Here is a 72,089-nt window from a genome sequence, read left to right as displayed (position 1 = left end):
GAAACCCCCTCTTAACACTATTAGGTTTATTTGAAAAGCTTTCATTGCCTCGCCCTGAGACCCCCTTATTAATTAATTTACCTACCCGATCCTACTAGGTTGATTAAGCATTGCTCTTAGATTCAGTAGCTTTCCCTCTAGTCTAGCTCATAGCCAACTCCCATCCCCGGTCTACCCGCGCCATAGTTCTTGCTCTACCGTGCACTTCTTTCATCCAAGGGTGGAAGCTAGAAGGAAATTACAACCTCCTTACAAACTCGATTAGCTCTTTCTCTTTAGATCGGCAAAGACTCAATGCACCTTTACGTTCTACCCGGACAGAACTATGCTCTATAGCTGCTTTATCGATAGAGTCTTAGGAAATAGAGCTTTTTTATCCTGACTCTCAAGGGTTTAGTATCCTTAATCAAATGCCCTATCCAATACCGGAACATTCAAAAATAGAATCTTATTTACTATAATAATAATAAATTCCCCCAGTGTCCGTTATGATGACAGTGTCATCAGCAAATTGGTAAATCAGGGGAGTCGGAATCCCCGATTTTTTTAGTCCCATAAGTTTCCCCTATTGTTGTTCTTTCTTGAGGGCTCTGTTCAACATTTTGGCCACTAACTCCTTACGGGGATAACGGGCATCCCTGCCCCAGGCTCTTGGTCGCATGGATGAATCCTGCTCCCTGAAAAAAAAAAAAAAAAAAAAAAAGGTTCCATAGATTGATTAGTTATGCATGCTCATGCTCTGATCCATTTTCTCAGAGGTTCAGCAAAGGCTATTTCTTTTCTCGCTTCATTTTTAAAAAGGTCGACTCATATGCAGCAGCCATGTCGACGTTTGATTAACATGGCTAGTTCTCCCCGCAGAGTGAAAAGACTCCAAACGGTGAATTGATATAAATCAGCCTACCTTTTATGAAGGCTCCTTGTTTATCTGCAATGAGCCCACTCAGGGTTTCCCTCAAGATTGGCTATTAGATTCGTAAAAATTAGATATAGAGTGGTGCCCATAAAGGGCCACGATCAATAAAGTTGATGATTCCAACTATTATCGGTCCCTTTTGTCGTGGGACATACACTAAGACAGTCTTTTATCTATAAGAGCTGGTGCAAGAAGGCCTCCGGGCAAAGGCATTAATACTAATAAGAGAGAAAGAAAAAATACCTCCCCAAATTAGGGTTTAATCAGATATTGGAGGATTTTAAAGCCCTACCCCTCGCAAATGCATCATTCTTGATCAAACTTTTGTTGACTTATGCCTCCAAAAGGAAGCATTTTATTTTATATTTCTTGAATATATCCTGAGGGACTCATTGTATTTGGTCTTTCAAAATGCACCAATTGTCTTATTTATTTGCAGCCTGATTCTATTGTGGATCGGTGGATGTAAGTACTCATTTAATGGTTAGTAAATTCTTTTGCAGACTTGGAGAATGGTAGAGAGAGACAACACCAAGAGCTAAGTTCCTTAGAAGCGGCCCGCAATATCTGCGTAGCTTCACGGTTGTTGACCTTCTCCTAGATTCTCAACAGTTTCGGTCTCTATAAATTCGATAATCGACAAAAAATCTGCAAGAAAGTACTAATGTCGATATTCCGCAATAAGGATTTGGGTTGCCGATGATGCCTCATTAAGCTCGAAGTCTTCATTTGGTTCCCAAGATCCAGAACCCTATTAACAAGGAAGTAACTCTTTTGAGATGATACGAGATTGATTGACCAGATTAGGGCCTCTTTCTCTCCGGAAGCACAAGAGTCTCATTGTCAGAGAACTTAACACTTTAATCTCTACAGAATCGTAGATTTCACTAGAGCAGTTTCGATCAAGGAGGAATACTCCCATTGGTGGAGGTGATTGAGGAGGGTAGTAAGAGAGCAGTTGAAGCGGGTTTAGCCATTCGCTTTTAACCTTAGCATGGACGTTGAGAATCATGCAGCCATAATTGCCGCTGGAGTTGTTCCTTCTCTGCGAAGGATTGTTCTCTTCACAAGGACACAGTGGACGTGCTCTTCGCTTGCTAAGATCTTTGCCAACACAATGACGTTTGCAAGGCATCAAATTTGGCGAGACTCTATTCTTGTGGTCGGGCTTTTCTCATTTGTATCCTTTATCGCTTTGTTTGGATCACCATTTATAGTTTACCGAAAGCAGAAGTTCAGGCTTCATCTCGTATTTTCTCAACTAAGTTAATCCGAATGGTGATTGATTAATATAGGAAGTTGGAGTCTTCAAAGACTAAACTATTAATTTCATTTTTATGGTAGTACGTCATTCTTCCTCTCATCATCTCTTAAACAATGATCCTTTGACAAAAGCATGTCTCTCTTGAAAAGTAAAACAAGTGCAGAAATCCAAATCAATATTATGTTTATTGATAAAATTTGACGAGATATCGGCCATTGATGTAATTATATTTTGTGCCCGGCTTCATATTAGCATTTCAAAAATACGGACCAATATTTATTGGACTCTTGAGAAATTATTCGTAAAAACTAAAAAAGTAAAAATGAACATATGTTACTAGCTTTTGTTGGCCGTGTCTTGATCGCCATACAACACCAACCATTGTGGAGACGAGGACGATATATACAGCCCGGCTCTTAAAAGGACCTTAAATAAGTATCAAATCTAAAACACCCACAACTTCACCTACAAAATGATTTAAATCCTAATCTTTTGTGCATATGATCTACTAACCATAAAGAACATCTCTACAAAAATTCAACTCGTTTGATATCCTCTAACTTAGATAAAATTGTTTTCCACTTTTGAATATATATATAAATGTCTAGAAATGTCTAGTTTTTGCATTCATCTTTTGCCAGTGTTAAAAATTGTCAAACGAGTTGAATTTTTATAGAGATGTTCTTTATGGTTAGTAGATCATATGCACAAAAGATTAGGGTTTAAATAATTTTGTAGGTGAAGTTGTGGGTGTTTTAGATTTGGTACTTATTTAAGGTCCTTTTAGGAGCCGGGCTATATATATATACGAGCAGTTTCCGTTTACTTTGGATTAACTTAGTTTCCGTACATTGTACAAGAATGGTTGGGACAACAAACATCCATCTCGTTCGTACTTTGGATACCCGTATAACCATCGAAGACCGTTGAATGACTAATTCCCTCGGAAATAGGGGGCATTGAGGACAAAGAAATTGCTCGAAGTTACCCCCCTTTTCTATCTAGCACCAACGAGCTTGATGTTAAGAAAACCTCTTGCAGGAGGGTTGGCTAGATATTTATTGTAAAACGCTTAGCCCCTCTCAGTTTATAATGAGAATATTTAATTTTAAGTCCATGGATTATTATCATTATGCACAGAAAGGAGGAGCCATTATGAGGTGAAAATCTCATGTACGGTTCGAACGGGATTCTTTGAATAGAATGAACGACCGTAACGGATGTCAGCTCAATCCGAAGGAAATTATGCGGAAGCTTTACAGAATTATTATGAAGCTACGAGATTAGAAATTGATCCCTATGATCGAAGTTATATACTCTATAACATAGGTCTTATCCACACAAGCAACGGAGAACATAATAAAGCTTTGGAATATTATTTTCGCATTAGAGCGAAACCCATTCTTACCACAAGCTTTTAATAATATGGCGTGATCCGTCATCATTACGCGACTATCTCCACTATAGAAAGAAGAAAAAATAAAAAAAATCTGCTAGTAAATACTATGAAAGAAAAAATAAAATGGGCTTTCTACATATGTATCGTACAAAACAACGATTTTTATCAGCTGTAGTAAAGAACGAGACTTCATATAAGCCGAAATATGAAGAAATAGATATGCCCATAATACTTTATTCTGTGGATAAAAGATCTAATTGTTAGAGGAAGCACCGTAAAGATCAATTAGCAAGGGTTTTGGGCGATACAAAAGAACTCGCTTACTTATGTCATGATATGAGATAAAAGTTAGGAATCAACTTATGTAATAGAGTCGATCCACTAAAAAATGGACAAGCGTGTGTAGCATCGATCCCAAAGATAGTAAGTCCTTTCTTTCTTATAGAATGGAGGAAAGCCTTTTTCAAAGATTCTATATGAATTTCTATATGAAACCGAGATAGTTACCTTTCAGAAAATTATACCAAAACGGGGTTGTCTACGCTTCATCATTCTTCCGAAGGTGGGAGAAAAGATAAAACGGATTTAGTAATCAAAATTCAAGTTTGAAACTCATGTAAATTAATTAATATCTTTCTGGTTAACCCGAGAAAAAGGTGGGATAGATTTATTTAAAAATCTTATCTTATTCGTTTAGAATTAAGATAAGATGGGACACCAAAAAATAATTGATTGCCGAGCCGTATGAGGTAGGAAACTCTCAAGTATGGTTGAAGGAAAGGAAATTACCCACCTATTCCGACCGAGGAGAACAGGCCATTCGACGGGGAGATTCTGAAATTGCGGAGGCTTGGTCCGATCAAGTGTAAGGATATTTTGAGTATTGAAACGAGCTATAGCTTTACTCCGGTAATTATATTGAAGCACATAATTGGTTGAAGATCACGAGGCGGTTTGAATAAGAACACTTTTATTATTATTATAATTGTTTGTTGGATCCATCATCAAATAAAACGGATCATTCCTCGGGAATAGCCAATCAAGGAATTTAATTATACCCCTTCTAAAAGAAAATAGTTCTATTTAAATGCGGGGCCTAGGGATAAACGATACGACGCCGGATACTGATCTGAGAATATATCCCTGGCCGCTAGTTAAACTAAAAAGACCTTAGAATGACTAAATATGGATGCCGAGGTGTCTCTTTTTATTAATGAATGGTGGTGGCTTCAAAGCGATTTTGAATAGAATATAAATATAGAATTCATACGTTCCGTGTAAGACATGAAGTAGTTCCATCTTGGCATTTATACATTGAGATATAAATACACTAGGTTGGAAAAAAAAAAAAGAGTTTTCGTTAAGTCGAAGCCAAATAAGGGTTTTCCAAGATTTGAAAGGTCCGTTGAGCCTCATGGCTATGTCATAATAGATCCGAACACTTGCCCCGGATCGACTTCCGCACCATAATTGCTCTAGTGAATAACTAAAGAAAATGGATAGATGGGAGATAGAAGAGAAAGCAACTAATTATAAGTATCTCTCAAATATTTACTAATTACTTGACTGTTGTTTAGGGTCTCTTTGTATGTTGTCCTAAAAGAGGAGGACTAAATGATTATTCGTCATTTGGAATCGGTTAAAATTTTGGTGGATAGGGATCCCGTGAAAAACTTCTTTTCGAGGAATGGGCCGGACCGGTCATTTCTCAAGAACAATAGCTAAGGGCCCGGATACTACCACTTGGATCCGAACCTACATGCCGATGCTCACGATTTCGATAGTCATACCGTTGACTTGGAAGAGATTTCTCGAAAAGTATTTAGTGCCCATTTCGTCAACTCTCCATTATATTTCTTTGGTCGAAAGTGGCATGTATTTCCACGGTGCCCGGTTTTCCAATTATGAAGCATGGCTAAGTGATCCTACTCACATTGGACCCAAGTGTCCAGGTGGTTTGGCCAATAGTGGGCCAAGAAATATTGAATGGTGATGTGGGAATGGGGTTTTCGAGAAATACAAATAACCTCCGGCTTTTTTCAGATTTGGCACAGCATCCGAATAACTAGTGAATTACAGACTCTATTGTATCGCAATTGGTGCATTGGTTTTGCAGCATTAATGCTTTTTTCGGTTGGTTCCATTATCACAAAGCTGCTCCAAAATTGGCTTGGTTCCAAGATGTAGAATCTATGTTGAATCACCACTTAGCGGGGTTACTAGGACTTGGGTCTCTTTTTTTGGCGGGGCACCAAGTACATGTATCTTTACCGATTAACCAATTTCTAGACATTTGGAGTAGATCCTAAAGAGATCCCACTTCCTCATGAATTTATCTTGAATCGGGATCTTTTGGCTCAACTTTATCCTAGTTTTGCCGAGGGAGCAACCCCATTTTTCACCTTGAATTGGTCAAAATATCGCGGAATTTCTTACTTTTCGTGGAGGATTAGATCCAAGAATAGGGGTCTATGGTTGACCGATATTGCACACCATCATTTAGCTATTGCAATTTTTTTTCGATAACCGGTCACATGTATAGGACCAACTGGGGCATTGGTCATGGCCTGAAAGATATTTTAGAGGCTCATAAAGGTCCATTTATCGCCGGGGCCATAAGGGCCTATATGAGATCCTAACAACGTCATGGCATGCTCAATTATCTCTTAACTTAGCTATGTTAGGCTCTTTAACCATTGTTGTCGCCCACCATATGTATTCCATGCCCCTTATCCATATCTAGCTATCGACTATGGCACACAACTTTTCGTTGTTCACGCATCACATGTGGATCGGTGGATTTCTCATAGTTGGTGTTGCTGCAAGATGCAGCCATTTTTATGGTAAGAGACTATGATCCAACTACTCGATACAATGATCTCTTAGATCGCGGTACTTAGGCACCGCTTGACGCAATCATATCACATCCGAACCGGGCATGCATTTTTCTAGGCTTTCACAGCTTTGGTTTGTATATTCATAATGATACCATGAGCGCTTTAGGGCATCCTCAAGATATGTTTTCAGATACCGCTATACAATTACGTCTTTCTGCCTTAATGGATACAAAACACCCATGCTTTAGCATCCGGTAAACGACTCCTCGGTGCAACAACAAGCACCGGCTTGACTTGGGGGTGGTGGTTTAGTAGCGATGAGGGCGGCAAGGTGGCTTTGTTACCTATTCCATTAGGAACCGCAGATTTTTGGTACACCATATTCATGCATTTACGATCCATGTGGACGGTATTGATTTTGTTGAAAGGTGTTCTATTCGCCTCGTAGTTCCGTTTGATACCCGATAAAGAAAATCTTGGTTTTCGTTTCCTTGTGACGGACCTAGAAGAGGGAGGGACATGTCAAGTATCCACTGGGATCATGTCTTCTTAGGTCTATTCGGATGTACAATGCTATTTCGGTAGTAATATTCCATTTTAGTTGGAAAATGCAGTCGGATGTTTGGGGTAGTATAAATGATCAAGGGGTGGTAACTCATATCACGGGAGGAAACTTTGCGCAGAGTTCCATTACTATTAATGGGTGGCTCCTTGATTTTTATGGGCCCGGGCATCCCGTGATTCAGTCTTTATGGGTCGTCATTATCGCAGATATGGCCTTTTTTTCTTAGGTGCTCATTTTGTGTGGGCTTTTCGGTTTAATGTTTCTATTCGTCACGTGGTTATTGGCAAGAACTTATTGAATCTATCGTTTGGGCTCATAACAAGTTAAAAGTTGCTCCGCTATTCAGCCTAGAGCCTTGAGCATTGTACAAGGACGTCTTTGTAGGAGTAACCCATTACCTTACGGGTGGAATTGCCACAACATGGGCGTTCTTCTTAGCAAGAATTATTGCGATGGGATAATGGCTAGGAGGATTTGAAAGGCATTATGGCATTACGATTTCCAAGGTTTAGCCAAGGCTTAGCTCAAGACCCCACTACGCGTCGTATTTGGTTTGGTATTGCTACCGCATTATGACTTCGGAGAGTCATGATGATATTATGAAGAACGTCTTTATCGAATATTTTTGCTTTCACGCCGGGCGGTTAGCAATAATTTTTTACGTGGACTTCGAAATCTGTTTCATGTAGCTTGGCAAGGAAATTTTGAGTCATGGGTACAGGACCCTTTACATGTAAGACCTATTGCTCATGCAATTTGGGATCCTCATTTTGGTCAACCGGCCGTGGAAGCCTTTACTCGAGGAGGTGCTCGGGGCCGATGAATATAGCTTATTCTCGGTGTTTATCGGTGGTGGTATACAATCGGGTTTGGCGCACTAATGAAGATCTTTATCTCGGAGCTCTTTTTATTATTTCTTTCTGCCATATCCTTAATAGCGGGTTGGTTACACCTACAACCGAAATGGAAACCAAGCGCCATGGGTTCAAAATGCCGAATCTCGCCTCAACCATCATTTGTCGGGACTCTTCTTGGAGTAAGTTCCTTGGCACGGACGGGCATTTAGTTCACGCCGCTATTCCCGCATCTAGGGGAGTACGCGTTCGTGGAATAATTTCTTAGATGTATTACCGCATCCCCAAGGGTTAGGCCGCTTTTACAGGTCGTCAGTGGAATCTTTATGCCCAAAACCCCGATTTCGGTAGTCATTTATTTGGTACCTCCCAAGGGGACCGCCATTCTAACCCTTCTTAGGGGATTTCATCCACAAACATAAAGTTTATGGTCAACCGATATTGCTCATCATCATTTAGCTATTGCAATTATTTTTTTTCTAGATTCTTTGGTCATATGTATAGAACTAACCGGGATTGGGCACGATAAAAGATCTTTTAGAAGCACATATTCCTCCGGGGTCGATTGGGGCGTGGACATAAGGGTCTTTATGACACAATCAATAATTCGATTCATTTTCAATTAGGCCTTGCTCTAGCCTCTTTGGGGATTATTACTTCTTTGGTAGCTCAACACATGTACTCTTTACCGCTTATGCATTCATAGCACAAGACTTTACTACTCAATTTGCGTTATATACCCATCATCAATACATTGCAGGATTCATCATGACAGAGCCTTTGCTCATGGAGCTATATTTTCATTAGAGATTACAATCCGGAGCAGAATGAGGATAATGTATTGGCAAGAATCTTAGACCATAAAGAAGCTATCACATCCCATTTAAGTTTGGGCCACTGTTTTCGGGATTCCATACCACAGGACTTTATGTTCATAACGACGTGATGCTCGCTTTTGGTACCAGTAGAAACAAATATTGATCGAACCCATATTTGCCCAATGGATACAATATGCTCATGGCAAGACTTCATAATGGATTCGATGTACTTTTATCCTCAACTAACGGCCCCGCGATTCAATGCGGTCGAAGCATATGGTTGCCGGCTGGTTAAATGCTATTAATGAGAATAGTAATTCATTATTTTTAACAATAGGCCCGGCGACTTTTTAGTTCATCATGCTATTGCTCTAGGTTTACATAACTACTACATTGATCTTAGTAAAAGGTGCTTTAGATGCACGTGGTTCCAAGTTAATGCCGGATAAAAAAAAGATTTGGTTATAGTTTTCCTTTGCGACGGTCGTCCGGACGCGCGGCGGTACTTGTGATATTTCCGCTTGGGGACGGCGTTTTATTTGGCGGTTTTTGGATGTTAAATACCATTGGATGGGTTACTTTTTATTAGCATTGGAAACACATCACATTATGGCGGGGGTAACGTTCCACGGTTTAATGAATCTTCCACTTATTTGATGGGATGGTTAAGAGATTACCTATGGTTAAATTCTTCACAACTTATCAATGGCTATAACCCTTTTGGTATGAATAGTTTATCGGTATGGGCGTGGATGTTCTTATTTGGACATCTTGTTTGGGCTCTTGGGTTTATGTTCTTAATTTCTGGCGTGGATATTGGCAGGAATTAATTGAAACTTTAGCATGGGCTCATGAACGCCTTTGACTAATTTGATTTGATGGAGAGATAAACCGATTGGCTCGTCCATTGTGCAAGCAAGATTGGTTGGATTAGCCCACTTTTTTCAGTAGGTTATATATTCACTTTACAGCTTTCTTGATTGCCTCTACATCGGGCAAATTTGGTTAATTCATTTTTGAATGAATATGTTCTATCATCGACAATCTCATTTTGTTCGATGTAGAGAGTGGTCCACCTTCTTATATTTCTACATCTAGGATCCGACTTGTATCATTGATAATAATAGGAACCGAACCATTATGGCAAGGAAAAGTTTGATTCATAGGGAGAAGAAAAGGCGAGATTAGAACGAAATATCATTTGATTCGCCGATCCTCAAAAAAAAGAAATAAAAGAAATTCCGTCGTTGAGTGATAAATGGGAAATTTATGGAAAATTACAATCTCCACCACGCAATAGTGCACCTACACGTCTTCATCGACGTTGTTTTTCGACCGGGAGACCGAGAGCTAACTATCAAGACTTTGGGTTATCCGGACACATACTTCGTGAAATGGTTCATGCATGTTTGTTACCAGGTGCAACAAGATCAAGTTGGTAAGGATAAAACTATCCCTTCATGTTTCTATTGATCTCTACCTTTACCATTCTGTATAAACAAAGATGGAGATATTTTTTTTTAGCTTTGTAGAACGATGTATGAAACTATTGATACAGTTTGATTTGATTACTCAACTCAATTAAATTAGTAATGACCCTAAAGTCCACTTCTTCCCCATACTACGAGTGAAAGGGAAAATGTAAAGACTACCATTAAAGCAGCCCAAGCAAGACTTACTATATCCATGTGAATTATGTCCCCCGTATCTATAAATATGAAGAAATTCTTCCATTATTGATCAGTAATAATAATGTAATCAATGGCACAGAGTCAAAAAGGGATTCTGAATGAAGGCTATTGATGAACAAATCCAATAACCCTACCCATAACAAGTTTATATTTGATTTTACTGTTAGATTCGGAAGAATTAAGTACAAGCAAGATCTACAGTTACTTTCTTGTAATTATCAAGGCGATGCTCTTAACGGAACATGTAGGAATAGTAAGACTTATTGTTTCTTTTGTTACCCTTCATCTCATTTATAATAATAAAAAAGGATAAGAATATACAATCAAGATAGAGCACTATCTATCACATATCTCTATCTACTGTTTGATTTAATCCTTATGACCCCCGAGTATTTCACAAAGACACTCGGGGGACCTTCTATTACATTCTTGCCTGGGTGTTACCGAAAAAAAGAATAAAAGAGTTGAAAAATAAAAACTTTTTATTTTATCTATTCTATAAAGGAAGCTATAGGTGGAGCAATTAGGCATAAATTGATACCGACTCCTCATAATTTGGTAACTTCCACTCCATTAACAACCACTTATGAATCGTTTTTTGGCCTACACCCCTTATCTCAAGTTTTAGATCGAAGCGAATCCATTGACACAAATAGTTCATGGGCTTAAAATTGAGTTATTTGGGTCTGGGGATTGATGGAGCTTAACTGCGAAGTTTTCGGATCTGAGATATCCATCCTAGTCACTATGGTATGATTTGCCCAATTGACACATCTGAAGGAATAAATGTTGGACTCATTGGATCTTTAGCAATTCATGCGAGGATTGGTCATTGGGGGTCTTTAGAAAGACCTTTTTATGAAATTTATGAGAAATCAAAAGAGGTACGCGTGGTTTATTTATCACCAAGTAGAGATGAATACTATATGGTAGCGGCAGGTAATTTTTTTGGCGTTGAATCGGGCTATTCAAGAAGAACGGGTTGTTCCAGCTCGATACCGTCAAGAATTCCTGACTATTGCATGGGAACAGATTCATCTTCGGAGCATTTTCCCCTTCCAATATTTTTCTATTGGAGCTTCGCTCATTCCAATATATATACGAGCAGTTTCCGTTTACCACATTTTTTATATTATAGTTTATACCACACCCCCTACAAAATGAGTTAAGGGCAAATAATTTGTGGATATGATATACTAATCATAGAAGCATCTACACAAAAATTCATCTCATTTGGAAATCTCTAACTTAGTTAAAAATCATTATCAAGTTTATTTTTTTTTAACGGCTCAGATTATTCGATTTTGCAATCATAAAATATAATATTTTGAAAGGAATCGGGTATTATAGATTATTCATGACATAGTCCAGAAAAACGAAACAGAAAAGTAATGATGTGAAATCCAATTGAATTTTTTCATTTACGGATAAAAAATATTAAATTTATAACCACAAAATTGCAAACTAGATTACCAGCACAATGACCACATTAGTAATTGCTGAGACTGTTAAAGGGATTTGGAACATGATAAAATAAAAATTTCTCATTATGTAGAGCTGGGTTTAATTATGCCAAAGTGGCACTCTAGACTTATGATTGTTTTTTTAACTTCAAAGCGTTTGAATAATAGGGTTACATGGTTGGGCTAATTTTAATAGAACATAGTATTTCAATCTTTTAACTGAATTTGGTTACGTGGTTTGCCTAATTTTTTATCTGAAAATATTGAATTTTTTTCAAAGTCTTTTAATTTTAGTCCAACTGTGATGATTAATTTTTGTTTAGAAAAAATTTATAATTAAATAATAATTAATTTAACGAGTGACATTTTTATAATTAATTCAATTAAAGAATATAATTTATTTTTAACGAAATGCTATGCTCCGCTCACGCCCCCACTGCAATGCAATATACTAGTTAAGAGAGGTGTTATTGTAAAACATGAGATTAGAAATAGCCTATTCGGTTGAGAAGTGTGGTTCCTGATAACCCGGCTATCATATACAAACTTCCATCTGTTTTGTTTTGAGTTTTGTCAGTGCGTAAAGGTAAAATCGGAAGTCGAAATTTAAGAAACTAGCTTGTCGGCTCGTGTATACGCACCGGCTCTTTTAAAAATATTTAGATTTTTTTTAGAAAATTGGAACTACCGTTTTAGTCGCTAACCCGTTTTAATTTTCTAACAAATTGTTTTAATTAAGTTTTAAAAACACGTTTTTTTTCTCAATTGGGAGAGAGATCATGTTTTAATATGAGAATAATTCTCGTTTTAATTAGATATGCTAGATTTTCCCTTTTCAATAGGAGAGAAATTCTCATTTTAATAGGAGAATGATCTCCGCTTTAATTAGAAGTGGTGGAATTTGTTTTAATAAGAGAGAAATTTCCGTTATAATAGGAGAGAAATTTCCATTTTAATAGGAGATGACATTAAATTTTAATAGAACATGAAAAATACTCGGACCTTTAATAAAATATAGATATGTTGCTAACTAGATCTCCAAACAGGTGGTGCTGCTTGATTGGGCTTGGAGCCATTTGAGAAAATGTTGCCGGGAGCAAAAAATCACCCTCCAAACGCGGTTTTCCCACACCTAAAATTATCTCCCACCCCTCCTACCACTGAACTAACTTTTTAACGTTCCACTAAAACCGAATCCTAAATTCACACCCGATAAACAAGGGAAACAGAAACAGAGACCCAAATTCACAAAAAGAGGCGGGTGATAAAAAAAAATCCCAAATCCCACCCGAAATGCCTCCGACTCCAAAGGGAAACGATGGTCCCACTGACACCACCAAGCGGAGCTCCAAAAAACCCAAATGTCAGTTCTCTCTCGACATTTCTGTTAGAATGTAATATTCCGCTTTAAGAAAAATGTTAAAAAAGAGTAAAGCTTTCAGAATGCAGGTGATATTATCATTATTTTAATTCTATTATAAACAATGTATATATTATTTTAATGGCACTCAGATGGCCTATCATATATATTTTTTGTCAGTTTAATATATTTTTGCCTTTTGACCGATCCACATTAAAAATAAAATATTAACATGTCAGGATGATATATATATTTTTTGTTTAATATTTGCATCTTGGACATTATGAAATGAAGAGTTGCATTTCCTATATCGTTGTTTGTATACCAGTGATTGTATCTAGGCGTTGTGGTTATAACCGTGATCCAACATATTTATGGGTTATTGGTACATCTCGATATGCATGGCGAATTATCAGTCAGTGATAATATGATAAACATAGACTGCTTCTGAACTGCAAAATATATTCTTGAGTCTGTTCAATTTTAGTTGACGTTTGATAAATATTTGTTGTAGATTCAAGGTTTACACAGCAAGAGCTTCCTGCTTGCAAACCAATTCTAACACCAGGATGGGTATGTTTTGCTTCTATTTACTCATGCTTGATTTTTACATTGTATTGAGTTGGAGGTAAATTATTTTGTTGGATCTTTAATGCTCTCTGATTCATGCTTGATATTTCAGGTTATTACAACGTTCATCTTTGTTGGCATTATATTCATTCCAATTGGTCTTGCTTCCTTGTTTGCCTCACAACAAGTAATACATACTCTTTTGATCTATATCGTTCTACTGGTTTGGATTTTGAATTCAGTACCATCGTTGCTAATTCATTAGTTCTCCTGTAGGTGGTGGAAATTGTGGAACGGTATGATTCAGATTGTATTTCTTCCAGTTTTAGCGACAAAGAAGATTTCATAAAAAGAAGTGATACTAACAAGACCTGTATCAAGAAGTTGTTAGTGAGTTCATCCTTTCTTCTTGAAATGAGTCTTAGACTGATTCCTCACCAATTATTTTATGAAAATGCATTAGCTGTATCGTTTCAGGTTCACAAGCACATGAAAAGCCCTGTGTTTGTTTATTATCAGATTGACCACTTCTATCAGAATCATCGTCGGTGAGTTGAACTTTTTTTTATTAGTTAGAAAATGTGATTTTGTCAATGAATTTGTTTAGCTTTCACTTCTCTAATACACCACCAAAAATGTGAAGATGATGTTGTAGTAGGAACTGGCCCATCAGCAAAAGTGCTTTTGGAACAGCAACAAATCATCGCGAAAGGGGTGTTATTTACAGGCCTGTTGGTTGCCAAGAACGTGAAAATATGATCCTCTTTACTTCTAACTCTAGTGGTCCATTTAGTCTAACACTATATGCCCATGTTTTATTACTATTTAACAGTTACTAATGTTGGAATGGACCAGATTATGACAATTGAGGAACCAACATGTTAAAATCAACAATTGTATAATCAGAGAGTAACTCTCAAGGACAAAACGGAAGAAAACATCATTCTCAAACCCACTTTTTTTTTATTATCAGTCACAAGGACCGGGTAGATTTTAGGACAAGTATACCCCTGATGTAAAATTTAAAACTGCCCGGGACGTAAAAAATCAAATTTACCCCGGACGCGAAATAAAAAAACGGCCCGACCCAACCAAAACGACCCGACGTATATAGTATGAACAATCGTTGTTCATACCTTAACATGAGCTATGAATAATCCTTGTTCATATCTCAACATAATGTATGATCAGTAAGAATGCCTATTGGAGTATGAACAATCACTGTTCATATCTCAATATAATGTATAATCAGTAAGAACACCTATTAGAGTATGTTCATACATATTTGGAGTACGACTAATTATTGTTCATACCTCAACATAAGCTATGAATAATCTCTGTTCATACCTCAACATAATGAATGAGGTATGCTCACTTATTTGGTGGTTCATACCTCAACATAATGAATGAGATATGCTCACTTATTTGGTGTATGAACAAACACTGTTCATACATGAGGAGGTATGCTTGTTCATACCAAAACGACATAAATGGTAAAATCGGAAGATATTAATTTCAAATCTGGGCTATTTGTCCTTGAGGATTATTTTCATCCAAAAATTGGGTTTCCGGGTTATTTCGAAAAAAAAGTGTCCTAGAGTGATTTTGGCCCGGAATTGGTCCTCCGGACCAATTTCTTCTTGTATAATTGGATTGGCTAGCACATACTCTATGGGCCTGGGAAGTAAAAGTTAGGAGGATGGCCTGAACTAAATCAACATCACAAAATTATGTATTTTCAATGGTCTAGTTAAGACGTTGCTATCACTATATTTTTCTCAGTTTTCTGGAAAGTCCTTTCTTGCTCCTTGCTAAAAGCTTATTTACTATGTCTATACTTGCTTCCAGATATGTTAAAAGCAGAAGTGACAAACAGTTGCGTAGTAAAGGTTATGAAGATCTGACAGCTACATGTGAACCTGAAGCCAAAACAAACAATGGTCCAATAGTTCCTTGCGGTCTCATTGCATGGAGTTTATTCAACGACACATATGGGTTTTCAGTAAAGAACAAGGTTTTAGAAGTCAGCAAGAAGAACATAGCCTGGAAAAGTGATAAGGAAAGTAAGTTTGGATCCAACGTCTATCCTAAAAATTTCCAAAGCAGTGGCGTGATTGGTGGTGCCAAACTCAATGCCAGCAAGCCTGTGAGTGCTATCACCATTTTTCAATCTCCCTTGCTTTCGTCATTGGAGTCTTCTCATTTCTCTTGCTTTTACTATTTTTAACTGCTTCTGATTAGTTCTTCATACTGCACATCACAGTTGAGTGAGCAAGATGATCTTATTGTTTGGATGCGAACAGCAGCACTGCCAACTTTCAGAAAGCTCTATGGACATATAGAAGTAGACCTTGAAGCTAATGAGACAATAACAGTGGTAATACAGAACAATTATAACACATACAGTTTTGGGGGCAAAAAGAAGCTGGTTCTTTCAACTACAAGTTGGATTGGAGGGAAAAATGATTTCTTGGGAATAGCTTATCTTACAGTTGGTGGATTGTGCCTGTTCTTAGCAGTAAGCTTCATAATTGTTTATGTAGCCAAGCCGAGGTGAGTGATTGGCGTTCAACTTTTCTTTATTCTGCATTACTCTGCTAAATTATGCTGTCTGCATCAAACATGAATCTAGTCATACCATTATCAAGGAGTTTGGGGAATTAATTTCTTATAAATCAACACGTCATGTGTAATGATTTTCCAGTTTTGAGCCTTACATTTTTATAAGCAATAAAGCTGGTTTATCTTTTGCATCTCAAAATGTTTGTATCCTAATTACATATACATAGTCAATCGTTTCTGTTAAAAATGGAAGTAACGGAGAATGTTTTTTTTGGCAGGCCTCTAGGGGATCCATCCTTCTTGTCATGGAACAGAAATCCAGCAGGACATTTAAATTAGGATAGTGGAAGCGCACTAAAAGGTTGTGTTTCTTTGCACACAACAGGTGGCTATAGTACCTTGGAATAGATTCCCCCCCTCCATGACCTATCTAGTTGAGGTTTGTTGTCATTTACGCTCAAGATCTACCATACACATATATAGAGCTTTCCTATTCTAGACTTGATTTGGAACTTGTGAGCGTTGGCGGTATGTGATTCATCTCTGTGGGCTAGTCAACTGGGAGCATACTGAGTTTTTGAATTTTAGTTGCATGTATTAGTATGTCTCTGTGCATGTAATTGAAAGTGGTAATTAAAATTATAAGTGCTCTTGCGTCAATCCTGTTATTTATGATACTAATTTGTTGCATGAAAGTACTTGGTTCTGCTTTTGACCTAAGTGCGGTTGCTCCAGTTTTTAGTTTGATGCTTCTTCGGAGAGTTCAAACTTCGAATCCTTAGGCGTGGTTGTTCAAACTTCAAACTTTGTTCAATTTAATAAAGGTTTGGTTTTTTATCCACAGTACTCGGTGTCAACAACAGAAGAGCATCGCTTTTGTTTATGATACTGAGAATACAGATGTAATTGCCAATAATTCTTGAGTCAAGGTAACAAGAGAAGTGACGTCGAGGATATGTAAGTTTCAGAAATGAAACAGATGTTGCTGAAACATTGATTACTGGTCAAAATCTGTTATGAAATCTTTGGCCGATATCAAAACTAAAGTTGCGTAATTCTGGTTTTCTGGGAGTGAAATGGCAGAATAAGGTTTTACTACCCTTCGCATGGGCCAGGCTCGATGCTCACCCCAATTAGGAGGAACTGAAAACGAAACGTGCCGGTTAAGTCGGATAAGATTCAGTGTCAGGGCGACACCCTTTTATCAACCTCTTCTCTTCTCCCTCTCTCTCTCTCAATTTGCTCAAGAATGAAGAGATGAACATTTGTCTTTGTTTCAATGGACCAGGTGAGGATACGGGTTACCATTGGAACTTCCACTGCGATTGTATCTCTTTCATTTAGGGAAGGGTCAAGGGTGTACTAATGTACTGATTGGTTAAATGTGCTTCCACTGCGATTGTATCTCTTTCATTTAGGGAAGGGTCAAGGGTGTACTAATGTACTGATTGGTTAAATGTGCTGGTAAGGTGTAATGATTTTGGTTATATTGTGGTATATGGTTGAAAAAACAACAAAAGAAAATTTAATTGGAGTTGATGTTTCATTGTCTGCACGCATTGTATTTATTATCTGTATGTTGCTGATTATGAATTTCTACATTGAGAACTTGCACAGTTGCAATCTGTCCTTCATGATGTTAGCCTGTTAAATTACACGTTACAAGCAAAAAAAAGCTTGAAGATTCTTTCAAACGTGATGGAAGTTTGAAGTCTCAAGAGATTTGGTCATATTGAAGAAAGACAGCACATTTAGCCATTGATCCCACCTCTTAAGCCGATGAACTGCTACGGTTTCGGGTATAAGCTCGTGCGAGCACCTCCCATTAGTCCCAGGATAGTCGTACATAGCTGGTTTATTAGAGAACCTGTTCTTAGCTTTCTTTCCCATCGTCAACCATTTTCCTACCAGTTTATCCTCAGGCCCATTTGTGTAATTAACAGGTATACATGAATCTCCAATCCATACAACAAGGTCCCAAGACAGAACAAACCCCATTCCTGACATGTATTCCACGAAAGGGTTCTGGCTGGTGCAAGGAATGACAAATCCATAATACAAGTCTGTTCTAGGCAGTGGCATCAAAGACATTGCCAGTGGTTCTAGCCTTAGGAATACGTCATCGTCCGCCTTCATGACGTAGTCATATCGGTGAAGAAGAATTCTTGGTAGTGATGAGAAGTAGGTGTATGTCTTTCCGGAATTCATGTTCTCAGTGCAGTTGAGTATGATAATATCATTGAACCGTAGAATTTCAAGAGCGATAAACATCTTCTGATCTTCTTTGGTGAGATTGCAGAAGACAAATCTAATGTCAGTCTTGGCAATGGGAGAAGATTGAATTCCATATACAAGACGGAGAAAATGGCGACGATCATAGGAATCAGGACGGGTCAAGATGCCGATCAAGATGCTGAATTTAGCCAAGGAGCGGGGCGTGTAATCAATAGGAGTTGTATTGTTGTACAAGACTACAAGGGGAGATTTCATATGAAGGACAAAGAAGAAGAGAATGAAGAGAAACAGAGAAGGCAAGGCAGCTAAAGCTACCCATTTCCATCTCATTATCAATCATCAGTTTGTCTTTGATGTAAGTCGTCTTAACCTTGATAATCTTCATTAAAACAACAATAGTGGGCTATTCAGGGGGTATGAGAATCATGTCTTCACGCAATTCTTGATACACTATTAGGCTCAGAGTAACGGTTGCTCATGCTTTTTTGGCGACTTGGCGTGAAAAGTTTCGCGAGATAGTTGTTTCTCGTGCCAAAAACTAGAGTGGGATATCCTGCATGTGTTAGTCTTTGAAGTTTGAAGGATTTTATCATGTGACAGTTCAGAACTTCAGATTATTGCACTCTTTGAGCTATATCATGGTATTGGTAATATTGGACACAACAAACATGGACTCAATGCCCATTTATAATCACGGAATATAATTTACAATCTCATTACGAATATAAGTTCAGAGCCTTTTGTCCAAAATATCTGGCAACTTGAGCATAAACTAACTATTGATAAATGAATCTCATTTCAACAAAAGCAGTCGTAAATCCTCCATCTACAACAAGATTGTGTCCTGTTATGAATCCAGCGTCATCACTAGCCAAAAACAATGCTGCCTGTGCAACGTCTTCCAGTCCCCCACTCCTTCCATGCAGTAGACTCCCTTCCTCGCCAACAATCTTACCAACTTCCTCCGGCCCCATGTCCATCTTCCCAAGGACGTTCCTGTAAGCACTCACCAGCATCTCAGATGGCACGCCATGTGGTGAAATGCAATTAACACGTATGCCGTGATCGAGCTCCTAGTTCACAAGCTGTACTCCTTGCCAAGCCGAGGATTGCCTCCTTAGACAAAGTATAGGCATGTGATCCTAGACCACCCATGATAGCAGCCGAGCTAGAAGTGCAAATTATACACCCTCCCTTGCTGTTGATCATTGCTCGTGCCGCATGCTTGATACCATGAACCATCCCGCTAACATTAACTGCTAGTAAGTCCTTCAGTTTTTCCATGCCAAGGTTAATAATACTTCCATTGTGCCCTGCAACGCCGGCATTGTTGAACATAATATCTAAGTGACCTTTCCACAGTAGTGCCAGGTTGACGGCGGATTCCACATCGGATTCTTGTGTCACGTCGCAATGTATGTAGCGCCCTCCTATTGAATTGGCAAGTATAAGGCCAAGTTCATCAAGAATATCGGCTATTATGACATGAGCCCCATTCTGCGCAAACAACTTGGCTGTTGCTCCCCCAATTCCTCTTGCTCCACCAGTAATAATAGCAACTTTGCCTTTCAACCTGCAATTCGTTTTTCTTTTGTAAAACTTCTATGCTTTTTTGTACGTCTTGTAAAATGTATGTTCTACTCAACAAATATATATCCAAAACAACCTTCCAAAGCAGAATTCCAGTAGATTATAAAAAAAGAAACCCTTTAATCAGTTACGCCTATGCCATAGAAAAACCATGTTTAGATGTGGCATCAGTATGAAATTATTGAGCTATGCCTAACAGTTAACAGGAAAATCATGCGAATTGGGAAGAGTTAAGATTTGTGATCCACCTTATCTTATACCATAACAATTGGCTGTCCTTTTAAGGCTAGAGCTAGAGTTCATACTGAAATCATTGTACCACAAAAGACTAGATGATCAGTGAATGACTAACCTCTGTCCATAATGCACATGACCATTTACTTCCATTTCATCCAGCTTTCCTGAGTCCGTAAGTGCAAGAGCTTGTATATTCTCATATTTATTGAGATTTATGTGGTGAAAAAGCTGGGTTAGGAGGTTTGTAGATGCTTTCCACACACCAATTCCAAATAAATATTCATCCAACACATACAATTTTCATGTCAAATAACCACTTCGACACTGCAAAATAGCGTTTATATTTCATTTTGAATTAGGTGACTTGCATCAATGATGAGGCAAGAGATCTATAACTACTTTTTATATGGAAACGAAGGTGATTTTAATAACGCTATATTTCTGTAAAGAATGTAATCTACTTTACCTGTATGTAACTTCATCTCATCTCTCGGATTCTACTATTTCCTGCCTCTTAATTTTCTGTAGAGAATAACATTCTTTTCGAAATGTAGTAGCTTTTATGTCTGACAAATTCGTTCTTCAACAAGGGCTCTTATTTGAACAACCTTATGTGATACTCTACAAATATCAGCATTGCAGAACACAGACATTTTGCCTTCATTGGCGCTACTGTCTATGTCAGTTGAACAGAGTAAGAAGTGAGAAAAACAGGATAACCAGTTTTACCAGAATTAGAAACGCAGTAAGTTCATTTTGCTTTGCAAACAAACTAAGTACCCCTCCATGCTTGGCATTACCTTGAGTTGACTAGTTACACTACCTCAAGATTGTATCAAGCAGGAGAGTCGTTATAGATAGAATGCCAAATTATTATGCCAACTCTATCAAATGATATCATCGAAAGCCCCAGGATACACATTTACAGGAAAATTTGAAAATCTTTCAAGTCTAGTATTAATAAACGCCCTGAGATAACACTGTTCTTACTTTTACACTTCCAATTGAGTTCACATAGGTCCGCCGGCGGGCAGGGACGAATTATACATACCAGAATAATTTACAGAAGAATAACCATGACTAAATCAATGGACACAAGTCCTTGACGGCACCTGATAGCATGCAGCGCTTAGTTAGGATGTTAGAATTTTCCTACGTGATGTTGGAATTCTTTATACATGAACAAACTTCTACGGTTGTTGAACTTGGACAGGATTCCTTCATGAATTTTTTCCTCCACCATCAGGCCTTGGTCTCCAGAAGCATACTTACGTATCATTGGCAATCTATTTTGGTGGGCTGCATAGCTGTCGAGCTATCTCTGTCGCACTTCTGAGGGTCAATGCTTACAACCCCTTCTTCCTGAATACAAAATCACAAGGTGTTTCTTACTTTTCAACAAACTACGCAGATAAATCTTTCTGAAGATTTTGTGCAGTCTTGGAATGACAACTTACTTTGACAAGGTTCCTGAAATAAGTTGTTGAGTAGTTCCCCGTTGGGAAGAATGCCTCAATTAGGTCTGCTAGCACCAGCTGAGGCTGGGAGATACCCCCATCTAACCAGTCTTCAAAATTAATAGTCATTACCATGGGAAGATCAATTACAAATGTTGCACAGGTGTTGTGGTGAAGGCAAAAACAAGTTCATGATGATGAGTGGGTTGTGGGAGGTAACAGAAGATGGTATACTGGTGAACATCTTGGATACTGATGATGATGAATAATTCTATATGAAGATTATGGCCGTACAAAAAATGGTAGTTAATGATGATCATCACAAAGTGTTTAAATGCAACATAAATAAGATGCTAGTTGTTATATCATTGAATTTGTGTGTGAAATATACTGATGTAAAAGACAATGAACAGAATCCTGTGTGCAAAATGCAGCAATGCCCAAGCTTAACTGAAGGATGCATTTAACTACTGAATTGACAATAGTAAAGTTTGCAACAAAAGGGGTCTATGCTAGGATGTTTGGCATTTATAAATGAAGTAGGGATGTCTCACCGAAGGTGGTAGAGTTGTGAATCCTTTTGTCGTATCTCCAGACACTTTTGTTTGGAAGGAAAGCAAAACAAGACTGGTCTTCAACATTGATGTTTTGAAGAAATGTTGAAATGTTGTACTCAGGAGGATCAGCAACATATGTTCCATCGAACACTACATCCTCAGTCTTGCGAAAAATAAAGTTGAAGACAATATTCGAGATTTCTAGTTAGAGGGAAGTGGTCATGTATTTTCTAATTTAGACTAACAACCAGACTTTTATACTTACACAAAGGATTGCATGTAAGTCATCCACATCATCAGGAACCGAAATGTTATAAGTATTTTTACTGATAGACTCGTCCACGTTCTCTCCACCTGCATCTACGACATACTGTTTGTCTTTTAGTACATTCCGAAACAGATTAGAAACATTATGTATTTATTTTAAATATGTTTTGTCCTTTGCCAAAGATCTGATGCTTCTAGAGGAGCTTATATATGTGACACCAAAAAAAAAAAATCAGTGATAACATTCTATTGAAAACATTAGATAGTCTGGAATTGCCATCTGACTCATTTCACCCCAAGTAACATAAAAGATAGGGATGCCCAAACGGGTACCCGACCCGACCCAGCCCGAACCCAATTTTTCAGGTTTTGAATGGGTATCAGGTTACTCGGGACCGACCTTGTTCTTTGTGGGTTGGATTCGGGTTTGGATATTTGTTGGATACATGTGACCAAACCCTATCCTAACCCTATATTTCGGGTACTCGTCGGGCTCGGGTTTAGGTTTCGGGTATGATAAAACCCGAAATGTATGAAATTAAAGAATATTAGATCTCTTCATCAGGAACGTCATTTTCAGCAATTAGATCTCAAGATCTCAAGAAAAACCTCTTTTTCATCTAATTAATCAAAAGTCATATTCTTTTATTGGATTTGATCTATTTAATTTTAACATCATAAAGCCACCCAACAGTTATCAAATATTCAAAGCACACATGATTGCATTTTTTGAAAAGCAGAAAAAGACAAAAGTAAACCAAACAAAGCAAGCAATTCCAAGACAATAACTCAATAAGATTGATGGTTTTTTGAGAGTTTCGGCTTCTTGTAGTGACGTGAATCCAACCTATTGATTTGACAATAAGATTGATAGCTTTTTGGGAGTTTCGGCTTCTTGTGGTAGTGTGAATCCGACTTGTTTTGCTCAGCCTTGGTAACCACATTTAGAAAGAGATATTTGAGGAGGTGCTGCAAATTTTCTGAGTGAATGCAAACTTAGCAGCACCATCAAACCCACCAATCTCTTTATCAGAAACGTGTGATTGGGTTGTCTTGTTCTTGGGGAGTTGTTAGAGGGAACAGGGAAGAAAAGTAATAAGGGTACGGTTAAAAGTAATTTGTCTTGAAGACCAAAAATAAATAGTAATGAGCAAAAGACCAAAGTTTGTTGAAGATAAATAGATAATAAATGAAATTTAGAACTGTTGGGAATTATGGTCTAATTCGGGTTCGGGTTTTGGTCGGGCATTTTTACCCTCTATAACTGGGTTTTTTTGGGTTCGGGTTCGGTCCAGATATGGTTTCGGGCTTTTTAACCCTTTTAATAGGTTTAGGGCCAAATTATCGGGTCGGGTTCGGGTCGGTTTGGGTTTAGATAGTGTGACCAAACCCGACCTTATGTATTTCGGTCTGGGTTTGGGTTCGGGTTTTGTCGAGCTCGGGCAGAATTAAGTACGGGTTTTTTTTCGGGTTTCGGGGCAGAACGGATATCCCTAATAAAAGATGCAATGTATAGAGAGGATAGATGGAGTTCAGCTTATGGCGTTTCTTTCCCAAGGTTACAGTTGTACCTTCATTTTGTATGATTCCTTTGCGAAAGACCAGATACCCTGTAAGTGCAATGAAAATGGCAAAAATAAAAATCTTAAACTTGTTGACAACACAAAGAAACCTAATAGAGCTTGAGATTTCTCTAACCTCACTATATTCTAGCCAAGCTGCAACTGGTTTAAACGATGTCTTCTTGCTTTCAGCAGCCTTGGTTAAGCACAAGTAATTTGTTTTCACCTGAAAAGGTCTAGAGTTAGCTAGACTTGTGATAACCTCTTATAAGGCTTAATAAATTCAGCGTAGGCCAACCAGTAATGAGAACAGTTACTGCTTAATATTCATCATTGAGAACAATTTTACAACCATCTTCCTTTTCCTTTCTGCCATTCTTTAATATATGAAACAGCAGCATGAATCCTATATTGCTATTAGAATCTGCTTTCAGTCCTACCTTCAGTCAAATAAGGCAATGCTAGATACAAATAATGTATCCCATAGAAAATTCAGGGGTGGATCTACAGGTTGTAGGGGTGGATCCAAGATTTTAGATGGTGTGTGTGTGTGTGTGTGTGTGTGTGTGTGTGTGTGTGTGTGTGCAATGGAGTTAACCTTTAAAGATTTTTTTAGGAACCAATAATCAATGTCTACGGAAAATTATCTGAATATCTATTTGAGTTCATAATTAGCTAGTATTGATAAACAAAAGAGTTATCGCTTTTATTACCTTACCCAAAATGGACAAAAGAGTGTTTTCACTATAGACCTAGACAAACATAACAAAGAAATGTGCAAAGAAATGTGAAAGAATAACATAGCACATTAGCATCACACTAGTTAAGTTTTGACTTGTATGGATTCTTATCAAATACATCTATTATTGCATCCAAATCAATTTCTTAAGCAAATTCCCGTACAATGTAAATAGTCATGCAATCTGCAAGAAATTCATCCCCCATCTTGTTACGAAGTCGTGTTTTGAGCAATTTCATAGATGAGAAAGCTCGTTCTGTAGTTGCCATAGAAACAGGAAGTGTCAAGACAAGACGAATCAATCTATCAATCAAATAATAGATCTTTATCTTTCTTGTTTCAACTAGTCTTTGACATAATTCGGAGATGGTAGACAATTTCTGAAAAAGAGGATGCTTGAGCACATTAAGTTTGTAATATTGCAGTTGACTTCTCAAATGATGTATCTCTTGCTTCGTGAAGTCTCCACAATAAAACTTTTCGGCGAGTTTGCAAATGTCATCAATGCAGATGGACTTAAAAGCATCTTTCGGATCCAAAGCGGAACTAAGATAAAGAAACTCTATTGTTTCTTCTGGAAATCTGTTCTTTAATTCCACCAATTGGTAATCTATTACAATATTAAATAACTCGACACGGTAGTGATGCTCAACTGTAATGTAATCTTTCTACTAGCAAGAATGACATGTACCCGCCATGTGTCGAGCACCCATATCAGGCATATCAATGTCATGTTTTTTGCAAAACAAAATCACATCGCTAAGGAAAGCATCCCAAGAAGATCCTCTTAATTATTGATGAAGTGCTTTCGTACTGGAGACAAAGTTGATAGCATTTAAAATGTCTTGGGACTCTTCTTGCAGGGCTTTATAGAAGACATTAATAATTCCCATAGTCTTATACAATAAATGAAAAAGAAAGACAAACTCAAAAAAATTCATTACAAAAATAGCACCTTTAGCTTCCCTACGCATAAAGTTGCTTGACACGTTCTTCATGACGCTTTCAATAACTATACAAATTGAATCAAACATCTCTTTCAGGCGACAAACCGAAGCAAAATGAGAACTCCATCTAGTATCTCCTATTCGTTGCAAAGTAGAAACTTGATTAGCTCCTTTTTCCTATAACAAGTTCACCACTAGCTACCAGCTTATCAATTTCATTTTTCCGAGTATCTTCCAACTCTTGTTTATGCTTAGGCGCAACATGAAGATTAACAATGTAAGCCAATTTGGAAAAAAACAACCAAACATCAGAAACATCTTTAAAAACCGCAACTAGAGCAAGTTGTAGACGATGTGCAAAGCAATGCACATAATATGCATATAGACACTCCTTCAGAAACAATGCCTGTAATCTATTCCATTGACCAAGCATATTGCTAGCACCATCATAACCTTACCCTCTCATATTTATAATATACAAATTATGGCAAGCAAGAATATTGCATATAGCTTCTTTCAAAGTTAAAGTGCAAGTGTCTTTAACATCAACAATACCAAGAAAATGCTCTCTAACAAAACCACCTCTATCAACAAATCTTAGGACAATTGCTATTTGCTCCTTGTTTGAATTATCTTGTGCTTCATCAACAAGGACACAAAATTTTGTATCACCAATTTCCTCACGAATTCTCTCTCTCACTTGCATAGATATGCAAAAGTTTCTTTTGAATTGAATGTGAGGTATATGTGGCATTTCTCGGAGCATCTTTTAATAATTATGCAACATTGTCATTCAACATCGCTGCAAATCCCAACACTCCCTTGAAATTTCCACCATTTTTTGACTTTTTGGACTCGTCATGACTTCTAAAATAAATCCCTTGTGCAAGAAATTGAATACACTGAAGCATAGCTTTGACTAGCAAATGGTTCTTAACAACCTCTTCTTTAAATAATGTGTTTAACACATTATATCTATATGTTGAGAAGGATTTATGAAATTTTCACAAGCTATCATTGCCGACCTATGAGGTGAGCATGGACCTCCTTCATGTTGCAAAAAGGAACACTTCTTTCCATTATTAATCTTCTTCTAACATTTAAAATATTCAACGGTGAATGCAGGACGCTTCGGTGGATTTGTTTCAAATATAAAGCATGGAAAACAATAAACTCTATCCGTATGTAGTGAGTATTCTAGCCAAGGAAAGAGTGTGAACCAAGAGGAGTTGAACCAGCGAGTTTGCTTTCGGAATATGGTGGATGGATACTCTTTCTCACTGAGTTCAAGTAGCCAATGCCCCTTTCCAAGAAAAGTTCGTTGAACATCATCTTGTTGATTGACCGGATAATTATATTCTAGAGTACGTTTACTTGGATCACGTTCAAATAAAGATGTGGAGTCAACTTTTTCAACACTAACTCTTTGGGCTCGAGGAGAAAGTTCAACTTGCTCAATTTCAACAACTTGAACTTGTGAAGGAGGTTGGCCATCTCTATCAAGTCTTGAAATATCAAGACTAGATGTAGAAGTTACATCATTTCCCGGGGTGGCATCTTTAGGTTTAAAGAAGGAAAACACGATTTTCATTTTCTTACGAGCTTGATGTTCAGACATTTTTACCTAAGATAGATCATAATAATTTTGTAATCAATACTTTGCTCTATACTAAAAAAAAAAAAAAATATATATATCACAATAATATTCAACTAATTAAATAAGACCAAAAAATTAAATGACAATCTAATACTCCAACATAAACTACAAGTTAACAGGGCAATAAGTCAAGTAGAGAACACATTAGTACTTGAAAATTGGAAAACAAAAACGAACTAAAAATTATAGGCACAATGCAAAGCAATTTACCTTAGGTAATCAATAGTGAATAAAATGATAAATGGATTGGGCCTTGGGTGGAACTGGAACTGGAATTGCGGAAGAAGACAAGAAGTCAAGAATAAAGAACTGATTTTTCTTTTGTGAAAAGTGAAAATTAAAAAGTGCTATTTTATTTTTTTTTTTTTTTTTTTTGGCATAGAACTAAATCACTAATATATTGGATATCTTGAAAAATTGGAAAAAAAGCCATACGAAATATTTGTGACTCACTGACTCGTTTCTCACAATCCCAGCCCACGTTTTTCACAATCCCACGCCTAACAAAAAGTTTTTTTTTTTTATATATAAAAATATATATATATATATATGTCAAAACAAAATAGCACTTTTTTGTTTTCACTTTTCACAAAAGAAAAATCAATTATTTATTCTTGACTTCTTGTCTTCTTCCGCAGTTCTAGTTTCGGTTCCGCCCAAGGCCCAAGGCCCAATCCATTTATCATTTTATCCACTATTGATTACCTAAGGTAAATTGCTTTGCATTATGCCTATTTTTTATTTCATTTTTGCTTTCCAATTTTCAAGTACTAATGTGTTCTCTACTTGACTACTTGACTTATTGCCTTGTTAACTTGTAGTTTATGTTAGAGTATTAGATTGTTATTTATTTTGGTTTTATTTAATCAGTTGAATATTATTGTAGTTATTATTGTGATATATATATATATATATATATATATATATATATATATATATATATATATATATATATATATATATTTTTTTTTTAGTATAGAGCAAACTATTGATTACTAAATTATTATGATCTATCTTAGGTAAGAATGTCTGAACATCAAGCTCGTAAGAAAATGAAAACCCTATTTTCCTTCTTTAAACCCAAAGATGTCACCCTGGGAAATGATGTAACTTCTACATCTAGTCTTGATAGAGATGGCCAACCTCCTTCACAAGTTCAAGTTGTTGAAATTAAGCAAGTTGAACCTTCTCCTTAAGCCTAAAGAGTTAGTGTTGAAGAAGTTGACTCCACATCTTTATTTGAACGTACTCCAATATATAATGCCCCGGTCAATCAACAAGATGATGTTCGACGAGCTTTTCTTAGAAAGGGGAGTTGGCTACTTGAACTCAGTGAGAAAGAGTATCCATTCACCATATTCGAAAAGCAAACTCGCCGGTTCAACTCCTCTTGGTTCACACTCTTTCCTTGGCTAGAGTACTCACTCCATACGGATAGTGCTTATTCGGATAGAGTTTATTGGTTTCCATGCTTTATATTTTAAGCAAATCCGCCGAAACGCCCTGCATTCACCATTGAAGGTTTTAAATGTTGAAAGAAGATTAATAATGGAAAAAAAATGTTTTTTTTTGCAACATGAAGGAGGTTATTTTTGCAACATGAAAGAGTTTATTGTTTTCCATGTTTTATATTTGAAACAAATCCGCCGAAGCGTCCTGCATTCACTGTTGAAGGTTTTAAATGTTGGAAGAAGATTAATAATGGAAAGAAGTGTTCCTTTTTGCAACATGAAAGAGATCCATGCTCACCTCATAGGTCGGCGATGATAGCTTGTGAAAATTTCATGAATCCTTATCGACATATAGATAACATGTTAAATACATTATTTAAAGAAAGGGTTGTTAAGAATCGTTTGCTAGTCAAAATTATTTTTCAGTGTATTCAATTTCTTGCACTACAAGAGATTTCTTTTAAAGGCCATGACGAGTTTAAAAAGTTAAAAAATGGTGGAAATTTCAAGGGAGTGTTGGGATTTGCAGCGATGTTGAATGACAAAGTTGCAGAATTATTAAAAGATGTTCCGAGAAATGCCACATATACCTCATATTCAATTCAAAAGAAACTTTTGCATATCTATGCCAATAAAGTGAGAGAATTCGTGAGGAAATTGGTGATGCAAAAGTTTGTGTCCTTGTTGATAAAGCACAAGATAATTCAAACAAGGAGCAAATGATGATTGTCCTAAGATTTGTTGATAGATGTGGTTTTATTAGAGAGCATTTTCTTAGTATTGTTGGTGTTAAAGACACTTCCGCTTTAACTATGAAAAAAGTCATATGCAATATCCTTGCTCGTCATAATTTGCATATTATAAATATGAGAGGTCAAGATTATGATGGTACTAGCAATATGCGTGGTCAATGGAATGGATTACAGGCATTGTTTCTGAAGGAGCGTCCATATGTATATTATGTGCATTGCTTTGCACATCGTATACAATGTAAAGTCCTGAATTATTATTAAGGGTATTTTTGTAAATTTCATATTAAATCTAGGGTCTTTTATGTAAATTGGTCGTCGGGTTTATATTTCAAACGTACGTAACTTACTGAAACTTAACTCCGACTCATAAGTCACGTTAGGTAAGCGACCCATATGCGAAAATTTGACAAAATGCCAGTTAGCGGTTTTCTGCATTCGAAGCTGGCACGAGTTAACAGCTTACACGCATGAGTGAGTTATTGTTATAACCTGCGGTGAGATAGAATGTAGGAAATTAAATTTAAGCGGAAGGGGCCGGAAAAATAATCACGACGCGAAGTCTAATTATGCTTTAAGCCTAATTGGGATATATTGGGCTTGGGCCTTAATAACTTAAACCAAAAATCGGCCCAACCAAACAAATCGCACCAAACAAACAAAAATCGCACAAACCCAATTCTCCTTCTTCCCCAATTTTGCTATTACTGAAAGCCTAGGAGAGAGAAAATTCATTCTCCCAAATTCGATCGATCCAAACAAAAAAAATTCAAACACCCAATCACTAACAACACTCAAATCAAGTGTGGGGATTCAAAATTTAGTGGAATTTGCGTCGTAATTTCGCGAAAGGTGAGTTTAAATTCGTTTCAAATAAATAGTTAGATTCAATTTCGATAGCTTGAGGGTGTATTGCTGAAATTGATTGTATTGGGGGTGTTGAAGGTCGGCAGTAGCAGTTTGGAAGAGCTGGAGTGGAGTGAAATAGAGGTGGAGCCGAAAACTAAGGAGGGATCTTGCTGACTCGGTAAGAATTATCTATATTCACTTTATTTTAGAGAAGTTATGTTAGTTTAAACTTGTTTATGATTTGATTGAGTAATGCACAATTGATAAGGAACACGATAGTAATTGTTGTTAGATTTAATATGAATCGAAGGGTGTGGAATTGGTTGTAGTTGAAATTTGGACTTGGATTGGGATTTTATTACCAATGGAAATTTGTGTGGGATGGGAGGAGAGTGAATATGAAGCATCTGAAGGGGTTAAGTTACTAATAAAATATATGTAAGAACTGGAAATGGCTCAGTAGTCGATCGCAGCGGCGGCAAAGAAGATGTGTGTAGCAGGTTTGTGGTGGCCTATAGCAGTCTAGAACAAAACTTTTGGTAACTAGAAGGGTAGTACGTTAATAATTACATTAGTGGTTAATATAATCAACGAGTAATTATTTCTTTCGACTTATGTTGAAAGAAAATATTAGTTGTCTTCTTCGGGTTCTAATAGATTTACGATTGGGCTTATATGATTTTATAGGAGTTGGATTTAGTTAAGTGGACTTGATTCGGTTAAGTGGGCTTGAGGAGAATGGAGCTTGCTAAGGTAGGAACCTACATACCAATATATAGCCTGCTTATTTTCATGCATGATTTGAATCGTTTAAATTGTAAATAGATAGTTTGCGTATCAACCATGCATGTATATATGATAATCATGTTTTGCACTGTATTTTCTCGCTATAAACTATATATATATATATATATAGATAGCTTTCGTGTGAAATGGTTTTTTTGAAAAAAAATCGGGGTAGTGGGATTTGGTTTCTTGGTTAAAAGAGCAAAAACTGGTTTTGGGAAGGGTTTCGTCTCTTGTCTCAGAATGAGACAGAGAGATGGATTTTGTAATCTGGGTAAGGATTACCCGGTTGTTTTAAAAATGTGTGAGGTTAGGGATTGTTCGGGATAGAGTTTCGTTGTTATTTACGATGATTAGCCGTTTGGGGAATCATTGGTTGTCATTTACTATGACCGGCCCGTTGGGGAGTCATAGGTTGTATGTGATCGATGGGAATCCAGGGAACTCACACATATGAAGGACCAAGCAGTTTTTAAAAGAAAAACTAAATATGTATCTATAGTATTTGGAAATAACCGATAATATGAGTATATATATATATTACTATGCTTATCACGAGGGATTTAGAAAAGAATTGTGAATTCTATAAAGAAGGAACTGTTGTCGTATTTCGGAGGCGGCGGTTCAGCTCTAGGATTCCAACGGTGGTGTACACCTTCGAGGTGGTGGGCCACCTTTAAAGAGATGCATCATTTTTGGATGTAGTCAGGAATTCCTTTTCTACTTTTCTAGATAACCATGCTTAGACGTGTCATTTGTATGGTGATTAGCTTGTGTGGGGTTACATGTTACCTCGGTGAGGTTTAGACGCGAGGAGAGAGTTTAGTCCACTCATAGATGTGTGTCGAGGATCGGCGATCTGCGGTGTCGGCGGTTGACCCACCGTAAGTTAGGTGACGGACCCGTATGGGGGGTCGTGGTCATTGGGGCCCACTTGAGCCCTAAAAGCTTTGGGGATTTTGTGTTAAAAGAAGTTATTTCATGAACTGAACACAACAACGGCATTTCATCTCCCTGCCGGTAAAATCAGAAAACAACGGTGCATGGTTCACACTAGAAATCTTCCGAGATTACTGCGGATTGGGGATGAGTACCGGTCGTACCTCACCATTCTAATAGGATCACGTGACCCACAATAGTTGTATGATGACTGTGAAAACTATATTTTGAATATTAAATAAACATGCCGATATGATTTATGCTAGCTAGTGATTTATTGTATAGTCACGATAATTGGATATTATTATAAAAACCTGCATGTTTTAAATGTTTTGTTATAAGTAGTCTAGTATTGGTTATGTGCGTTTCTACTGGGCATAGTTGTTTGCTCATCCTACTTAACATTTCAGACGAGCCAGTTGCAGAGGAGGCTTTTCCTAACCTAGCGATGATGGTTGTGGGGATTTGAGAGGATTCCCTTATGCTTGATGAGGACAGAGTCAAGTTCATATTTTTTGTTGTATAGAGATAGTCTAGTTCATTCTTTTGTTGTATATATTGAGAGCTAGCTCATTTTGGATGTAATACCCGATGTATTGGAGTAATAGTTACCTTAAACCTTTTGTGGATATGTGTATATACATCTCGGTTGTTTAGAAAGTGGATTTTGTATATATATATGGTTGTTGGAAGGGTATTATGAAATGTCCAGGTTTATGACAGGTTTTAGGGTTTACGAATGTCGATTAAACAAAGGAAACTCTGCCGAAATTTCGGTAGAATTGGGATAGCGACCGCCTTGAGATTCACTCCTAGTCCTTGGGATGTGTGTTGGGTCTCGGGGCGTGACATACAACTTGCTCTAGTTGCGGCTTCTAAATATGTTTTTGATGTTTGGTTATTTTTTTCCAAGTTGGCTTACATTGTTAATCTTCATGTTGCGCCTAAGTGTAAATAGAAGTTGGAAGATACTCGGAAAAATGAAATTGATAAGCTAGTAGCTAGTGGTCAACTTATTACTGGAAAATGAGCTAATCAAGTTTCTATTTTGCAATGAGCAGGAGATACTAGATGGAGTTCTCATTTTGCTTCGGTTTGTAGCCTGAAAGAGATGTTTGATTCAATTGGTATAGTATTGAAAGCGCCATGAAAAACGGGTCAAGTAACTCTATGCGTGGGGAAGCTAAAAGTGTTATTCTTGCAATGAAAAGTTTTGAATTTGTCTTTCTTTTTCATTTATTGCATAAGACTATGGGAATTACTAATGTCTTGTGTAAAGCCCTGCAAGAAGAGTCTCAAGACATTCTAAATGCTATCAACTTAGTCTCCAGTATAAAAGCACTTCTTCAAGAATTAAGAAGATCTTCTTGGGATGCTTTCCTTAGCGATGTAATTTTGTTTTGCAAAAAACATGACATTGATATGCCTGATATAGGTGCTCGACATATGGCGGGTACATGTCGTTCTTGCTAGCAGAAAGATTACATTATAGTTGAGCATCACTACCGCGTCGAGTTATTTAATGTTGTAATGGATTACCAGTTGGTGGAATTAAAGAACAGATTTCTAGAAGAAACAATAGAGCTTTTTTTATCTTAGTTCCGCTTTGGATCTGAAAGATGCTTTTAAGTCCTTCTGCATTAATGACATTTGCAAACTTGCCGAAAAGTTTTATTGTGGAGACTTCACGAAGCAAGAGATACATCATTTGAGAAGTTAACTACAATATTACAAACTTAATGTGCTTAAACATCCTCTTTTTCAGAAACTGTCTACCATCTCCAAATTATGTCAAAAACTAGTTGAAACAAGAAAGATAAATATATATTATTTGATTGATAGATTGATTCGTTTTGTCTTGACTCTTTCTGTTTCTATGACAACTAAAGAACGAGCATTCTTAGCTATGAAATTGCTCAAAACACGACTTCGTAACAAGATGGGAGATGAATTTCTTTCAGATTGCATGACTATTTTCATTGAACGGGAATTGGTTAAAGAAGTTGATTTTGATGCAATAATAGATGTATTTGATAAGAATCCACGCAGGTCAAAACTTCACTAGTGTGATGCTAATGTGCTATGATATTCTTGCACATTTCTTTGTTATGTTTGTCTAGGTCCTATAGTGAAAACACTTTTTTGTCCATTTTGAGTAAGGTAATAAAAACGATAACTCTTTTGTTTATCAATGCTAGCTAATTATGAATTCAAATAGATATTCAGATAATTTCCGTGTAGACAGTGATTATTAGTTCCTAAAAAAAAATTTAACTAAAACCGTGGATCCGCCCCACAACAGGCAATATAAAGAAGTTGGCAATTTTAACCAAATATGCTAGACAGTCTAAATCCTACCCTAAACCAATCGAGTCACCTAGATGCATTTATTGGATCCTATCTTTCCACGACAATATATGCATAAGACCGAAAAAACGCTCTGTATAGCATGCAGAAAAAGAAAATCAGGGTTAGTTTGGAACTTACTGCATCATAGACTTGATTTGCTCTAGCTTCCACGTTTGCGAAAACACCCAGAGTACTTGATCCACTCTGCTCGCTGATAAAAATATGCAAATATGTTACTCAATGTGTTTCTAAGGTGATGATTAATATTTGGATTTTCAAATTCCATATGTTGGCAAGTATCTTTTGTTAGTATGTTAATATTAAGTACATATAACAATGAGGTTAAGCATTTACTTGTAGCGGAGTGAACTCATCAAAAGGTGCAAAAGTAGCAAAGTTGCAAGCCTATTGTTCATCAGTATTGCTGATAAAGTGTGCTGCAAACTGATTGAGTTGTTGGGCATCAGTCTTGTTTATCAACTGGATCTCTCCTTCCATGCTTGACTTCAACACACATTGGGAAGTCACTTTATCTGAAGTAATGCCCTTAAGACTTCCTAACAAACCAAGAAGCTGTTCGAGATAGACATTACACAAACGTCAAACACAATTTGTATGTCGCAAAAACTTAAATCTATGCATCACATTTTGTGTTCTTTTGGGACATGACCCCTAGAAATTCACATGGGTCGGGTCTGGACTTTGGATCGATTGTTAAGCTTCTAATATTCGTTGGATTGGGCTTAGTTGGTGTAATTCAAATTTCGAGTTTAAGTCCATGTACGTGGCCCGATTAACTCTTCAGCCCATGAAAAATGCTACAATTTTCAGAAAAAATGTGAACTTACAGAGCCAAGCAATTCTCACCTCAAAGAAAGACACTGAAAGAACAACAATTAAACAAGATAAAAAATGTATAAACGCGTAATCTCAACTATTAAACTTAAGTAAGAACATTTATACCTGGAAATAATTCTGTATCGACCGAGTAGTTGGATAGTGGTACCACAAATGATTTAATTCTTCCTGTGCAATATTTTGTCCTTGTTGCCATTCTCGAATTATTCTATAAATAAAAGCACACAAAATAATTCATCAATTCGTTAGTAAAATAATATCACAGTAAACCGGTGAGAACAATTGATTTATTGACGGATTTATCAAAATGTTCAAGATCCATGTAGTTTAGTCACTTTCTACTCTTTTTCCGCCTGTTGTGCCAATGACGAATTTAAGTCCACAATGTGTATCAATCAGAGAACCAGAGGCCAGAGTTGACATAACGGCTAAAATTCTACAGAGCGTTCTAATCGGGCCATGAAAGACTGAAAGAGTTAAAAAGTTGGGCAGAACCACACAAGTTAGACCATCAAATTATGTCCTAACATTCGAGGCTCATTAGCTCATATCAAAATGGGGCAGCGTCTTGGGAGCCCATTTTTGACCACCCAAGCATCAAACTTGAAGGGTGGAAGTCATGTTACTTGTTAAACTACAACTGCCAGTGGTAGAAGTATGAAATACCTGGATGAGAAGGTAACTCTTGCCATCCATGCGATTTTTGATGACTTTGAAGGTCTGCCCATAGTACACTTGAAAGTTCTTAGCATCTTGAACCTTTGAAATGCTAGTTACATTCACAGCTGCAGCTGCCTCTTCAACTCTAAGATGGCATGTAGAAAAGCAGAAGAACAAGCATAACAAAAGAAGTTGCACTGAGGAAGAAAATGAAGGCATTGCTCAAGCAAACAATGAAGATATAAACCAAATGACTTAGTTAGACAATTATGTTCAGACTAAAGTACTCTATGAAGGCTTGAAAAGTGATGAAACTTTTTGTCTATATGTAGCTCTTTCATTCCCACTCTACATTGTGGGATTTTCGCAGCTTTTTTTGGAGGTAATTGGTGACAATGGTAAGTGGGGTCAGACCCTTCATATGATCATCTCAATGGAATGGAAAAAAGTTGTTTGACAGTTTTGGTCGGTTGGGGCCTTGTGCATTTTGTGCCATTTTTTAATGGCAAAGTGATATGTACTTAACAGGCCCGTTTTGGTGCATTTTGTGCCAGTTTTGGTCACTTGAAAGTTTTTAATGGCATTTTGTGCCAATTTCTATGAAGGCCTCTCTTGTCATGTTCTTGCTATATTTTTGTCATTGTCTTCCTCTCTCCAATCCGTGGTCCATATTTGTAGAGAAAACGGGATTTTTTTTTCTCTTCCACGTTTAGGGTCAGGGCGCAGCTGCGCTCAGAGTAAGTAGCGACTGACCAAAGATTCCAGTTGTTTTAGCGCACTGCGCCCAAGTCCGCTTTTTCGCCTCGGCATTCTGAATAGCCAAATTTGTTTTTGGTATAAAAACAAAATCAAGGTTTTGGAAAATCCAACTTTTCCAAAACTAAGAAAGAGAGAGATTATAAGAGAGCAATTCTTTGTGAGTTGAGTGTTCATTCTTTGTTAGTGAATTGAGAGACTTGTAATCTATTACTCCGGACATCTAGTAAAGCTTGGAACTCGCAGTGTGGACGTAGACAAATTGCCGAACCACGATATATCCTTGTCATGTGGTTGGTTCTCTTTTGCATTAATTGTTTTACTTTATATGCTTGTTATTTGATATTGAGAAGTGTTGGGATATTGCTTGGAGGGTGTTGAAGTCTTGTCTATTGAGAAGGATCGATCCTTGTGTTGGATTGATCCGTTTGTTGTGGGTAACATTGTTTCCGCATTCCTAGATTAACAACAATATTTATGCACTCCATCAAGGCCATCAAATATTCAACCATGTGCTGTGCACACTTCACCACAGTACACACTCTCTATGAAGACTAATTCGTATCTTTGATGGAATTAATGTATGTGTAACATTGTGACCAAGTACTAGACGAGTTTATAACGGGAAGTTTAATAAAAATTTATTACGGATATAAACAGAAAACTCAGCAAAAAAAACCGAAAAAAATACATAAAAGAACGTTGGCAAAATAAACCGGTTAAAAATGTAAAAAAACGCAATAAAAATTTGTATGTCTATGATTGAAAAAAAATAACAAATGAGAATGTAGCAAACCTTAAATTAAAATTTTTTAAAACTGTCATTCTACAAATGATATTTAAAAAGTTCTTGCCTTTACCACTACAATACAATTTGCCAAGTACCAATTGAAACAATTTTAGAGGTTGCAATTTTGTAAATAATGTAGAGAATAAGAATATAGAAGCTTTAGATAATAAATTAATATAACTAAATTCTCAAAGTAGAAATATAAAAATTTAAAACAGAATATTTTGAAAAAATGGTAATAAACGCATTTAAAACGGGTTTTAATCCTTAACAACGAGTTTTAAACAAAATCTCGGGTTTTAATCAGATATAAAACTCCTCTTCATCTTCTCGGATTTAAAAAGGTGATTTAATTGGGCACTCACCAAATTGGATTGGAACCCCTAAAAAAAAAGAAATTTTACAAGTTTGCCATCAAAGTCAAGGCTCAACAACCAATTCAACCGGTCTCGCCATAACGAAACCCTCGGGTTATTTGAGTGTACACTCAAACGGTCTCGCCATATCGTTTGAGTATACACTCGAACGATACCACCAGGTTGTTTGAGTATACACTCAAACGACACCACCATGTCGTTCTAGTGTACACGCACGCGGTCTGAGCTTGTCGTTTGAGAATTGGCCCTCTGAAATCTCCATAGAATGGTTTGAGCATGCCGTTTGAGTGTACACTCAAACAGTACAACCATATCGTTTGAGTGTACACTCAAGCAGCTTGACCACATCGTTTGAGTGTGCACTTAAACGGCTTGGCCATATCATTTGAGACAGAGCTCTCCGTTTTTTCCATGGAACGGTCTGTGTATGTCGTTTGATATCACATGCAAGCGGTATGGTTGGATCGTTTGGGGCTTCTATGGTGAAGTCGTTTGGACTAAAATAATTGATAAGTTCTAAACCAAGGAAATTCCTGATTAACCAATGATTAGCCCGATTAACCAATAAAAATTGATTAAACACCAATTACAATTTTCTTATACATAAACACCGAACACTTTCATTATAATACAAATCATTAATCGATCATAATTGTACAATAATTTATTTAAACAATTATCTGCAAAATTGAATTAGTAATGATCAATTATCAACACATCCCAATTGAATTAGGAAAATTGAAATCCGATTTAAAAAATTGGGTTAGGAACAATACAATTAGTTACACCAACACAATTACATGCACTCTACACTCTTTATTTGTTATGACATAGTATCTATATAACCAAGTTAAAACATGTAATCAAACATGCCAAAATCTAAAATAATAATTTGTTTTATATCGAAACTTGTTATTTTTCATTTTTTTTTCAATTGTGAATCATAAACTAGTTTGGGGTTTAGGGTTAACAAATTTCATACCAACATATTTCACTTAATTATTCAAAATAATAATTTGTTTTATATCTAAACTTGTTATTTTTTATTTTCTTTTTCACACTGTGAATCATAAACTAGTTTGGGGGTTTGGGGTTTAGGGTTTAGGGTTTAAGGTTTACAAATTTCGTACCAACATATTTTACTTAATTATTTGAAATAATAATTTGTTTTATATCTAAACTTGTTATTTTTTATTTTCTTTTTCAATTTGTGAATCATAAACTAGTTTGGGGGTTTGGGGTTTAGGGTTTATAAATTTTGTACCAACATATTTCACTTAATTATTCAAAATAATAATTTGTCTTATATCTAAACTTGTTATTTTTTATTTTCTTTTTCAAATTGTGAATCATAAACTAGTTTGGGGGTTTGGGGTTTGGGGTTTAGGGTTTAGGGTTTACAAATTTCGTACCGATATAAAAAAAATTTAATTTCAAAAATATTTCACTTAATTATCCAAATCTAAAATAATAATTTGTTTTATATCTAAACTTGTTATTTTCCATTTTTTTTTCAATTGAGAATAATAAACTAGTTTGGGTTTTAGGGTTTAAGGTTTTTGGCTTACAAACATATTTTACTCAATTATTTGAAATATATCAAAATTTCAAATATCTCTATATAGACTACTCAAGTTTCTCATTTACTCCTCATTACTCATTTTTTCATTAAAATTCTTACTCCTTACATAGAATACTCAAGTTTCTCTACATAAAATACCCAATCAAAATCCTAAATGGAACATGAAGATGAAGAAGAAGCATTTGAGGTAATGCTTGAGGTGCAACAACAAATTAGAGAAGGAGAAAATAAAAGAAATATTGAAAGTGAAGAAGTGGCACAAAATGTTGAAGGTGAAGGTGAAAAAGTTGAAGAAATAGAAGATGTGACTAGTCGAGCAAATGAGATGCTGAGAAATCGTCGACGACAAAGACAAGCAAACCTAAATAATAAGGTAACACTTGATTATAATGAATACAAAACACTTGATTGATTGAATTAATTAATGAATGAAACTACAAGAAAGCATTGATTAGAATGAATGCAAATCACTTGATTGAATGAATGAATGCAAAACACTTGAATGAATGCAAAACCCGAGCCCAAACGACATGGCTAGGTCGTTTGGGGACACTATGGAACTACATGGCTGGGTCGTTTGGACCCTCTATGGAACTACATGACTGGGCGTTTGGACTAAATTTAGTGAGAAGTTCATTTTTTTTGGTGACTTTGAAATCCCTCATTACCCAAATTGTTTGAGACTCTTGTTTTATTCTATATGTAGGATCTTTTGCCGCTATCCGAGAACCGATCCTCTACAAACTCGAATGACATGGATTGTCAACCGATTTTAAGTGATACAACATAAATTCTTACTACAGAAGAGGTATGATGGAGTAAGCATTGATTTCATTTTTTTTTTTAAAATTTTCTAAATATAATTTTATTAGTATATTAATAATAGTTGTTGTTTTTTATGTATTTAGGTCTTTCATACACGTAGCGAGGCAATTGGTTGGGCAACCGCTAGAGGAAAACAAGTTAATTTGGTTGTGGTCATTGAAAAGTCGGAGTATGCTAAGGGAAACCGATTAGCAAGATTGAATTTGGCTTGCGAGTGCTCGGGCGTGTATCGGTCACACAAGAAAGAAGGCGAAAGGAGGGCTTATAAGAGAAGGTCGGGAACCAAGAAATTGGGATGTCCATTTAAGTTAAAAGGTGTTTTCCAATGCGGCACTGTCGATAGTTGGAAAATAGAAGTTAGAAATGGTATTCACAACCATGTATTGGCGAAGACTCTTGAAGGACATGCATTTGCTACTCGTCTGACCGTTCCAAAGTTCGAGTACTTGTCAGAGATGAGTAAGTGTGGAATATAGCCTAAAAAAAATTTGGATTCCATAAAAAATAGGTATCATGAAAGCATATTGATAAGAGCCCAAAACTGTAGTTTTAACCCTTCAACAATATTGCTTTTTGACCAATTATGTGATTAATAAGTAAGAACTATTATCGTGTTCTTATGTATTTCAGGCATTGGAGTCGAATATGTGCAGAAATGTGTCCTTTTTGCGAGATAATAGAGCAAGGGTTGGTTGTTAAGAAGTTCTTTGATTAAATGCCAAGATCCAAGGAGAAAAAACCTATTTAAAGCTTGGTCAGAGCTAAAAAGTCAAAGTCAACACGGGCAGAAATTGTGCACAAAAGTCAGCAGAACTTCCGAAAGCCGTATCTTTGGACTCAAACCTTGGAATTGGCCTACCTTATGTCAAAACGACCGGCTCAGAACGATCTTTCTAATGGTCCAAGTCTTGACCAAATCAAAGGAGTAGAAGTGGATGAAAAGACGGTTGAAGTCATTTCTAACTGAAAAGCCCCTTGTGGACTGAAGAAATTGGGTTTTGGACTCGATTTTCCGACCCAAAACATGGCTCCTCAGCCCATGCATGAAAAAGTGGATCTGGTCTCCTCCATTTGAAGACACAAGACTTATCTATTAAGTATCTAGTTTTTTTTAGTTAGCCAAGGATCCAATAACTTGTTTTAGATCTAGTTTTTACTTCATAGAATTAGTTTTCCATTTCAATTAATTAGTTTTAGAACAAGTAGATTATTATTTAGAATCAGATTTAGTTTTATAATAAAGTATTAGTTTTTCATTTCAATTTAGTTTATTGATTCAATTCTTATTTAGATTTAGTTGTCTTAAATTCATAATTAGTTTGTTTTAATTTGATAATTAGTATTCATAATCTTAGTTCTAAATTAGTTTTAAATTCAATTTAATCCATTTTGAATCTTAGACTATTGTTAAATTAGATTATAAAGTTTAATCATTTATTCAATAATGAGTTGTTATATTTGTTCTTGTTTAAGAAATGATAGTATAATGATTGAAGGCTAAAACCTCCATTAGAGGGGTTTGAAGAAGCCTTGATGAAAACTTGATTGTTGTTAGCGTAGAATAGTTCGTAATATTCTATTCCATTCTAGAAAGTAATTAGCTCACCATGAGAATGGGTTTGATTGCTTCACATGTTAGTTGTTAGTTGGTAGAGATTACCATGAACAATTAGAGATTAGAAACACCCAATTGTTATGTAGAAGCATTACAATTAGGATTACGACAATTCCTTGCTGGTTGATTAAGTCGAATTAAGGTGGAATCAAACCCCCCTAATTCATTATCATATAGTCAATTTTGAATTATCACATCTTGATTAGTATAATTTCCAGCGTAGTAGAAATTCCATCGTTACTTTAATTGACTTTGATAGACTGGTAATCTTAGTTAACGCGAATTCTAAAGAACTAGGAGTGGAACAAACTTTCTATTCCAACTATATTGCAATAGCATCGAGAGTAGAGAACTTTGATAATATAAGCTAGAAAAAAAGTGTTAGTTTTACTTGCGTTTGAGTCTCGTTGCTTATTCGTTAGGTAAAACTATCGTTTTACATTTTATCATATATCTAGTATATCCCAAGTCTACACTGCAAGGCAGAAGGTGAGGAGATTGGATATGAATGGTCTCACACAATTGTAGAGATTGCGTGAGTTGTTAGCAAAAGAACATTATTTTGTAGAGTTGAAACAGGATGAGAATACTGAGGAGATAACGGGGTTGTTATGGGCCCATCCAGAAGGTGTTAAGTTGGCTCAGACTTTTCCAATAGTTTTCATGTTAGACGCTACCTACAAAACTAACAGGTATCGGTGGCCTTTTGTACAGTTTGTTGTGGTGAGTTCAACGTGGAAGTCTTTCACCGTGTGTCAGGTGCTGCTTCAATCTGAAATAACAGTCGACTATGAATGAGCTCTGTGTCAGTTTAGTGGTTTGCTTGGTGACAATGTGACATAAGCCCATCCGTGATCGTGTCTGACAGGGACTTGGCCCTGATGAGTGCCGCTAACAAAGTTTTCCCTAACGCACACAAACATCTATCTAGATGGCATATCACTACGTGCGTCCTTTCAAAATGTTACGATATTTTTCCAACCACAGAACTTGTAGAGAAGGCCCAGTTCTCATGGAACACTGTAGTCAAATCAAAGACAGAGGTTATTTTCCAGGGTACGTAGATGGGATGCTTTGGAAAAATATTACAGGGTTGAGTACTCCAATTTTGTTAGTTATTTGCAAAAGACTTGGTTTCTTCATAGGGATCGATTCGTATATTGTTGGACTGAATAACACATTCACTTTGGGAGTACAACGACCAATAGAGTTGAAGGGTCTCATGCTCAGGTGAAACATGTACTAGGAAATGCAAACTGTCATGATTTTTTGACTATGTTTAGCTTAATCCACCCGATTCTAGAGATCCAGATGTCCGAGATTAGAGCTACCTTCGAGAGGAGTATGATTGTAACTCAGCACCACCACCAGATTCATTTGTTTCATTAACTCAAAGGCCTTGTCTCACGCAAGTGTTTGGACTTGCAATTTGAAGAAATATATAACCGCGTAAAGCGTGTTAAAGATGGAGAGATCAGGTGTTGGTGCTATTTGTGCATGAGCCATAGACTGCCATGTGCTCATGAATTAATTGAGTTTGAAGAGCAAGAGCGGTCCATCCCTTTGACTACTATCGACCTCTTTTGGAAAACATTGTCTGCTTCTCCCAATGTATCAGTGGGTGTTGCCATGTTGGTCCCGATGTTACACCTTCGATCGACTTGTTCATGAAAAAGTTTGAGAAAACGTAAAACAATAGTTTTACCTACTCTTAACTAATTATGTTATGAATAAGTAAAACTAAAAGGATTTTACACTAGATGATCAAAGTTCTACTCTCATTTATCATGCAATATGTGGAGTAGAGAATTCGTTCCAATCTTAGTTTCTTAGACGTAAGTTTCACTAGTTTAATCGATTCTAACAAAATTAATGAGAGTAATGGACGATAATTATACTAATATGGTGATTGAACCAATTAAGATGATTTAACTATAAAAATTAAATACTAAGAAGTGAATGAGGAAGGAATTAGGGGGATTTGATTCCACTTTGATTAATTCATAATATGCTAGTATAGATTATTGCAATCCTAACCAATAAAGATGAAGTATTTGATTCCTAATTATTCATGGCAATCTCTGCCAACTAATAATTAGCATGTGAGAAAGTTCAACCTATTCTCATAGTGAATCAACTAACCTATTAGAGTGAAACTCTTAAATAAGCAATAATTCTAACTAACACATCAAGTCTTCATCAAAGCTTCATCAAACCCTTCTAATGGAGGTTTAGCTCAGATTCATCAGACTATCATTAATAGAGAAATAAGAAGAAGACATAAAGAAGAATAATAACTTGGCTTTTATTAATATAATGGAAGAGAGTCTAAGAATTGAAAACTATATTAAAAAGTACTTGAATAATTAACTAAGTCTATGAATTAATAACTAAGTTCCTAGGTGAGTCTAAGAGTTTGGCCTTAGTCCTCTTTATATAGGAGAGGGCTAGGCTAGGTCTACAATTTCGTATATGGGCTTTGGAGCTATGTTTTGGGCCATGAAAACAAGCCTAAAACCTAATTACATATGTCCAAAAAGGGATTCTCTACTGGAAATGACTGCAACAGCCTTTTCGTCCACTTTTGCTCCTCTCATTCGGTCAAGTTCTGAACCATTAGAAATCTCTTTCCTAGCCGGTTGTTTTGACATATAATAGGCCAAATTCTAAGGTCTGAGTCCAAAGATACGGCCTGCGGAAGTTCTGTTGACTTTTATGCTCTATTTCTGCCCGCATTGACTTTGACTTTTCAGCTTTGACCGGGCTTTAAAAAGGTTTTTTCTCCTTGAATCTTGGCCTTTAGTCATAGAACTTCTTAGCAACCAACCTTTACTCCTTTCTCTTGCAAAAGTGACATGTTTCTTCACATATTTGACTCCAAGACCTGAAATACACAAAAGCTCGTAAACAGTACTAACTCTTATTTATTATACACATAATTAGTCTAGATGTAATATTATTAAGGGTTAAAACTACAGTTTTGGGCTCTTATCAAACCACCCCCAAACATCATTTTGTTTGTCCTCAAGCAAATATGAGAAATTAAACTAAATGACCAAAAATAAAGTTCTAACTAATCTCGTTTCGCTGAGTGCGATTACATTTACCATATGCAACAAGGCCTTAAACTACTAGGAATTCCCTAGTAGACGAGTTATAGCCTCGTGAGAGTTTTCTAGAGAAGGTACTCACAAACTTCATCTATACTACAACGACTAAGAAATAAACATTACTGTTTCCTAACTTATTCTCAGCTATTTATACATCTCACTTGCTAGCAATGAATACAGAATAATCAATTCAAAATCTAAGCTAATACGTGCATAATAATCAATCATCTACGGATAAACATATATATAATAAACTATGTTATGAAATGCAATAACAGGTCCATTTCTGAAACTTTGGAATAACGTCCTTAAGTAGGTCTTTACATATATGTCAAGACAAAAACACTCTAATTTTTCCACTCAAGTTTTGCTCACTCCAGTACGCAGTAGACACACTTTACCTTACAATCTCAATGACACACAAGGAAGCCGAAGTTGATCAAACACATCTTCCACTTACTATCACACTAACCTATTTCTAATTGAGTTAGAGGTCTTGATTAGGTGTTGCGCAGATTAGGTGATGGTTTAAAAATGAAGAAAATGGATATTCAAAAAGGACAAGTCTGAGATAATAGAGTCTTCATATTATGTAACTAGATAAAATCTTGTTCTTACTTTGCTTGTACACTTTGTTTCCATCCTTAGTCTTTTTTTCTTTTTCTTTTGGCTTTTGACTCATTTGATTCTGTTTTTGGAGTTCTAACTTTTTTTTCTTCTTTTCTTTGGATGGAAACTTCCTTTTCTTATTTGAAGCAACTAACAAATTCTTGGTTTCACAGGTCTTTCTCTTTTCTATTCTTCATTTCATCTCTATTCTCAGACTCATTCAAAAATAGGTATGCTGATTTTTATTTTTATTTAGTTTTGTAAAAGAGTAAAGGAATTGCGGTTTTTGAAAAGGCTAAATAAAGGCTCAGAGGGGCGACTAGCGGAAAATAATTTCATATAGGTTTGAATTTTTGGCTATATCGATCCAAAAAGGGCCTAAATTCTCGCTTAGGATATGGTATAATGATCAATCAAGTGGACGTGTGATTTCTCTATACGGAATTTACTTCTCCCTTGTGTCATATCTTAAATATTTCACTCATATAAGGCTTTAGGCTATATTCTCACAGGATTTGTAGAATAAGTATACTAGCTTAGATTTCAGAAACTTATTGCCAATACAATCATAGATACTCATGCAATATATTTATAGAAAGATGCAATGATTATTACCTACATATTAACCTAAATTTCTAAAAACTATTCTAATTTAAAAGCTAACGTGAAACTTCTAGATTAATATCATCATGGAGAAAAAAACAATACCAATATTCCTAAGTGTATAGCATAAATACTTATTATTTTTATTTTTTTTTACTAGAAAACAAGTGCATATTATATATATATATTATCCTAATAGGTGCCTTAATTTACGCATGTTTCTATGCCTCCCCCAAACAAAAACATGCTTTGTCATCAAAGTATTAAAATAAGAAGGGTAGAAAATACCATGAAAACGCGTGAAAAGTTAAGAACCCCTGCAAAACAAATTTAGAACATACTAATATAGATAAATAAAAACTGACGCAACTCTATATGAGTTTCACTCATTATGGGAATAACAAAATATAAATTGCTTGGGACATAAATAGACACTAACAAAAAGTAAAACTTACCTCATATCCAGCATTTAAACGTTATCCTCCTCTTCTATAAAGAATTGAGGTTCCTTGGCATCCTGCCATGCCATGATAATTTGTCAGGCCTCACGCCATTTATCATCCACAATTGCTAACCTGTTAAGCGCCACTTGGTCGGATGGGGTGTAAGGGGCAACCCAATTAGGTTGTAGCCTCCACCCCGGCCAAGTCATTGCACGGAATGAGTGTATAATGCAGTTGGTGGGTCCCACAATGTCAACCCCAACCCAATCTGTGAAATGGGTACAAAACTTAGGAAAGAAACATAACATTATGCAGCAAACCAAAATAGGCATAAGAAGGTACTTATGCGTCATACTATGGGCTCAGGCTAAACTAGACACTAAGGTCTGGTCTGGGGAAGGTTATAGAGCTTACGTCCCTCAGCTAGAGCATGGAAAACGTCACAAGTGGCGTCATTCGCAGAAGAAAAATGCCATTCCCCTAATATATTTAGTATGATAAAAAGCATAACAATGCCCACGTTAAAGGACAAGCTACCTAGGGCTATGTTATATTGCCCTTGGTCCTCTACACGGAAAATCCCTGCCCCATAGGTCTCATGCAAAAACTCATAGTTGTATGTATACATATTGTCAACCAAATAGCCCCATAAGTCTTAGATTTCCGCAGGCATAGAAAGTCTAATAGCAAATGCCAATAAGAACTTGGTTATGTCCAATGTGTCATCCTCAATGGTGACAGAGAACACTTGTTCTCCATCCAGTCTTTCAAAGAACTTACAATGATCATAAAAGTAAGTTGTAAGTGCAGGAGAGTAAAGTTCATCCGAGCTTACCATTAGAGGATGTCATCCTGCCTGTATAATCAAGTTGCAGAACCAAGATCCATACGTGTCACTCGCAAACAAATCTTTGAAGGACTGCTCTGGTATGATCTGAGGAGACTTCATATCAAATAAACACACTACGAAACTACTGGAAGTGATTGCGGAAGATCCCACAAATCAGAACTTGTGTTTTGATGAGGTGAAGGCGCGGGCGCGTTTCGGATAGCTTATAGAAAGGTGCGGGCACGCTCTGGCTTGACAAGATTTCCAGTAACTTTAGGGCGTGTTATAGGCAAAATAGGGGGCGTGCGCACTCCGTGTATTAGAAGTGCTCTGAAGTGAAGTGAAAGTAAAAGTGAGAGGTGCAAAGTTGAGAAGTGTGATGTTAAGTTGAGAGTGAACCCTGTATTTATAGAGGACTAGTTTCTAAGTTCCACAAGTTGCCCAAATAGTTAAGGCAACATGATGGAAAAAGAACTTTTCTAAATCCAAAATAGAAACAAACCAGATGCATACTCCAAAACCAAACCAATATCTTTTTGGCTGGAATTAAAATAGCAATCATCTAATCACTACTCCTTGAGGTTGCACCAACAACACTAGCTAATTCTAGCTACACCAATTTAGCAACATACGCACATAAATCGATCATTATCAAGTAGGCAATAATATTTTGAAAAACAAATACGTGGATATGATTAGAGGCATTGCTAAATAAATAAGTCCACCCTCAAACAAGTTGGGAGGGTGGGATTCAACTTCAAAATTAAAAAATAGCATACGCCGGAAATTAAACAACTTCAAAATTAAAAAAAAAAAAAAAAAAAAATACAGAATTCAATATTAACTACTTAACTAAACAATTCGGAATCAAAATATACTAAAAACATAGAAAAATAGTCTTAACATAACAATAATACAATAAAACTAGCCACGAGATCAGGATGGGCTCCGTCATCCATCCTACGCTGACGACGCTCATGACTCCCAGATTCATCAGAAGAAGAACCCTCGTGAGGTAGCAAGCGTCGTAGAACTTCGACTTGAAATCTTCGTTGTTGCTTCATAAATGCATTTATGGTTTCCCCACGCTCATTATCATGCTGGACGAGAATTTCCATGTTAGCGTGGAGATCATTATGACTATCAGCTAGCAACTGAAAATTGTTCTGAAGCTCGGCTTGGTTACTGATAATGTTACCCTGCCTCATCTGAATCTCCTCATACTGAGTATGGAGAGTTCACAGGCCACGATGCAATAAGGAGGCACAAGCTACATCTGTAGTAGCCCTTTCCTAAACTCCGACATCAAAACATGATGTGTCGTCCTCATCATCCTCATCCGGTACTGTCTCCACAGCCAAAACTTCATGCACATTCCACCTCTTCTAAATACATTCCTTGTAAATCCGTGCATTCGCATGCACCTTCAAATAAATCTTATCAGTCTTCGGAACATAGCCCCATAACATCATAATCTTAGTAATCAATATAGGTAAAGGGGCGGTATATACACCAACTGATCTAATCTCACTTAGCAAAAAGTCAAGGATACAAAAATCATACCGCTTCTTCTGAAGGATCCAGAGAACGTGCAGGCAATTCATATTGACGTCACTCACTTTCATGGAGCCAGTAATATTCCTACCAACCTACTGAGCGACAGCCAACTGGTTCTTTATCAGAGACGACTGTTGGACACAATGCAAGCCAGCATTGTACTGTCCTTCCAAGACGGTCTTCGTCATCAAAGCACCAATCCCACCAAACTGAGATTCCAGCAGTGTGAGAACGAGTGGCCTTTGCCCAATGCCAAGAATCTCAGACAACACAGCTGTATCCAACTCCCTCCTACTACCACCCACCTTCACAAAAACCCGGCGACCCTTAGTCTCCTTCTTCTTATAAAAATTATACACCATATCGGTGTGATAAAAATCATCTGTCGAAGACCACAACTTTTGCCACTTCCTACTAATCATCTCGTTAACGTAAAAGGGTGAGAATTGATTAAAATAAAAAACTTGTTCTGGAAGAATCTTTGGTTGTGTTGGAGCCATTGAGTTTGGATTTCGAAAATTGGGGTTAATACAAGGAGGGGTTTAGTGAAAGGATCACTCAATCGAGATTGGAGTACGGGTTGTGTGGAGGTTAGGGCGCGACATGAGGGCATGCGCGCTTAAGCTTTTCTTGAGTTTTGGTTTGATGGAGGTGGATAAGAAGAACAAAACGCGTGGGGTTTAAAAGGGTGTCACGTGCGGGGCACGTGATCACGTAGGGTTTAACTTGTTGGGCCAAGCCCAAAACAATACATATAATACCCATCCTATCCCATGCCTTGTATATCTTAAAACTGAAATACCTGATTCGTTAACGGTCTGATTTTTGCGAATGAACTATGAAAACGATCATCAAAGAGAGTACAATCCAATGATCTATAAAAAAAACTCAAATCTAACCGTGGCTGACATATAAGAAAATAGAAAATGCCTCGAAGTGCGTGAATGACATAAGTTATGTGATCAAAAGAAATCTAAATTCATAGATAGTGTCAACCCAAATCAAAATATGACTAAACGACATAAACAACAAGAATAGGAAGTTGAGAGATTCAAGAATGGAAAGACAAAACACCCCACCCCCAAACAAATTTTGAAAACATGGTTTAGAAAATTTGTTTAAACACGTGGGTCTTTTAAAGTCAGATTCCCGAGACTTGCTAGATTTTTATTGTTATGAATTTAATATATATATATATATATATATACCTTTTATGAATAAGGTATAATATAAAGGAAAATAATAAAGCAATAAAAACATAATTCACACCATAGAGAAATATAACTCAAAAACCGAGTAAACGTGCAAGGGAGGAAAACATGAATTACATTAAACGTGGACTTAGAATCCGATACTTACAGCCACACATTACAAAAGGAGGGCCCGGTTACCTGAATGGTGCACTCACCAATATATGGAAATGAAAGAAAAGTACGCCAAACATCAAAGGTCAGTCTTCATAGATAGGGTCTTGTAAAAGGACATCCTCCCATGTGAGGACATTAACTCGTGAAAATGTTTTAACCATTGGCCATTAACTTGAAAGGTACTGTTATCCTTGGGATTTACCAAGGTGATTGCCCCTAAGGGGGGTGACGATAAGAACTTAAAAGTACTGCACCAACGGGTTTTTAATTTCCCTTAGAAAATATGCAAACGGGAGTTGTAAAGCAAGACCTTTTGACTAACCACAAACTCTTTACGCAAAATTTGTTTATCATGAACACGTTTCATGTTAGCTTTATAATCTTTCACAAGATCATAAGAATCGCTACGAATTTCTTCAAGCTCATTTAATTGTAATTTGCGCTTGACACCTGCTTCATCAAAATTGAAGTTAAGACTTTTAATAGCCCACATAGCACAGTGCTCCAATTCAACGGGCAAGTGACAAGGTTTTCCAAACACAAGTCTAAAGGGCGGCATTCTTATAGGAGTTTTAAAAGCTGTCCGATATGCCCATAAGGCATTAGTTAGACGCTTAGACCAATCTTTCCTATCAGGATTTATAGTCGTTTCTAATATTTTTTTAATTTCCCTATTAGAGACTTCTACTTGGCCACTAGTCTGTGGATGATAAGTAGTAGCCACCTTATGGGTAACTCCGTACTTCTTAACTAAAGAAGCAACCACTCTATTGCAAAAATGAGTGCCGCCATCACTGATGATGGCTTTAGGGATGCCAAACCGATATAAAATGTATTCCTTAACAAAAAACACAACTGTCTTATGGTCATTGCTACGGCAAGCCATAACCTCTATCCATTTGGAAACATAGTCCACGGCAACAAGAATATAAATAAACCCGTGGGAAATAGGAAAAGGACCCATGAAATCAATGAGCCATACATCAAAAACTTCTACAACCATAATGGGATTTAAAGGCATCATATTACGTTTAGTGATACGCCCAAGTTGTTGACAACGAACACATGTCTTGTAATGTACTTGGGCATATTTAAAAAGGGCCAATAAAACCACATTGCAGAACTTTAGCTGCCGTTTTTATACCACTAAAATGGCCACCACACTCTTTGTCATGGCAAAAGGATAAAACCTCATTATATTCCCACTAAGGGATACAACGACGAATAATCTGATCCGCATAATACTTAAAAAGGTAGGGATCATCCTAGTAGTATAGCTTAACTCTGGCAAAAAATTTCTTACGTTCATTTCTTGACCAAACATCAGGAATAATATCAAAAGCTAAATAATTCACAATGTCGGCATACCAAGGTGCATAAAAAATAGAATAAAGAAGCTCATCAGGAAAAGAGTCAGGTATGGACTCAGAATCACTATCACTGTCATTGGTTAGTCTAGATAAGTGGTCGAGAACTACATTTTCGACCCCTCGTTTATCCTTAATTTCTAAGGTAAACTCTTGCAGGAGAAGAATCCATCGGATCAATCTTTGTTTAGCATCCTTCTTGGCGAGAAAGTACCTAAGAGCTGCATGGTCAGTGTAGACTAAGGTCTTTGAACCAACCAAATAAGGGTGGAACTTATCTAAAGCATAAACCACAGCTAAAAATTCTTTTTCAGTAGTAGTGTAATTTCGTTGAGCATCATTTAAAGTCTTACTAGCATAATAAATAATAGTGGACTTATCATCTAGTTTCTTGCCTAACACAACACCAACAATATAATCACTAGCGTTGCATATAAGCTCGGAAGGTTTAGACCAATCGGGAGGCTGTATAATCAGTGCAGATGTTAAAGCGGCTTTGAAAGTTTCAAAAGCCTGTTTGCAATCATAATTAAAATCAAATAAGGCATCTTTTAAAAGCAGATTAGTTAAAGGCCTAGCTAATTTTGAAAAGTCCTTGATAAAATGCCTATAGAACCTTGCATGGCCTAAAAAGGCTCTAATGTCACAGATAGTCTGTGGTATGGGTAGAGACGTTATTTTATCTAATTTGGCCTTATCTACTTCTATGCTGTCACTAGATACAATATGACCTAGCATTATTCCCTTTTTAACCATAAAATGACATTTTCCCCAATTTAAAACCAGATTCTTTTCTTCACACCGTGTTAACACCTTAGAGAGGTTAGACATGCAGTCACTGAAAGAGTCTCCATAGATAGAAAAATCATCCATGAAAACTTCCATGAAGTGCTCCACCATGTCATTAAAGATATGAAGCATACACCGCTGGTAGGTACTAGGAGCATTACAAAGGCCAAAAGGCATTCGTTTATAGGCATATGTTCCAAAAGAACATGTGAAGGTAGTCTTGTCTTGGTCATCAGGATCGATAATGATCTGAAAATAGCCAGAATAGCCATCTAAAAAATAATAAAAAGCATGACCAGCTAGACGTTCGAGCATCTGATCTATAAAGGGTAAATAAAAGTTATCCTTTTGTGTCATGGCGTTTAAGCATCTGTAATCAATAGAGATCCTCCATTTCATAGGAACTCGCGTGGAAACATAGTCACCCACAACATTACGAACAACGGTAACCCCTAATTTCTTATGGACTACGTGAATAGGACTTACCCATTCGCTATCAGAGATGGGATATATGATACCTGCATCGAGTAACCATAAGACTTCTTCCCTGACCAGTTCTTTCATGGTAGGGTTCAAGTGACGCTGAGGTTGCATGAAGTATTCGTATTATCCTCCAAATATATGTGATGTGTGCATACACCATGGTCAATCCCTTTAATGTCGTCTAGGGACCAACCGATAGCGGAACAATGTTCCCTAATCAACCTAATCAAACGTGACTCTTCATCAGCAAATAACTGAGAAGATATGATCACCGGATGACTACCATCCGGATCAAGTTGGATATATTTCAACTCAGCAGGAAAAGATTTAAGCATAGGGGTGGGAGGAATGGGTAAAAAGGATTTCGGAGGGTCCTTGTCTTGAGTAGTGAAGACTTGTTTAGGTAAGAGGTCTTCAAACTCGGAAGATGGAGTGATAGAAGGATCTAAGATAGGGATAGACTCGAAAAGGGTGTTGACTTCCTCTAAGTAGGAGTCATCGTTGAAGTCAGAACTACCGAAGGAAAGGAATTGGTGCATCTGATTTTCTGGAAACGTATTGTTGAAATAATCTTGAGCTAAGCTCTCGATCATGCTAACTTCCCCATCTATAGACGAATCTGGTAACTGTTTCATCATCTTGAAAACATTTACCTCAACAGAAAGATAGCCAAAGGACATGAACATCGAACTATCGCAGCAGTTTATGAGCGCGTTGGCAGTAGCCAAGAAGGGACGCCTTAAAATGATAGGAACATAGTTGTTAGCGACTTCTGTGTCTAGGATAACGAAGTTTGCTAGATAGTAAAAATCTTGAACTTTAACCAGCATGTTTTCAACCACACCCTTAGGATACTTAATAGAACGATCCGTTAATTGCAACGTCATTTTAGTTGGTTGCATCTCGTGTAGACCTATTTGCTTATATAGATAATAAGGGAGTAAGTTAACACTCGCCCCCCCGGTCTAATAACGCAGTCGTGTGGGCATCCCCCAAGGTGCATTGTACTGTAGGACGACCAGGGTCCTTGTACTTAATGATTCCATTATGTTAAGATAGAGTTGGAAACTGTTCAGTTAAAAAGGCGTCTTTTGGTATATTGGTTTTCCGCCTAGTAGTGCACAACTATTTTAGAAACTTAGCATGTTGTGGCAACTTTTTAATAGCGTCAAGAAAAGGTAGATTTATCGTTAGATTTTTAAAAACTTCCTTAATCTCATCAAAATTTGTATCTTTGTGTAACATGGCTAGTCTCTGGGGAAACGGTGGGTTCTCTCTATATTTAGAATAAGGATCAATAGGAGTTTTAACCTTGTCCGCTTTTCTCTTGGGTTGAGGTTTAACTGGTACCTCTACAGGAGTAGGATAATCAGTTACTACTTCGGTATCTAGTAAAATATCAGGTGTAATGACCACTGGTGGGGTCACAAGTGGCATAATTACGGTGTTATAACTACTCTGCCAGAATGGAGAGTGGTGATGGCATTTAACTTACCTACGTTTATATTTTCATTACTACTATTACCAGTTACTTCAAAAGCTGTGTTTGGCATTTTAGGATTAGATATAGCTTGACCTGGAAACACACCTTTCGGTTGGTTTTTATCTTGGGTTAACTATTGTATGGAATGATTAATGGATTGTAAAATACGTTGGTTAGCCTGCATGTAGGCTTCGAAATGATCTGGTTGTGAAGGTGTAGTGGACACAGGTGGTGTGACTAGAACTATCTCACGTTGATTATTAACGGGTGAGTTGCGATAGTTATTATTAACTGGAACGATACCTATATTAGCATTATAATTATTATTATAATTACCTTGTCCTTGTCCTTGTCTTGGTGGAGCTTGGTTGTAATTGGTTGATGGCCTAACATTTTGATTAGTAAACCCCGGAGGTGTAAGTTGGTGATTATTTCGCCAACTGAAGTTGCAGTGTTGTCTCCAAGGTGGGTTAGGTTCGCTATTTATGAAACAAACATTATCTGGCTGGGCGGGGGGTTGTTCATAGAGGAGAGGACAATAGGAGTCGGAATGCTCAAGGCTATAACAGAAATTACATGGAAGAGTGTTGACGTTCATGACAGGAGTAGGCTTATGTTGAATAGAAATGGCTTCTACCTTTTTAGTGATTGATTCAATTAGAGTTCTAAGCTCGGGATCAGATTTAACCTCAAACATACTGGCAGCCTTAACTGTGGAAGAAGGATTACTAGTCGGGGGGATGCCATTACCCCCCAGTTATTTTGACGCTTAGATTGATCTTCTAAAAATCTATAAGCCTCTGAGGCACCTTTACTAAGAAAACTACCCCTAGTCATTATATCAAGAACCTCTTTATGGTGATGTAAAAGTGCTTTGAAAAAGACATGAACAAGCGTGTCTTTCGCAAGATTATGATGTGGACACTCGATGAGAAGATCAGTTAAACGATTCCAGGCCTCTGAAAAAGATTCATAAGGATTCTGGCGGAAGAAATGAATCTTTTGAAGTATTTCATCTGTCTTCAGAGGTGGGTAAAAATGTTCCATGAACAATTGAACGAGGTTGGCCTATGAGTCCACAGAATTAGGTGATTGGGCAGTTAACCAAGATGCTGCCTTATTGGCTAGGGTGAAAGGAAACACCCTAAGTTTAATTTGTTCCGAACTAACGGTAGGATGATGAAATGTGGTAAGAACTTGTTCAATCCTACGCATATGCTGATAAGGATTCTCATGGTCTAACCCATGAAAAACCGGTAACAAATTAAATATATTCGGGGGAATTCAAAAATCCCCCACTAGGTCTGCAAGAACGATGCAAGACTTAGGGCTATCATTAAGGGCCTTATAAAAGTCAGAGAGAGGAGTCTCTGTTTCGTCAACCATTATTGTAGGTATAGTGTGTGGTATTCTAGATAGGCATGTGCATTGACGTTTATGTTAAATAAAAGAAGATGGTTTACTAGCACCGGACCTTAATCTCATGCAAGGCTAAGGCCAATAAGAAACAAACCACTAACAATAGTCAAACAACCCAGATATGCTAGAATGAAACTCCTCTAATAGAAGAGGCAAGGAGTGGAAGAAGGAGTACCTGAGTTCCTCCTTGCTATGTTTTTGAATAGCGTCTTGTATACGCAATCTCAGTGTATTTAAGAAGGTGTAAACACTGAATAACTTGAACAAAATGGAGTTTGAAACTAACCTGTGAAAAATTGGGCTTTCGTCAAAAGGGGCGCTGGCGCGCTTGGGAATAGGCTTATAAAGGCGCAGGCTCGCTCTTGCTTGACACGAATTCCAGTAACTTAAGGGCGGGCACGCTCCCAAAATAGAATACTTAGGGCGCGGGTGCGCTCAAGGTAGTATTTAAAAAAAAATTATATTTTGAACCAAACAAACACAGTTAGAACCAAACAAGGGTGGGTGGGTTTAATGGGGTTTTGGTATGATCGAAAATACGAAAGGAAACAAATCTAAACAAAACTAAGATGGCAGCAGCGCCATTTGATAAAACGTAAAACAATAGTTTTACCTACTCTTAACTAATTATGATATGAATAAGTAAAACTAAAAGGATTTTACACTAAATGAACAAAGTTCTACTCTCGTTTATCATGCAATATGTGGAGTAGAGAATTCATTTCACTCTTAGTTTCTTAGATGTAAGTTTCACTAGTTTAATCGATTCTAACAAAATTAATGAGAGTAATGGATGATAATTATACTAATATGGTGATTGAACTAATTAAGATGATTTAACTATAACAATTAAATACTAAGAAGTGAATGAGGAAGGAATTAGGGGGATTTGATTCCACTTTGATTAATTCCTAATATGCTAGTGTAGATTATTGCAATCCTAACCAATAAAGATTAAGTATTTGATCCCTAATTATTCATGGAAATCTCTGCCAACTAATAATTAGTATATAAGGAAGTTCAACCCATTCTCATGGTGAATCAACTAACCTACTAGAGTGAAACTCTTAAATAAGCAATAATTCTAACTAACATATCAAGTCTTCATCAAACCCCTCTAATGGATGTTTAGCTCAGATTCATCAGACTATCATTAATAGATAAATAAGAAGAAGACATAAAGAAGAACAATAACTTGGCTTTTACTAATCTAATGGAAAAGAGTCTAAGAATTGAAAAGTATATTACAAAAACTAAGTAAATTAGTGGGGCTGACAAAAAAGTTGAATAATTAACTAATTTTCAACAATAATACTTTTAAAATTAATAAAACTAAGTTTTTAAACGGGTATAATGAATCTTTTTTAAAATTTGGCTATATATTTTACATTTAAAATTTTTAAATAGGATATAACGCTTTTATTTTTATTTTTACAATTTTATTCATGAAAAATAATACAAATGTCATTTTATTATGGGCTTATTTGGAGCTATATTTTTGGGCCATAAAAACAATCCCAAAACGTTTTAATAAGCCAAACATATGTCTAAAAGGGAATAATTCTCTATTAAGTAATTGAATAATTAAAAGTCTATCAATTAATAACTAAGTTCTTAAGTGAGTCTTTTGGCCTTAGTCCCTCTTTTGCTAGTTCTACAATTTCGATTGGGTCATAGGCCATGGATCCCAAAATTAGAATAAAAAGGGATTCTCTATTAGAAATTCTGTAACAGCCTTTTGAGGTCCATGGACCATTAGAATGTCCCATGTCGCTTTGACATATAATAGGCCGCTCTATTTCTGCCCGCGTTGACTTTGACTTTTCAACTTTGATCGGGATTTAAAAAGGCTTTTTCTCCTTGAATCTGGGCCTTTAGTCATTGAACTTCTTAGCAACCAACCTTTGCTCCTTTCTCTTGCAAAAGTGACATGTTTCTTCTATATTTGACTCCAAGACCTGAAATACACAAAAACACGTAAACAGTACTAACTCTTATTTATTATACATATAATTGGTCTAGATGTAATATTATTAAGGGGTTTAAACTACAGTTTTGGGCTCTTATCAGTTTGCAATGGTTTATGATGAAGAGCAGAGGGTTATGATTAGGAAGCTTATGGAGATTGCTGTACCAGAAAGTACATGGCTAGTACCGCCTCGTGAGGAAGCAAAAACCAAAGGTCGGGTGAAAGGTAGATGTAGGAGAAAGCTTCCAACTGGAGATGAGAACTCTTCAAAGCGAGATCCATCTCAGTTTGAACATTCTCAACGTGACCATTAGGAGTGGGTCTCGTCATAACCAAATATTACACCCACCCTAAACACCCACACCACACCAAAAAAGAAGCCTTCTTCAAAAATAACAACCTAAAACACCCACACCACACCAAGAAATAAGGCTTCTCCAAAAACACCAAAAACAACCACACCAAGAAAGAAGCCTTCTCTTAAAACACCAAAAACAACCACACCAAGAAATAAAGCTTCTTAAAAAATAGCCACACCACGAAATGTGAAAGATGGGTTAAACTTTGGAAAGACGAGGGGTCCTAAAGATTACGAGTTGGATATTCCTGAAGAAATGCACAAATACATTGTTAGATTCGATGACCTTCTTGGCGATGGAAACTGCGGTTATAGAGCTTTGTGCATTGCATTAGGAAGAAGTCAAGAAGACTGGCCACAGATGAGAAAGGACTAGTACCAAAAGCTTATTGACCACCTCCCCCTTTATTGTACTTTGTACACTCAAAATGAGATTGTTTATGTGATGAAAACAATCTTGCATGAAAAAGGTTACGCACCCTTAAATAAGTAGATGAGCATGCCCTTTGTTGGATACCTATTTGCTTCAAGATTTAATGTTGTCCTCCTGCATTTAGGAGCTCGTCAGTACTTCCTTATTATGTCGCTGAGAACCTAAGTAAATCTTGAGAGAGTGAAAAAAGTGTTGGGTAGTGCACATGTTGATGGAAATCATTTTGTCAATGTGGAACTTGTAGAAGATTGTTTGGTTCCTCTAGTAATGTGCTAATGGCTTAGAGCTCGATATGATATTGCTGAAAGTTAGAATTTGGCATTCATAGCAAGGCAATTAGAATTTATGGCATTGAACATTCCCAATCTAATATGGGAAGACGAGCCCGTTGGAGACCCAATAGTACATGTTATCGACTAAGTTGTTCGTATGTTGTCGATATGATATTTTGATGTAATTTATAAATTCATTTTGACATGTTATTTTGGTGTAATTTGGAACAAGTGTAATTTGATTTGATTTTTATGTTATTTGGAAGTAATGTTAAGGCTTTTATTTGATTTGATTTGGAAATCGAGTGATCGACTAAGTTGATTCGGACGGCAATCGAGTGATTTGGAAATAATGTTGTTAATATGATATTTTGATGTAATTTGGAATAAGTGTAATTTGATTTGATTTGATTTGATTTGATTTTACCCTAAATGACATGGTTAAGTCGTTTTACCTTTGAACCAAACGATGTGGGCTGTTCGTTTGACCTTTAAACCAAACGGTTTGAAATGGTCATTTGAGACAGAGCTCTCTATTTTTTCATGAAATGGTCTAAGATGGTCGTTTGAGCTTTATACCAAATGATCTGAACTCCTCGTTTGACCTTTGAGCCAAACGGTCTAAGCTGGTGGTTTGAGAAAAGTTCTCTATTTTTTCATGAAACGATCTGAAAGGGTTGAAAGCCTTTATACCAAACGATGTGGCTGGGTCGTTTGAGAATACAAGAAGACGACATGGCTGGGTCGTTTGGACAAAAAAAAATTAGAATTTCATTTTGTTTTTACAACACTTTCATATCCAAAAAACAATCAAATTCCACTTTCAAAACATCAAATTCATATACCAAACATCAATTTATATACACTTTCAAATTCATTTCAAAACATCAAATTCCACTTCAAAGTTCAAACCATCAAATTCATATACATCAAATTTAATTCAAATACATCAAATTCTACTTCAAACCATTAAATTGGATTCCAACACATCAAATTCAAATCGAATACATTAATTTCCAATTCAAAATACATCAAATTCAAAAATACATAAATTAAATCAAAATCAGAAGCCGCACTCAAAAATCAATTATGATAACTGTACCGCCCACCACTGTACTTGCACCTAGTCAAGTTGTACGCCTCCTCGAACAAGGACCTTGCTTCTTCGAGAATATTATTCCCACCCAATTGCAGACCTCTCTCTAGAAATTGACTAGTTTCATCGATGACGTTGTTCTGTCGAAATAAGAATGCATAACAATTATTAATTATCATTTTAAAAGACCGTAAGCAAAACACAATTAGAAAATCACAATACTCACAATCGGTGCATAAGTGGAGTGTCTGCAGGGAGAAATGGATAGGAAGCCGCTTGGGATTTACCAATCAAATGTGAGAATGCCTCACATACCACTCCATGTAGTTTGGATGACACTCCCATGGATAAGTACAGATGGGTCCTCGACTGTTGGGTTGGATCACTTGATTCTGCCACGACTCCTAATATATAGTCCCAACAATTGTCAATGCATGTCCATTTCACTTCATACCCGCGTCCGACTATAGTCCTGGTCATGTAATTTAGTGTTGGAGGAGCTGCGAGAATAAACTGAACATGACCCAATTGACGTATGACCCTTGCAACGGCGTAAATCTCCACAACGTCAAAAAAGCAGATCACTCCCTCAAAAAAGGCAATGTCATCAACTGGGCGTATAGCTCTGACATTATCGTATGGACGCCAATCAACCTTAAACAAAATAAAATGTGTCATTAATCACATACACAAATAATCAATTACTAAAAAAAAAATTGAAACAAACTGAAATACTTACATTCAACACTGTCATATCATCAATTATTGCTCGGTAATACTGCAATGCATGACATGGGTTCTCATAGTGCACAACGCTAACTACATGTCTAAGAACACGCGACCCAGCCAACTTATACTCCAAGTTTGGGATTGGCCTGAATAACGGAAGTACTCATAGATCCATGCCTAGATATATACACACATAGTTAACATACTAATATAAGAATATAACTAACATTAAAAAGAATCTGCAAAATATTTAAGTTTTACCTGTAGAAGAGTCAGGAAGCTCGAAACACCTTTCACCTTCGCACACGTGGCAGTCCCAAGTCCTCTATATAGAAAGGCCAAAATTGCTGCTCACCGTTCTCACTGAATTTCAGCAACAACCTCAAATAATAAAGAGGCACCCCAGTCCTAGACTTGTCAGTGAAGATGGTACATTGATAAGAGCCCAAAACTGTAGTTTTAACCCTGTAACAGACATACTTTTAGACCAATTATGTGAGTAATAATTAAGAGTTAACACTGATCACGTGTTTTTATGCATTTCGGGCTTCAAAGTCCATTATGTACAGAAATGTGCCACTTTAGCGAGATAAAGGAGCAAAGGTCGGTTACTAAGGAATTCCATGATTAAAGGCTAAGATTCAAGAAGACAAAGCCTTTCTAAAGCCCGGTCAAAAGCTGAAAAGTCGACGCCAGTAAAAAACAAAGACACAAAGTCAGTGAGAACTTAGAAGGCCATATCTTTGGACTCAGACCTCGGAATGGGGCCTACCTTAAGTCAAAACGACCGGCTCGGAAAGAGCTTTCCAATGGTCTAAGACGTTATCCAATCAGAGGAGCAGAAGTGGACGAAACGTCTGTTGAAGTCAACTGCAGCTGAAGAGGCCTTTTTGGACTGAAAGAATTGGGTTTTGGGCCTGATTCTCTGGCCCAAAACATGGCTCCAAGCCCATGCACGGTTTTTGGATCTGAAAGTATAAAAACAAAAGCTTAGCTCTTTGTTAATGGTAGATAGCTTAGAATAGAAAGTAGCCATTAGAATAGCTTCTAGATCTAGATTTAATTGTTTTAATTAAGTTTAATTTCAAATCCAATTCTTGTTTTAGATTAAACTATTAGAATCATTACTCTTAATTAGTTTGATTAATAAAATAGCTAGTTGTTAAATTTCGATTCTTGTCATTTACATTTGTGTTAGATCTGATTCATTTACTACTTGTTATTCAATTCTTAGTTATTAATTAGATTTTAATTATTGTTTAATTTAGATTAGTAAATTTCAATTCTTTATATCATGTTTAGTTTAACTTTAATCGGAAATGATTGCGTAATGATTCTCGGCTAAACCTCCATTAGAGGGGTTGAGAAGCCTTGATGAAAGCTTGATTCGACTATCGTAGAATCGTCGTAATTTCCTTTCCACTCTAGAAACGATTAGTTCACCATGAGAATGGGTTTAATCGTTCACATGCTAGTTATGAATTGGTAGGAATGCCATGTGTAATTAGGGATTAGGAAGAACCAATTGTTAGCTGGCAGCGATTCAATTCGGATTACTGACGATTCGTCGTTAATAGGATTAAGTCGAGTTAAGGTGGAATCAATCCCCTCTAACTCCTTATCATCAAATAAAGCGTAGCATTCCCTTAGTTATTTTGATAACCGCTAGTTACATCTTGTGGGTAGTTGCATCGTAGTAGTCTAGTTGCCTTTTAAGTAAATCTCTCATTAGACCTTAAGTAGAGTAATTACACGTGATAACACAGCATGCGGAAGGACTAGGAGTGGAACGAATCACTCTACTCCACTATATCTCATAGGATTGAGAGTAGAAATCTTTGATAAGCATATAAGCATCATAAATAGTTTTAGTTTACTTACGTTTTGAGTTTCATCGTTCATTTCGTAGGTAAGCTAATTATTTTATGTTTATCAAATAGCGTCGCTGCCATCTTAGTTTCACTTTCGCATTGTTTTCGTAGTGTAAGTACTTTTCTTAAAAGTCCCATTTCACCCACCCACCCGTGTTTGATTCATACTGTGGCTTTCCGTTTCATTGTTGAAAAATTTCAGCGAGAAAATTAAGAGCCAGCGGCTTTCGGAAGAGCGCACACCTAAGCCTATACTTTGAACATCTTTTCGACCCCGCCCATATGTGGAGCGACCATACTTTTAAAACACTGTAATTTGAAAATTACCCGGAGCGCGACCGCGCCTTATGCGAGCGCACCCGCGCCCTTTGTTAATTTTTTCGGAATTCTATAGTTTTGACTCGAACTTTGATTTTTCAAATTTTTCAGTGTTCTAACCTGTTATATACACTAAACACGCGTAAACAAGACGCTATTCATAAGCGAAGCAAGGACGCAATCAGGTATTCCTTTCTTCCACACCTCGCATCTCCTGTTAGAGGTTTATACTAGTATATCAGAATTGTTTGGAGTGTTGATGTGTTTAGCTAAATTTGGTTTTAGCCTTGTATGAGATTAAGGTCTGGCCGAACAAAAACACATAACGTAATTACACAACAACGTCAACAAACAAGTCTATCTAGTATACCACCCACTACACCTCTAGCTACTATTTCACACACATCACCTGACACAATGCCCGACGAAGAAGAGACTCCTCTCTCTGACTTCTACAAAGCCTTGAGCGATAGCCCCAAATCTTGCATCGTTTTAGCAGACCTAGTGGGGGATTTTCGAATCCCCCCAAATATTTTTAACTTGTTACCCGTTTTTCATGGATTAGACCATGAAAACCTTATCAGCTACATCGTAGGGATTGAACAAGTCCTAACAACATTCCACCATCCTACGGTTGGTGCGGAACAAATTAAACTCGGGGTATTCCCTTTCACCTTAGCCGATAAAAGGCGTCTTGGTTAAGCGCCCAAACGCCTAATTCTGTGGACTCATGGGCTAAACTTGTTAAGTTGTTTATGGAACATTTTACCCACCCCTAAAGACGGGCGAGATGCTTTCCAAGATTCATTTCTTTTCGACAAAATCCTCATGAATCATTTTTGAGGCTTGGAATCGTTTCACCGATCTCCTTATAGAGTGTCCACATTATAACTTAGCTTAAAGACACCGTTGGTTCGTGCCTTTTTCAAAGGACTTCTACACCACCATAAAGAAGTCCTAGACATAATGAATGGGGGTAGTTTCTTAAGCAAAGGAGCCTCGGAGGCTTATAAATTTTTAGAGGATCAAACTAAGCGAAATAACAACTGGGGGGGTAGTGATGATATCCACCGCTCCGCTAGTTCTTCTAATACAGTTAAGGCCGCCGGTATGTTTGAAATTAAACACGATTTCGAGCTTAAAACTCTAATCGAATCACTCACTAAAAAGGTAGAGGCCATTTCTGTTCAACAAAAGCCTATCCCCGTCATGAATGTAAATTCAAATCCATGTAGTTTCTGTTGGAGCCCTGAGCATCCCGACTCCCACTGTCCTATAGCCTATGAACAGGCTTGTTCTATTAATAGTGAACCTAACGCCCCTTGGAGACAAAATCCCAACTTCGGTTGGAGAAATAACCAACACGTCACACCTCAAGGGTACAATAATCAATATGTTAGGCCTACGCACAGCTTTAACCAAGCCCCACTACGACAAGGACAGGGTCAGGGGAATTTCAATAATTATAACAACTAAGTGCAACCTCGACAAGGTCAAGCACAAAGTCAAGGTAGTTATAATAATTATAATGCTAATAGAGGTATCGTTTCGTAAATAATAACTATCAAAATCCACCCATAAATAATTCACGTGAAATAGTTCCAGTCCACACCACCCGTGACTACTACACCCACACAACCGGATCGTCTTGACACCTTCATACAAGTGAGCCAAAACTTTTCCAAACCATGGCTCAATCTAACCAATGCTTCTACAATCCGTTAATAATTTAACCCAACGGTTGGCTCAAGATAAAGCCCAACCTAAAGGGTGTGTTTCGTGTCACGCAATACCTAATACTAAAACAACAAATACAGCCTTTGAGGTAACCGATAATACTAGTAATGAATATGAAAATGTAGGTGAGCTAAAGGCCATCACCACTCCGTTTTGGCGAGTGGTTGATAACAAAGTAACTATGCTTATAGTTACCCTACGGATCGCCCTACACCGCTATTTTACTAGATACGAAATAGAAACCCAAGAGCCTACCATCGTAGTAGAGGTACCGTTACAACACAACCTAAGAAACAAAAAGCCACGGTTAAACATCCGGTGATAACATTGCTAAATATAAACGTAAACCGCCCGTTTCCACAAAAATTAGCCGTGTTAACTAGGGATACAAATTATGAGGAGATTAGGGATGTTTTCAAGAATCTAACTATAAACCTTCCCTTCCTCGAAGCTATAAAAAAGCTACCACACCATGCTAAGTTTCTTAAGGAATTGTGTACTACTAGGCGTAAGACCAATATACCAAAAGAGCGCTTTTTAACAAGAACAATTCCCAACTCTATCCGAACATAATGGAATTGTTAAGTACAAGGACCCCGGTAGATCCCCATCTGCATAATGCACCTTAGGAGATTCTTATACGACGACCGCGTTATTAGACTTGGGGGCTAGCGTTAACTTACTCCCGTTTTATTTGTATAGACAAATAGGTTTAGACGAGATGCAACCCACTAAAATGACGTTGCAATTAGCTGATCGGTCTATTAAGTATCCTAAGGGTGTCGTCGAAAATGTTCTGGTAAAAATTTAGGATTTTTACTATCCGACTGATTTTGTCATCCTCGACACAGAAGTCGTTAACGACTCTGTCCCGATCATCTTAGGGCATCCTTTCCTGGCAACTGCCAATGCGCTCATTAATTGCCGCGATGGTTCAATGTCCATGTCTTTTGGCCATCTTGCTGTTGAAGTCAATGTTTTTAAAACAAAGACACAGTTACCTGATTCGTCTATGGATGGAGAGGTTAGCATGATCGAGAGCTTTGCTCGAGATTATTTCAACAACATGTTCCCGGATAATCATATGCCCAAATTTCTTTCCTTTGGAAGTTCAGACTCCAACATTTCCATCCCTACACTAGTCGATACACATATTACGGATGAGGATGAGATAGATGACTTTCTTAAAGATGTAGAGGACTATCATAGTAACGAGGATATGACCAATCTAGATGAGTAATTGATGAGTTTCTTAGAGCGGTGATAATTCACCCTATCAAGAACTACTTTCCACAACATCCACCTCATCTCCCTCCTTCCACCCTTTCAAAGGAATCTTCGAGTTTGCACTCGATCCCCTGTTGTTTCTTCAGGCTTCAAAATTTTTAAATTCACCTAGTAAACAAATACTTGAAGACAAAAGCGTGTGACACCTTCATTTTCAGACTTGAGACAGTCCCTACCTACACTATGAATGAGTTTTGTGCTAAACCCACATCCTCATTTTTTCCATGCTTTCCTTCTACAACTTACCCATATCTACCATATTCTCCACAACCATTCACTCTTTCCACACTTATTCACTAGGACACCCTCTCGCTCAAAAATAAAAAAAAAAAAAGGTGCAAGGCTAGGTTAAGTAATAGGGTTATCCGACTTCGCTTTCATTTCACTAGGTTGAGTCATAGGAAATCTTGGTACTTAATTGTGTTTGGATATGTTTTCTGTGATATTTATTTATGGAATGATCCACAACTATTTAGGTTGTTGATATATGATAAACCGCATGTTCATACATATGTTTAGATAAAGTCTCGAAAGTATCCGACTATAAACGACTCAACTTTTGTTTTGGTGCATTTCCTTTCATTTCCATATATTGGTGAGTGCACCATTAAGGTAACCGGCCCTCCCTATGGAGTGTGTGGTTGTAAGTACGGATCCTAAGTCCATGTTTGAGATAATTCGTTTTCCACTCTTGCATGTTTTTTTCGATTTTTTTTAGTCATGTTTCTCTATGGGGTGAATTATGTCTTTCTTTGTTTATTGTTTTCTTTTTAAAAGTAAAAATATATATATAGATATATATATTAAAGAATAAACATAGTAATCTAGGAAGTCTTGGGAATCGACTTTAAAAGACCTATCGCTAAAACAAATTTTCTAAGCTCCGTTGTAAAAAAAAATTTGTTTCAGGGGTGTTCGTGTTTCCGCCCTAGAATGTTTATGTCCCATTACAGTTGCTTAGGCCGTTTAATTGTATTACGATTCGGGTTGACATAATCCATGATTTTAGAGTCCAATTGTTCGCATAACGTATGTCATGCACGCACTTCGAGGCATTTTACACTATCTTATATGTCATCCACGATCGGAATAGAGTGTTTTATGGATCATTGGATTGGAAATTCTCTCCTGATCATTTCCATATCTCATTCGCAAAAATCGGACCGGTAACGAAGCGGCAATTTTGATTTGAAGTTTCGCGAAAAATCGAAAAAAATCAAAATTTCGATTCGGCACAAAGAAGCACGCGCCTTACCTTACCTTAGCCCAACAGTACTTCATCTTCTACAAACCGCCATTAACACCCAAAAGCTCTAAAAACCTAAAACAAAATCAAATTAAAAAGATAACTAAATGTACCCACGCCCACAATCAATACCCAACCCAAATCGACTCCAACCGCACCGCCCCACAACCTCCACCGATTTACATCACCAAAAACCACCAAAAATTCTGAATTTCGATGCTGCCGCGCCACCACTCCACCACAACCACTGTTTGCTTCAGTCGGTCGATTAAAATCCCACCACCACATCCCATTTAAGCCCCCACTACATTCCAAACACCAATGGCTCAACAACGCCAAATTTTGTCAGAGCAAGCTTTTATTGGCGACCACTTCGCGCCGTTTTACGGTGACAAAATGATCAGTCGAGACTGGAATAGCTTGTGGTACTCGACTGAAGCCTATTACCATGAGAACTTAGTCCGACGGTTCTACAATACGAGGGAGTTGGAAGGGACTAGGATTTTTGTTGTGGTGGCGAAGAGGAGGAAGGAAGTGACGACTGGGTTGTTGGCTGAGATTCTAGGCATTCCACCTAGAATCCATCTGGATGTCACGTTGCAGGAGTCCCAACATAATGGGGTAGAGCTATTGATGAACGAGACAGTTATTGGAGGGGACTACAATGCGAGGTCGCATTGTGTTCGACAGGCTTCCCTTAGGACCAACCAACTGGCTGCAGCTCAGTGGATTGGTCGGAACGTCCTGGGGAAGGAGAAGGTTAGCGACATCGGCCTGAACTGCCTCCACATCTTATGGATACTCCAGGAGCGGAAGTATGAGTTCTGCATCTTGGAGTTTTTACTTAGCATGATTAGGGGAGTAGGGAAGTCTGTTGCACCTCTCCCTGTGTTGATAACCAAGATCATGCTAAAGTTGAGAGCACCAGCGATCGATAGACTTACATCACCCTACACCGAAACCCTCGCATCTATAAGGAGTGTGTCCAACGAGTGTGGGGGTTGGCTGAGGATAGAGAAGAAGAAGAAGAGGATGGTGGAGATGGGGATGCCGAGGAGGCTGGGGGAAATCAGAATGCCTCGGAGGATGAGGAGGATTTGACTTGTTTTGATGCGGATGCCTTGGAGAGGTGTTGGTCAGACGCAGAACGCATGGCTGTGATTCATCGTGGCATCGTTTTGCTCAACACCATCTCGCGAAGACCTCCGACTCGACAGAAACGATGCATCATAACCGAGATCATTGATCTGAGAGAGAGGATGAGAGGTGGGAACAGATGAGGGCCGAGCTAGAAGCCGGTGCGATTCAGGGAAGAGATGCTTACACGATTCCCACCTCACGCGGGACTCTCCTTCCGAGGACACACCATCGAGGCACGAAGTCGCCGCCGAAAGGAAGGATCTAATGGTCTTTGGCCCATCAGAGCCCAGGAGCATCTCGGACCATGTGCCCTCCGCTACCAGTATCGGAGTAGTTAGGGATAGCATCGTTTGATGTTTTTATGTTTATTTGTAGTTTCATTATTGTTATTTATTTTAATGTAAGTTTTATTTCCGTAATTTGAATTTTGTAGTGAAATGTACTCCGAATGAAAATTTTAATATAATGCGGTTATTTTTTATTATGCGTGGTTGTCTCATATTGATCCCACCTTCCCAAATTGTTTGGGAGTGGTTTTATCTATTCCAAAGATGATTTTTATATAACCCTCCTTTCGTGTTAGAATTTATTCTTGAGTCAAGGTGAAAATATGGCCGTTTAGGCATATCCAGGAATAAGTATAAGGGTAGGATGAAATCTAGATTAAATAGGTAGATTCTATCATAAATTCAACCTAAAAGATACTAGGTTTGAATTAGAATCAAGATAATGAGTTGTTTCCGTTTCGGGTTTGGAAATTTTAGGATTTCCGAAACCGCCCGTAATTAGTTTTGGCAACTTCCGATCCGTTTTAGCAACTTAAAACCTATATAAACTTCATACATTCTACACTCACAACTCACACTACACCTAAATTCCATCACTCACCTTTCACTCCCACGATTCCCACGTTTCGCTCATTTTCCGAAGTTTCAAGAACTCCGGCGACTTCACAGGCTTTTCTACAGAGCGACTCGCGCTCTCAGATATTTTTTTTTTCTGAATTTTTGTCGAGCGCACTTCGCAAGCTTTAAGCTGAGCGACCGACCACGCCAAACACTGGAAATTCCAACTATTCAGAGAGCATCTACGCCTCTATCGAGCGCCTTTCTCGCTACGACTTCCGCGGGACAGAAAAATTTCCAGTTTTCTGCGGGAAGTATCCGGATCATTCGCAGCTATTCCAGAGCGTAAGTTTGAGATGACATCTCCAACATTGATACCGGAACAGTCTTTCGAAGATTTGTTCCAAAGCACTACTTATGGTGCTTGGTTTCGCGAGGCGATCACATACGTTGGCTGGGAGCCGCTTATGGTAAGACCGGATGCACTTTATTCTCCAACACTAGCATCTTATTTTTACGATAACTACATTTTTTTTGAAAGACCAGATGGAGAACAAGTGTTCTCTATCAACATTGATAATGAACTAATGGAAATTACCAGGTTTTTACTAGCATTTGTTCTTGGACTTGCTATGCCCACTGAAATACAAGACCCATGGTGCTATTGGGTAGATAATATGTATGTCTACACTTACGAGTTCTTGCATGAGTCGTACGGCACAGGCATTTTCCGTATCGAGGACCAAGGGGACTATAACGTCGCTTTTGGTAGCCTGTCCATGAACATAGGAACTGTTATGTTTTGGATTATGCTAAACATTTTAGGGGAATGACGTTTTTCTTCTGTGAATGATGCCACTTGCAGTGTTTTCCTTGCTTTAGCCACGGGACGTATGTGTCATGACCTTCCCCGAACCTTGTTGTCTACTTTAGCTCGAGCCTATAGCATGAGGCATAAGTTCCTTCTTATGCCCGTTCTAGTTTCCCGTATTATGCTATCTTTCTTTCCTGTTTTTTGTATACATTTCATGGATTGGATTACGATTACCGCATTGCGACCCACCAATAGTATTATTCGATCCTTCCGTGCAATGACTTGGCAAGGGTGGAGGATACAACCCCATCAGGTTGCACCCTACACCCCATCAAACCAAGTGGCTCTTAATAGGTTAGCAATAATAGATGATAAATGGCGGGAAGCCTGGCAAATTATCATGGCATGGCAGGACACAAAGGAACCTCACTTCTTTATGAAAGAAGAGGATGAGTAAGATGATTGAGTAATGCGGGAGATAAGGTAAGTTTTCATTCTAGTTAGTGTCTGCTTATGTCCTAAGCAATTTCATTCTTGTTAACCCCATAATGGGTAGAACTCGTATAGAGTTGCGTCAGTTTTTATTTCCTATATTAGTACGTTCTAACTTTGTTTTGCAGATATCCCTGAATTTCACGCATTTCAATGGTATTTTTCCTACCCTCTTTATTTAAATGCTTTGAAGACAACGCATGCTTCTTGTTTGGGGGCATAGAAACACGTGTAATTAAGGCATCTGTTAGGATATAGATAGAGTTAATATGCATTTGTTTTCTAGTTAAAATTTTAAAAATTCAAAAATATAAATAAATAAGTTCATGCTATACACTTAGGAATAGTGGTATTGTTTTTCTTCTCTATGCTCTTAACAATCTAGAAATCTCACGTAGCTTTTGCATCAGAATAATTTTTAGAAACATAGGTTAATATGTAGGTAATAATCTTTGCATCTATTTATAAATATATTACATGAGTATCGATGATTGTTAGCAGTAAGTTTCTGAAATCTAGGCTAGAGTACTTATTCTACAAATCCTGTGAGAATATAGCCTAAAGCCTTATATGAGCGAAACATTTGAGAAATGACACAAGGGAGAAGTAAAATCCGGATAGAGATATCACACGTCCACTTGCTTGATCACTAAACCATATCCTAAGCGAGAATTTAGGCCCTCTTTGGATTGATATAGCCAGAAATTCAAACCTATGAATTATTTTCCGCTAGTCGCCCCTCTGAGCCTTTCTTTAGCCTTTCATAAACCACAAATCCTTTACCCTGTTACAAAATTTAAAAAAAAAAAATAATATTCAACCTACCCAATTAAGATAAGTCTGAGAATATAATGAGAAAGAAAAAGAAGAAAAAAAACCGTGTAAACAAAAAGTTAGTTAATTGCTTGAGAAAAATAAAGAAAAGAAGTTTCCATCCAAAGAAAAGAAAAATAAAAATAGAAATAAAATAAAAACTCAAAAAAAAAAAAAATAAAAGGGAGTCAAAAGCCAAAGTAAAGAAAAGAAAAAAATATGGCTAAGGATGGAAACAAAGTATAGAAGCAAAAAGAAAATAACAAAGTTTTTCTAAGTTACACAATATGAAGACTCTATTATCTCGGACTTGTCATTTTGAATATCCATTTCCTTCCTTTTAAACCATCTCCTAATCCCCGCAACACCTAATAAAGACCTCTAGCTCAATTAGGAATATGTTAGTGTGATAGTAAGTGGCAGATGTGTTTGATCGACTCGCTTCCTTTTGTCATTGAGATTGTAAGGTAAAGTGTG

The 72,089-nt window shown here is 37.1% G+C and overlaps 3 protein-coding genes and 1 pseudogene across 6 annotated transcripts; 1 reads left to right on the top strand and 3 right to left on the bottom strand.

Moving 5' to 3' along the window:
* Nucleotides 1–12,819: 12,819 nt before the first annotated feature.
* On the top strand, nt 12,820–16,959 carry LOC147488262 (ALA-interacting subunit 3-like). 3 transcript variants are annotated; one of them, XM_086570727.1, is made up of 8 exons: nt 12,820–13,170; nt 13,682–13,740; nt 13,850–13,924; nt 14,014–14,127; nt 14,215–14,285; nt 15,586–15,883; nt 16,001–16,290; nt 16,578–16,959. In XM_086570727.1, exons 1-8 carry the CDS (start codon nt 13,101–13,103, stop codon nt 16,636–16,638), a joined length of 1,038 nt encoding a protein of 345 aa, XP_086426853.1. In that variant the 5' UTR covers nt 12,820–13,100; the 3' UTR covers nt 16,639–16,959. The 3 variants fall into 3 exon arrangements, with proteins under 3 accessions (XP_086426853.1, XP_086426851.1, XP_086426852.1); XM_086570725.1 differs by lacking the exon at nt 12,820–13,170 and adding an exon at nt 13,414–13,582; XM_086570726.1 differs by lacking the exon at nt 12,820–13,170 and adding an exon at nt 13,420–13,552.
* An 899-nt stretch (nt 16,960–17,858) lies between these two features.
* LOC147488261 (beta-1,3-galactosyltransferase pvg3-like) lies at nt 17,859–19,195 on the bottom strand. The gene has a single exon (XM_086570728.1). The coding sequence runs from the start codon at nt 18,862–18,864 to the stop codon at nt 17,989–17,991; it is 876 nt and encodes a 291-aa protein (XP_086426854.1). The 5' UTR covers nt 18,865–19,195; the 3' UTR covers nt 17,859–17,988.
* A 25-nt stretch (nt 19,196–19,220) lies between these two features.
* Nucleotides 19,221–20,652, bottom strand: LOC147488260 (short-chain dehydrogenase reductase ATA1-like). The gene is given in 3 exon segments (XM_086570729.1): nt 19,221–19,601; nt 19,603–20,107; nt 20,477–20,652. Coding segments are annotated over 3 exon segments (831 nt in total). The 5' UTR covers nt 20,512–20,652; the 3' UTR covers nt 19,221–19,310.
* Nucleotides 20,653–21,282: 630 nt separating this feature from the next.
* Nucleotides 21,283–36,607, bottom strand: LOC147488259 (uncharacterized; annotated as a pseudogene). The gene is made up of 11 exons (XR_015202849.1): nt 36,195–36,607; nt 35,634–35,736; nt 35,538–35,551; nt 35,025–35,243; nt 34,809–34,881; nt 24,341–24,430; nt 24,214–24,252; nt 22,641–22,745; nt 22,373–22,538; nt 21,819–21,928; nt 21,283–21,723 (listed from the first exon to the last, which is right to left on the bottom strand). The product of XR_015202849.1 is annotated as an uncharacterized LOC147488259 (transcript).
* Between the last annotated feature and the right edge of the window lie 35,482 nt (nt 36,608–72,089).

This window comes from Coptis chinensis, chromosome 7 (assembly GCF_015680905.1).
Source record: "Coptis chinensis isolate HL-2020 chromosome 7, ASM1568090v1, whole genome shotgun sequence".
In the NCBI taxonomy this organism is placed as follows: domain Eukaryota; kingdom Viridiplantae; phylum Streptophyta; class Magnoliopsida; order Ranunculales; family Ranunculaceae; genus Coptis; species Coptis chinensis.
The sequence above is the reverse complement of the archived record's forward strand: the minus strand, read 5'-3'. Positions and strand labels throughout refer to the sequence as shown.

Excerpts from the sequence above, each read along its gene's own strand:
- LOC147488262 (XM_086570725.1), top strand. The coding sequence starts at position 13,456 with ATGAAGAGTTGCATTTCCTATATCGTTGTTTGTATACCAGTGATTGTA. Across the intron at positions 14,128-14,214 it reads CCTGTATCAAGAAGTTGTTA|GTTCACAAGCACATGAAAAG; the intron begins GTGAGTTCATCC and ends GTATCGTTTCAG. Across the intron at positions 15,884-16,000 it reads AACTCAATGCCAGCAAGCCT|TTGAGTGAGCAAGATGATCT; the intron begins GTGAGTGCTATC and ends TGCACATCACAG.
- LOC147488261 (XM_086570728.1), bottom strand. The coding sequence starts at position 18,864 with ATGAGATGGAAATGGGTAGCTTTAGCTGCCTTGCCTTCTCTGTTTCTC.